The sequence below is a fragment of the Plecotus auritus genome (assembly GCF_963455305.1).
Source record: "Plecotus auritus genome assembly, chromosome: 1".
NCBI lineage: Eukaryota > Metazoa > Chordata > Mammalia > Chiroptera > Vespertilionidae > Plecotus > Plecotus auritus.
In genome coordinates, this window is record NC_137770.1 from 160,116,687 (window position 1) to 160,188,775 (window position 72,089).

General features: G+C 43.0%; 2 protein-coding genes and 1 pseudogene across 3 annotated transcripts; 2 read left to right on the plus strand and 1 right to left on the minus strand.

Moving 5' to 3' along the window:
• Window positions 1–8,642: 8,642 nt before the first annotated feature.
• Window positions 8,643–9,199, plus strand: CALML5 (calmodulin like 5; the record flags this gene model as incomplete). The annotated part of the gene is given in 2 exon segments (XM_080668108.1): window positions 8,643–8,679; window positions 8,682–9,199. Coding segments are annotated over 2 exon segments (555 nt in total).
• Window positions 9,200–30,507: 21,308 nt separating this feature from the next.
• On the plus strand, window positions 30,508–31,838 carry LOC308245649 (nuclear prelamin A recognition factor-like; annotated as a pseudogene). The gene has a single exon. The product of its transcript is annotated as a nuclear prelamin A recognition factor-like (transcript).
• Window positions 31,839–37,276: 5,438 nt separating this feature from the next.
• On the minus strand, window positions 37,277–49,321 carry NET1 (neuroepithelial cell transforming 1). Its single transcript, XM_080672713.1, has 10 exons — window positions 49,095–49,321; window positions 44,029–44,136; window positions 43,557–43,724; window positions 43,119–43,181; window positions 42,674–42,770; window positions 42,463–42,539; window positions 41,421–41,678; window positions 40,818–40,988; window positions 39,708–39,894; window positions 37,277–39,214 (listed from the first exon to the last, which is right to left on the minus strand). The coding sequence occupies exons 1-10, from the start codon at window positions 49,185–49,187 to the stop codon at window positions 38,808–38,810; spliced, it is 1,629 nt and encodes a 542-aa protein (XP_080528839.1). The 5' UTR covers window positions 49,188–49,321; the 3' UTR covers window positions 37,277–38,807.
• Between the last annotated feature and the right edge of the window lie 22,768 nt (window positions 49,322–72,089).

The window sequence follows — 72,089 nt, forward strand, 5'->3', positions numbered from 1 at the left end:
CCCCTGAGCCCAGCACCCCCCCTCCCAGGGCTCCAGCCTAGGTTCCTAGAGGGACAGGCACAAGCTCCCAAGGAGTGAGTGTCCAGCAATCCCTCTGCTGCGTGGAACTCCTTTGCAGGGACAGGTGTTTCTGGGGAAACAGCTCCAGCTGAGGCAGCAGGGGCTGTCTGTGTTGGTCCAGCTCTCCCCCTGGACCTGACACATTGAGGACCGTCTCCTAGAGGGCAACTGAGCCTTTCCGGGGGTCACCAGGAGCCACTCCTTCCTCAAGTAATGGGGCAGCAGTGCATCACCGTGGCCCTGCCCAGGTTAGGCAATGAGCTTGCCAGGCTGGAGCGGAGCCGCTCCTGCTCTCCCAGTTCGAGGTTCTGACCTGGTTTAAGCCAGTGGCCTGTCTCTGGCAGCCCGTGTTCCCAAGGACAAGCACAGGCAGGACTGAGTGCCAGTCCCCCTCCTCAGCTTTGTTAGGCCCCTCGTTTTGTTAGTTACTGTCTTTCCTCCCTGGCCCTATGTCAGATCCAAGGGTCATGACCTTCTTCCTTGCTCCAGCTGTGTTAAGAAGAGCCTGTTGTCAGCTGGTTTAGGGTCCATTCGCTCCTGTGGGGAGGAAGGGAAACACAAGAGCGTTAAAGGGATGGTGAAGGTGGGGAAATCGACCCCTGGCCTTGCTGCGTCATAGGCTACAAAGCACCCCCACCAATGATTTTCCACTTACTTCTCACACAGTCCTGCAAGGCACGAGGGTGAGGTATTATTCACCTTCTCTTATGGGTGCTGAAACCAAAGCTAACTGTAGAGTCTTCAAAGCACCAAAGCTGGTAAGGGCCGTCCCTGCTTACACCCATGTCCTCCCGTCCTGGCTGCAGTGACCTACTCTTTCTAGGGACCAGGTTCTCTCAATGCCAGAGAAGCTCCCTTCTTGGCCTCCTGTGCCCTTGGCCACCTCCCACTCTTTCTTCCCAACCCCTTACTCTCTCCCCTGGGACAGGGACCAGTTGAACAATCGAAGATGTAAAAGATTCTTCCCCCAGGGTCCGCGGTGATGAGCAAATGAATTTTGTGAGGAAAATAAACTTCTCTCAGTTTCCCTGGGTTGTTTTTTGATTTGCGCTCTTTTGAAAACTGTTTTATCTCTGAGGCCTACTCCGTCCCCAAAATTTCACCTATGTCCCCAAGCACACAGCCTCGTCCTAAGGAGGTCTCAAATACGTCAATGCCAACCGCCAAACAGGCCATCATAGTGTGGCTTCACGCCAGGAACTTTGTCCTCACCACTGTCGACAGGTGTCAGATACAGAAACGCTTGTATTTTTGTAGGCCATGCGCGTGGGGCCTGGTCCTAGGGAATGTGACACACAATATAACAGTTCAACTGCATCACTATGGGCTGAGGGCCTCATACCAGCTCAGGCCCGGACAGTCTGGGAACGGGCCAGCAGTTTCCCTCAAAGCGAGCATACCTGCTCCTTTAACACGGATACAGCCAAAGACACCAAATTTGCAACTTAAAAAACAAATTAAAGAGCTTATCCCACCCTGGTAAGATTGAGGAGCTAAGACAGTCCCTCAGGTAGATCTAAAATGAAGGGGAAAATGAACCCCGCTGAACCCCTCCTGGTCTGGAAGCCCCAGAGACCCAGGGCCACTTGATGCCCAGACCCTCCAGAGAATGAATGCCCAGCCCACAGCGGGGTCTCACCACATCCCTGAGAATGCAACGAGGGGTTTAATTCTCCCGAAGACAGTGTTTCTCTGGGCAAGAGCTCTGGAATGGAAACTCAGTATTTTAAACTTTCTTCAGCTACGTGTGCTTATCTGGATTCCCTTATTTTAAAAATGGAAGTTCTCTGAGGACTGGGATTGTGAAGAATAGAAAGGAGTCCTTATCAAAATAAGAGGTATTGAACAAAATAAAGGTTTTCTTAAAAGATGTTACCCACATCCACACACACACACACACACACACACACACACACACTGACCATATCAGACTTTTTAAATCCCTTTCTTTCTTTCTTTCTTTCTTTCTTTCTTTCTTTCTTTCTTTCTTTCTTTCTTTCTTTCTTTCTTTCCTTTCTTCCTTTCTTCCTTTCTTCCTTTCTTTCATTCTGTCTTTCTTTTTTAGAGATTGAGAGTGGAAGAGAGGGAGGAGGAGAGAGAAAAAGAGAAACATCGATGTGAGAGAGACATATCAATTGGTTGTCTTCCCATAGGCACCCTGACTGGGGCCGAGGATTGAACCTGCAACCCAGGTACGTGCCCTTGACTGGGAATCAAACCTGTGACCCTTTGGTGAGAGGACTGAAGCTCTAACCATTTAGTAACACTGGCCAGGGCATCTTTTCCTTTTTTAAATTAGTTTCCTGCTTTCCAGCATATCAGGACCTCCCCAACCCATGTTAATGACCTAAATTTTTGTTCATGCTCATATAATCCTCTTATTAGTTTTAATACATAGCATGCTGTCAGATTGCTTAGAAAAAGGTTGCCATGTACATTTGACCTTTTCACGACAGAGAGGGAGAGAGAGAGAAGGAGAGAGGAGAGGAGAGGAGAGGGGAGGAGAGGGGAGGGGAGGGGAGGGGAGGGGAGGAGAGGGGAGGGGAGGGGAAGGGAAGGGAAGGGAAGGGAAGGGAAGGGAAGGGAAGGGAAGGGAAGGGAAGGGAAGGGAAGGGAAGGGAAGGGAAGGGAAGGGAAGGGAAGGGAGGAGAGGAGAGGGGAAGGGAAGGGAAGGGAAGGGAAGGGAAGGGAAGGGAAGGGAAGGGAAGGGAAGGGAGGAGAGGAGAGGAGAGGAGAGGAGAGGAGAAGAGAAGAGAAGAGAAGAGAAGAGAAGAGAAGAGAAGAGAAGAGAAGAGAAGAGAAGAGAGGAGAAGAGAGAAGAGAAGAGAGGAGAAGAGAGGAAAAAGGAGACAGATGCGGCAGATACTGTCAGGTTCTATGTGGTTGGTGCCTGGATACTTGGAAAACATGCTGCTCACCTACAGGACACCTGACATGCCTTGTGTGGCCATTTACACAGTGAGGAGGGCATGTTTGTATAGAGACCCCATGACCCTCGTGCCTGGCTCTCCTTAGGGAAAAAGGGAGGGTAGCTTTCTGGGGAGAAGGGTGAGGGGATGGATGGTGGAAAAGGCATCTGAAGTTCTCCAAGCAAACCTCAGGCAGTAGGAAGATAGGCCCTGGAGCCCACCTGTGTGAGCGTTGTGCCATAATGCACTCTTTCTGAGCAGGGCACTGGGCACGTGGGTGTGTAACAGGCCCTCCTTTCGTTGGCACCAGTATCTGGGGTTTGCTCCCTTCCTTTACGTATTTCTTACTAGGTGGCTGGAACTAGCAATGGTGGGAGCAGAGATGAGAGGGAGAGAAGCTGGTACAGAGTGTCTGCGGGAATCCTACTCTGACCCACACTTGGGCGGGCGTATGGCAGTCTTGGAGCTTTAGGATCTGGTCCTGAATCCAGAAATATATTAACAGCATCAAGCACCACCCTCAGAGCAACTGATTTATTACTGTTTTTAGACTAAAGTTGCTAATTTACAACTTTGGGTTCTGCCTCAAGTTATGTCAATAATAGCTGTGCAATGAAGCTTCCGAGTAATGGAAGCCCAGCAGTTGACCAGGAAACACAGGCGGGAAGGACCAATTGGAAAATTAGCAGCAAGCTGGGGCTGTCCAGTGCCTGGCAAACATACCTGCATAAAGTCCCCGTGGGCAATGCTACATAATGACAAGACTGCTGTCATATTGAGAATTTCTAACCACGGGGATTATATTCCACCCATCTTGTTTAAAATGGCGAGGAATAAAACATAAAGTACACCCTTAGAGAGATTTCCACTGAAGGTGGTTAAACTTAAAATGCTCGATAGTTAAAGGGGTCAGTTTCAGTTATCTGGAAAAACACTTGGCTCAAAGCACTTCTTACAGAAAGCGCAGGATAACCAGCGCATTGTCGCTGGGGCCGGGCATGTGTGTGAACTGTGAGTAGGCCCTGGGTCTGGGACAGAGAGTAGTGTATGTCCTGCCAAGTTCCCAGGTGTGTCATTGACCAAACAAGAGGGGGAAGGACTGTTCTTGCCAACCACCCCAACAAGTCTGGGCAAATTGTGGGCACTGAATACACAGCAGCCCGCGCCAGCAACCCATTCTGAGGGCAGAGCAATCAAACACATGATCCCCGGAACACAGACACGTGATGTGTCTCTTTGAACACAATCTCCATGAGAGTCAGGCTTCTGTGCTTTCCCAGTTGACCCCCTGGGAGCCCAAGAACCACACCTATGATTGCACAGGGATCTCAAATGGAAAGGTGGTCTCCAACTTCTGAGTCCTCAAGATGTGATCTTTCCTGCAGAATGAGGTTCATCTGCAAATTCACTCCACAGCCAGGAGCTCCTGCTCCGAGGCAGGCACAGGAATGACTCGGTGAGCAGGACAGACTCTGTCCCTGGCATCAGTGAGATCGGGTGCTTAAGTCGGCTGTAGACTTTCTGAGAACTCGGTAGCCATCTGGGTCTGCTTCAAAAATGCTAGGCCTGTGGCCAGGCAGAAGACGCTTGGAGGAAACAAGACTTGGGCGAATGGATAAATGAGTGATAGTAATGGTCCTATTTACTGAGTATTTACCTGATGCTGGACACTGAGCTAATGCTTTCCCTGAAGCTCAGTTAACCTACTTAACACCTTATAAAGCAGGTACTAGTATTATCTCCTTTAGAATGCAGGCGGCTGATGCTGGGGAGGTGAAGTCACCTGCCCCAGGCTACATAGCCTGTGACACAGAAGCCAGGAACATGCCCCACAGCCGCCCAGTCCCAAAGCCAAACACTGTATTGCCTCTGTGGGGAGTGTGAGTTATGTTTAGGGGAACAGGCACAATGGGGGCTCGAAGCCCACCATCTACTGCTCACTCCTTAAGAAAGGCATGACAGAGGGTGGCCTCACGTGGGCACAAAATGATTCCCACATAGGCTCCTTCCTTGTTTCCAGGAGGTGGGATCTCCCTGGGCAAGGTCAGGGCGGTGTCAACACCAGAGCCTGGCTCAGGGGTGAGGGACAAGCAGGTTCCAGCAAGTCAGGGGAGCCAGAGTCTCCAAGACCTGTCTTACTGGTTTCTCACAAGTAGTTTGTCCACAAAGCCAAATAGTAATGGGAGTGCTGGTGTGTTTTGTTCCCGGGGTCAGGCTCCTGTGAAAGCTGGAGCAGGCTTCAGCATTGGTTCTAAACATCTGAACAAAAGGACAATCACCCCCTACACCCCCTCCCAACACACACACACACACACACACACACACACACACACACACACACACACACGAGCATGTGGCCACTGCACCAGGCAGTCTGACAGTGACAACACCCCTTGCTCCAGGGCTTCCTCCTTCCTGTAACATCCTCAGAGGTTTCAACTCTCCTCAATGAAGGTGACCTATTTCTCCTCCAGGACCATGGCTGTTCCCACTAGGAAGAGTCGGGGTTTTCTTGGCAACAAGGAGATACACTGAGAGGGGGCAGGAGAGGGAATGAGTCCTGGGCATGAGACTTGACCTCCAACAGGGACACTGAAAAAGCTCAAAGCTTTCTCTAACAAACCTGCCCACTTCTCCCCTTTCTGACAAACCACATCTTCATTGGTTTCAGGTACTCCTTTAGCAAAACTGACTCCCATCAAGTGTGGTTATTCTGTGCCCCTTGACATGGTTCGCACTTCTTACATGGCCCCAGGGGCTCAGCTGTGGGGCCAAGCAAATGGCAATCTCCCCAGCCTCGGGCTCCTGCGCCAGGTACACCCTCACTCCCATCACATGCAGGGAGCCTCGCAGGTCTGTGGATGCACTTTGGCTGTGAAGGTACCATCAATATGAGGCATTTCTCTCCCACTCCCTCCGAAGAGCTGGGCTCTGCACCCAGGCCATTGTGAATTAAACCAGCAGAAGAAGAAAGGGGCTCCATCAAGTTTAATTGGGGTTGGCAGTGAATGCCCCTTTCCCAGCCTCAAGTTCGGCTGTCAGATGCCCTGTGCTGTTGGTCAGTCAGGAGGCTGAGCAGGTGGAAAGGGGTGAAGAAATGATTTCAGTGTTGATTCCTTCTCTGAAAAGAGAAGACACTGCCTTAGAGAGGAAGTAGGCCCCAAAATGACGGGCTAATGATGAAGACATACTCAGCCAGAAGTCTGGCTCTCTCTCCAAATTCTGGGTGGCCTTGGGCATAGCACTTTACTTCCTGAAGCCTCCATCTCTACGTGGAGAGAATGAGTGTAACATGAATAATGGTCATTTTCCTCTTAGCTATATGATCTTTCTTTTCTTTTTTAAAAAATATGTTTTTATTGGTTTCAGAGAGGAAGGGAGTGGGAGAGAGAGATAGAAACACCAATGATAGAGAGAGAATCATTGATCGGCTGCCTCCTGCACAACCCACACTGGGGATGGAGCCCTCAACCCAGGCATGTGTACTGACTGGGAATCCAACTGTGACCTCCTGACTCATAGGTCAATGCTTAACCACTGAGCCACATCTGCCGGGGCTAGCTGATTTTTCTAAACAGAAGCTTCTGCATCTGTTAGGGCTGACTTCCAAAAGCTGACCAGTGTTCAGAGCCATGGGCTGTTTGATACTCCAGGCAGACAAGTTTAATATATCCGTTCAATCAAGAAAGGTATAATAACAAAATTGAGAGTGAGGTCCCTCTTAAGTGGGTATTTTCTGGAGTGTTGGTTTACATCAAACACGAGCCAGCTTGTGACTACACATGAGATTTGTCGCAGAATAATAACACCTTCTGATGATCAAAGTACTTTGACCTTTGATCCTAAGTGCCCTGATCAGATATGGTGAACATATTATCCTATTTTATAGGTGAAGATACCCAAGGAGACCCAAGTTAAATTCCCAAATCAGATATGGAGCTTGATCCAAGAACCTAAGTTTCTCTCTTGCCTTACCATGTGTTATTTAATACCAAGGGAAAACAAGAAAATAATAATCAAAAGTCCTGCTAATAAGAAGAAAGAAAAGGAAATTTAAAATATAGATGTGTATCTTCAAATAGTCTTAAAAAAATAAATAAAGGAGCTGGGCTGCTCCAGTTATTAGGAGCTCCACCCTTCCCTTGTTGCCTGCAGAACAGGAGCTTCCCTGTACTGATGTCTTAGGTGGACCCACACGCTCCAACCGATACTGATTGTCAGTTTCAATGAGAAATTAGTTGCTCAATAAGTATTAAGGCATCAGTACTACTTCAGCACAAATAAAATAGCAATGCTTCTTCTAGATGTCTTTATAAAAGGAGCTATGTAACTGGAACATTTCCCTGGTGAATCTCTCCATGTGGGTCCCCTGGACTTGGTGTGGGCTGGAGTGGGTGTGCAGTGCTGAGGGGTGGAAGGCTCTTGGCTGGCTGCCCTACGGGGAAGGAGAGAACCTCAGTGTGTTTGATGGGCTGAACCAGAGAGAGATGGAATTGATCACATGTCTCAGTTGGAGGGTGAAGGAGTTTATTCCTTACACACAGGCAGGGGTGGGGAGGGTCACGGGAATTTATAGGGATCAAGAGTAGTTTTGCTTGAGAAAGTCACTGTCGGGACTCCAAGGCAAATGTCGCTTCATAGCCTCGGGTCTCACTACCTACTGGCTTGGGGACGATCCCCAAGGGCTGAGCTCTTGGTCTAAACTCTGCTACTCAGAGCGGTGGCATTTCCTTCCAAAGAACAGACCAGACTGTGGGCTGAGGAGTTCCCAGACTGGGGTTCTGAGCTTAGGGCCGACTCTTAGTAAACCTGCAAGCTTGGCCACATTTGCAGTTTCAGTCATCCCTTGTACATTCTTCTACCCCTGAGCATCTTCAGGGGCTGGCCTGCTTGGCCACCCACTGCTCCCTGGTCTCCCCATGGCTCTCAGGCAAGATTCCCCTGTGAATGTAAACAAGCACCCAATTCTTCCTTGGACTTAATGATAGAATGAATCAAGTCAGAGAAAGATTCTGCAGGGACAGGAAGCCTTTCCTCACCTCTGAAGTCACACTTGGAACATTCCTTTAATAAACGATTCTCAGCACCAACTGCATGCCAGGTTCCGAATGCCACCCGGCTCCTCGCTTTCTCAAAGCTACAGGCAGCTGGCCACCTCCTCCATCTATAGATTGTTGACAGCCCTGGACTGGGCTTTTGAGGATACCATGGTTCCACCCTAGTAAAGTTCCACTCAATCCTAGCTCCACCTGCTCCCACAGGTCTTCCCTGTGGGACAAGAGCTGGACAGCAGCCCTGAGAGAAGGCAACAGGAACCCTGGCCACAGGGATCCACTCTTCCAGGGCAGCTGTACCCACTGACGAGGCTCCCTTCCCCTTGACTGCCTCAGGCTCTATAGACTGGGGAGGCTGTCCTGACCCCTCAGCTTGGTGGGGGTCTCTGTGAGAGTCGCCTGACAAAAGCTTCTGGGTCAGGAGAAGCTGGCAGGCCCATGGCCGCAGGTAGCTCCCCCAGCCTCTTCAGGGCGGGCCCTGCCACTCCAATTCCTGCATTTCTTGTCTGCAGCTGGTCTGTCCCTCCTGGGAGGAGGATTTTGCCCGAGGACGTGGGGTGGGTGGGGAGCCTGCCTCCTCCCTTTGCTCCGACAACAGAAAAGGAGGGGTTCCCACCCCATGGCAAGGCTGCCGCCTGAGCTCTGCCCTCACACAGACACAGCTCATCCCAGCCACTGGTCCCCAGTTCTGACGGGAGCCCATTGAACCTGTTGGCAGCAAGCGACATGGCGGAGGAACTGTCTAAAGAGCAGGTGGCTGAGTTCAAGACAGCCTTTACCAGGTTCGACAAGGACGGGGATGGCAAAATCAGTGTGGAGGAGCTGGGCGCCGTCATGAAGGCCCTGGGCCAGAACCCGTCAGAGGAGGAGCTGAAGGAGCTCATCGCCCGGGTGGACACTGATGGTGATGGTGCCATCAGCTTCCAGGAGTTCCTGAATGAGATGGTGAAGAGGATGAAGTCCTGGGGCGGCGAGCAGGACATGAAGATGGTCTTCCGAGCCTTTGACCTGGACGGCGATGGCCACATCACCATGGACGAGCTCAAGCAGGCCATGGCCCAGGTGGGGCAGAAGCTCTCCCAGGAGGAGCTGGAGGCCATGATCCGGGAGGCGGATGTGGACAAGGATGGCCGGGTGAACTATGAGGAGTTCTCACGAATGCTCAGCCAGAAGTGAGGCCCCAGCCAGTGTCTCCTCTGCTTGACTCTGGTTCTGCGGCCCCTGCTTGTGCCCTGGGGACACAGAGGGAGTCTGGGTGATGGGACACATTGCCTCTTTGGGCCTGGGTTCTGCGCTGTTGGGATACCCTCTGTGCCTAGGGGGCTTAGGGCTTCTCCTGTGAATAGGGGTGCTCCCTACCTCACAGGGCTGTTGTGAGGAACCCCAAAGCCAAGTGGTGATCCAAATAAAAGGAATGTGAGCTCCGAGGGCAGTGCACTGGTGCTTGAATGTTTGAAGGATCCCAAAGGGTGGCATGTGGGATTCTTTTGAGCCTCTACCCCTTTCAGTGGTTCCCAGTCGGAGAACCAACCTGAACAGGCCAGATGTCTGCCTGTTCCTCTCTTCCTGGTCTGGGTGTGGTGAGGGTTGGAAGAGGCATGGTTCTTTGCCTGAGCTTCTGGGTTAAGGTCAGAGCATGGACCCCAGAACTGGGACACTGCTTCCAGCACAAACAATAAAGTTGACCATGTTTTGAATACAGCCAACTGTTGTTTAGATTCAAATTATTTTTAAAAAAGTGTGTGTGTCCTGTATTTGAGATGCAGGGTTGTGTAGATTTGAAAACCACAAAGATGGAGGTGGCCTCACTGGAATGAAGGCAGGAGAGTGCGGAAGTGGGGACAGAGGTGCTGTGATGGGCAAAGGAATTGTGCAACTTGAGATGGGGCTGCTTGCCCTAGATCCCAGGGGCCAGGGCCTAGGGTTTTTCCAAGCTGAGAGCCAACCATCTGTGAGAAGTTTACTTCCCCTGCCTCCCCACCCACCCCCCTCCCCCTGCCGCCCAGGACCCAGCACCTCACTCTTGCTCCTTCACGGCCCCTCTTGAGTTGGGTTCTCTGAGGTTGCCTCCAGGCTGTGGTGCAGTCCACAGAGGAGCTGGGAAGAGTCAGAAAGATAGAGATGGGAGATGAGGGTCTGATGACAGCTACATGGCCCACCCTGATGTCAAGAGAGCCACCACTGGAACTTGGGTTTATAGTATTATTGTGTAGTTTTTCAAAATTAGACCCATTTGAGGCTGCTTGTCACAGCTTTGAATTTCTGAGGTTCCCTTGTCCTGGTTCTTAGTGCCAGTCTAATCTGAGCTCATCTTGCACATGAGGAAACTGAGGTCCAGGGGGTTAAAGGGAGCAGTCAGCATTGTCTGCAACCAGCTGGGGTGCCATTTAATGATGGGTTTCTGGTTCCCACGTCATGAAATGAGTTTTTCTTTAGTTTTTGAATAAAATTTTAGTCCAAACTGTCTGTGGTACTGACTTTATCTTGTCCAAGTGTCGGTAGTTCCAGCTCAGGGTGGGGAGAGGCAGAGCCAGCTTTCTTTGGGGGTTATTGCAAAACATTGGCGCCAGGCCCTGCACCACCCACCCCGTCATTTGAACACCTGTGGTGGGGGTGGGAGCGGAGTCAGTTATCAAGGTAGGGCTGCCACATCACCAACATTTTTATTCTCCCCCATTTGACATTTCCAGTGGGTCACTCCGGTCTCCCTGTCCTCAGATTTGGCCATGTGCCTCCCAGAGTTCCGCCTGTGGTTGGACACAGTGAGGGAAGTCCTGGGCTTGAGGACTGTGGGCTGGGGAACTGTGAAGGAAGAAGGGAAGAAATTCAGAGGTCCCTAAGGGCTCTGAGGGAGGGAGGAAGGTGTGGGATCTTATCTGGAGATAAAGACTTGTAGACAAAGACTGGGAGATAAGGAAATGGTGTAGAGGCAGACCCAGGCCTGCTGTGGTGATCGGAGGAGGGGTGGGTGGTTCCCCCCAGAAAGTCCCTAACCTCTGAGGGACATAGGTCACAGTGAGTTTCTGAATTAGTGATTCCTAAATGCCAAGCACGTCTAAGATGAAGTTTTTTCAGGCTCCACGTGAAAATGAGAGAAAAAAAAAGACACTTTGACTAACCTAAATGTATTCAGTTTTTAAAATCCGAGGCTATGCTCTTTCTATATTTTCCATGTAAAATGTCCTTTCCTTCATAAAGCTACTGTAATAGCAAATGGTAGTTTTGTGGGGTTCTTTTTCGTGCTCTTATTCTGAGAGTCCTACAAGTGCCCAAAATAAATTTAGAAGTTTTACTGGCCCATGAGGTCCAAATATCAGAACAAGTAACTGCTCAAGTCTGTGGAGTGTAAAATGGATTTTCTTTTCTGAAAAAAAAAGAAAAAAAAAAAAAGCTTGTTTTCTGACTGAAGAAATATGTAGCTCATACATGAGAACAGTGAACTCCAAGTTCAGGACTGATGTTTCCTGGGAGAGGGAGGACAGGGGCCCTCAACTGATGCCTTCAGGTTTTGTTTCTTAGGCTGCCTGACCAAACATGGAAGCTAGCTGTTTTAGTCTCCATATTGTTGTATGTCTAAAATACGTTACACTGAACATAATGCTTACAGTACATGGGAGTTGAGAACTCACAGAGGGAAGGAGAGAAATGAAGCTGCCAGCAGTCCAGGATGTAGGAGACTTGGTTGCTATTACCGTAGAGACTGGATGTTTGACGCTTCTCACTGATGAGCTCTTCCTGAAAAGGGCTTGAGGGGGCCTCAAGGCAAGAAGAAAGCAGCAGACACTTCTCTTTATCTATTGCCCAGGAGAACAGGAAGAGCATCTGAGGGTTTGGGAGAGGAAGTGACTCACTTGAGGTCCTGAATCAGTTAAGGACCTGGAATGGAATGAGGGCTCTGAGGGCTGTTCCCTACAGTGCCCCTCCATCACCTAGTGGCCCTGCCCCTGGAGGAACTGGCCCTGGGGGGAGGTGTTGGGTGGAGGGGGTTGCTGGGGACCCACAGGGCAGAATATCCTGAGTTTCAGTGACTCCTGTCACACCTGATTCTGTAGGAGATATACAGAACAGGTTTCAGCATTGACTCCAAACTTCCTTGAAGACTGTGAGGGTTGAGCTGGGTTCCACTCCCTCACGTGGTCCACACAGCAGTCCTACCCCCGTCTAGGACAGGAAGAGGACTACAAACTGTGCAAGAAGCCTCTGAACAGCCAACTCGGCTTTCGGGCACTGCAGGGAAACGTAATTCTCTGAAAGACACTTCTCTGAAAATCAATTTGCCAAGACTAGTTCTGCAAATGGTCCATTTGCTGGTATTTCCCAATTTATTAAAAAAAATTTTTTTTAAATACCCGATAAGAATTACAGAGATTCATGTCAGGTAAGATGGGTTAACAGCTTTTGAAGATTTCTCTAAAGTGTCTTTGTCCAGTTTAACATTATAGTTTCATTTAGTTTTACTTGTGGTTTGATAATTATTTTAGTTGCAGTCAGTTCACTGAAACCTGACAAAGATGAAAGTTCCCTGTTTGATTTTTTCCCCCCTCATACATGTGTTTTTGCTTTGGGGGAAGGAGAACCGATTCATTTCGATTGACTAGTTGTACATGTCTCGGATGTCAAGGATTTTATGAATTAGAGATAGGGCAGGCTTCTCTCTTCTAACAGGTTGTCAATATAGACTGTTGCTTTAGTCCTTTTTTATTTTATTAATTCTTTATTGTTTAAAGTATTACATATTTCTCCTTTTTCCCCATTGACCTCTCCCTGGACACTTCCACTCCCAGCACATCCCTCACCCCCCTACTGTCTGTGTCCACTGATTATGCTTATATGCATACATGACAGTCCTTTGGTTGATCTCTTACCCCTACTCTTACCCCTACCCCCTCCAAATCTCCCCTGCCTTCTCTCTGAGGTTGGATGGTTTGTTCGTTGCTTCCATGTCTCTGGATCTACTTTTGTTCATCAGTTTATGTTGTTCTTTATATTCCAGAAATGGGTGAGATCATGTGATATTTATCTTTCTCTGACTGGCTTATTTTTCTTAGCATAATGCTCTCCAGGTCCAGACATGCTATTGTGATGGTAAGAGTTCTTTCTTTTTCACAGCAGTGTAGTATTCCATTGTGTAGATGTACCAAAGTTTTTTTATTTTTTTTATTTTTTTAAATAAATCTTTATTGTTCAGATTATTACAGGTATTCCTCTTTTTTTCCCTCTAGCTCCCCTCCACCTGATTCCCCACCCCACCCCATGCCCTTACCCCCCGCCACTGTCTTCATCCATAGGTGTAAGCTTTTTGTCCAGTCTCTTCCCGTACCCCTCACACCCCCTCCCCCCTGAGAATTGTCAGTCCACTCCCTTTCTATGTCCCCGATTCTATTATATTTACCAGTCCATTCTGTTCTTCAGATTTTTTTATTCACTTGATTTTTAGATTCACTTGTTGGTAGGTATGTATTTGATGTCATTTTGTTGTTCATAATTTTTATCTTTACCTTTTTCTTCTTCTTCCTCTTCTTAAAGAACACCCTTCAGCATTTCATGTAATCCTGGTTTGGTGGTGATGAACTCCTTTAGCTTTTTCTTGTCTGTGAAGCTCTTTATCTGACCTTCAATTCTGAATGATAGCTTTGCTGGGTAGAGTAATCTTGGTTGTAGGTTCTTGCTGTTCATCACTTTGAATATTTCTTGCCACTCCCTTCTGGCCTGCATAGTTTCTGCCGAGAAATCAGCTGACAGTCGTATGGGTGCTCCCTTGTAGGTAACTAACCGTTTTTCTCTTGCTGCTTTCAAGATTCTCTCTTTGTCTTTTGCCCTTGGCATTTTAATTATGATGTGTCTTGGTGTGGTCCTCTTTGGATTCCTCTTGTATGGGGTTCTGTGTGCTTCCTGAACTTGTAAGTCTATTTCTTTCACCAGGTAGGGAAAGTTTTCTGTCATTATTTCTTCTAATAGGTTTTCAATATTTTGCTCTCTCTCTTCTTCTGGCACCCCAAAAATTCGGATGTTGGTACGCTTAAAGTTGTCCCAGAGGCTCCTTACACTATCTTCATATTTTTGGATTTTTTCTTTTTGTTTTTCTGGTTGGGTGTTTTTTGTTTCCTCATATTTCAGATCTTTGTTTGATCCTTGGGGTACGTTGATCTACAGTTGAGTTTCTGTATATTCTTTATTTCAGACAGTGTATGCTTAATTTCTGACTGGTCCTTTTCCATTTTTTTGGCATTCTCATTAAGGTCCTTGAAGGTCTCACTAAGCTCCTCGGAGGTCTCATCAAGTTTCTCGGCGGTTTTTAGAAGATTCTTGAGTAACCTTATAAATGTGGTTCTGAACTCTATGTCGTCCATTAGTTTGCTTTCCTCCATTTCTCTCATTCGTGACATGTTTCTTTGTCTCCGCATTTTGCTGCTTCCTTGTGTTGATGGAGTGGCTTTGTGTGGTAGGTGACCTATAGGGGCCAGTAGCTCAGCCTCCCCAATCACCTGAGGTGGACGCTCTTGGTACACCCCTTTGTGGGCTGAGTGCAAAGTCTTGGTGTAGTTAAGCCTTGATTGCTGTTGGTACACTGGGAGGAATTGACCTCCAGGCCAACTGGCTGTGAGGACCCGCTGTGTCTATAATGGAAGAACTGCTGCGCTGGAGACACGCTTATGGTGCAGGACTTGTTTCAGTGGGGCTTTGGTGCTCACTGAGTCTGCCTCTTGAATATATCACTTATGGATGTGAGGAGTTGAAATCTGGTGTCTCACACTGACCACTAGGTACATTGGCTTCTGGATCTCCAATGGGGTGCAGGTCAGCTACTGTCTGAGGCCACTCAGCAGGAGCTACAGCAAGAACTACAGTTTTCTCCTCTTTGCTTGGGGTTTGGAGGTTTTGGAGCTGTCTGACTGGGGCTGCAAGTTTGCTAGGTTAAGCTGTGATAGGGCAGGCCATTCATATGCTAAAGCCGCTGCTTGGAGCTTGGGTGGTTTCGTAAATTGTGCAGGGCGGGGTCTCAGGGTGTGACTAGGCTAGGGCGTGGCAAACAGCGATGGCTGCCAGTAAGCCGGCTCTGTGGCTCTGCGTCTCCCACCGTGTCCCCGCTTCCTGCGCCCCAGCACAATAAACAATTGTTCCTGCGCGCAGCCCTGCAAGCAAGCCTCCCTCACTTTCCGACCCCACGGCAGACAGTCCAGCTTCTCCCCATAGGAGTTTGGGTCCCCCGTGTCTCCCCAGAAACAAGTTCGGAGTAATCGGGAGCTTATCTCCCTTCGGGTTGAAAACAGCAGCGCTCCCAGTCACCTGTCGCCAGCCCGATTCGTGCGTCTCCGTACCTCAGCTTTTCAGTGCTTGTGCATCCCTCAATGCTGTTTGCTCTTTCCTTCTAGTTGTAGAACTTCCACTCAGCCAGCTTTCCCGTGATTCTGGGTGATAGACGTTTTGTCTTTTAGTTGTAGTTTTGAAATTGTTGTGCGAGGCAGCAGTTTAGGTGTTTACCTATGCCGCCATCTTGGATCTCTCCCAAAGTTTTTTTTTAAGTGGTTTATTATTTCCCTTTTATTATTTTTTAAATAAATCTTTATTGTTCAGATTATTACAGTTGTTCCTCCTTTTTCCCCCATAGCTCCCCTCCATCCGGCTCCAACCCCACCCCCTCCTCTTACCCCCCACACTGTCCTCATCCATAGGTGTACGATTTTGTACAGTCTCTTCCCGCATCCCCCAAACCCCTTTCTCCCCAAGAATTGTCAGTCCACTCCCTTTCTATGCCCCTGATCCTATTATATTCACCAGTTTTTTCTGTTCGTCAGATTTTTTATTCACTTGATTTTTAGATTCACTTGTTGATAGATATGTATTTGTTGTCACTTAGTTGTTCATAATTTTTATCTTTACCTTTTTCTTCTTCTTCTTCTTTTTAAAGAATACACTTTAGTATTTCATATAATACTGGTTTGGCAGTGATGAACTCCTTTAGCTTGTTCTTATCTGTGAAGCTCTTTATCTGACCTTCAATTCTAAATGATAGCTTTGCTGGGTAGAGTAATCTTGGTTGTAGGTTCTTGCTATTCATCACTTTGAATATTTCTTTTTTTTTTGCCTTTATTTTTTTAAATTTAATAAATCTTTATTGTTCAGATTATTACAATTGTTCCTCTTTTTTCCCCATAACTCCCCTCCACCCGGTTCCCACCCCACCTTCTGCCCTTACCACCCCCCCACTCTCCTCATCCATAGGTGTATGATTTTTGTCCAGTCTCTTCCTGCATCACCACCTCCCTTTCCCCCCAAGAATTGTCAGTCCACTCCCTTTCTATGCCCCTGATTCTATTATATGCACCAGTTTATTCTGTTCATCAGATTTTTTTATTCACTTGTTGATAGATATGTATTTGTTGTTCATAATTTTTATCTTTACCTTTTTCTTCTTCTTCCTCTTCTTAAAGAATACCTTTCAGCATTTCATATAATACTGGTCTGGTGGTGATGAACTCCTTTAGCATTTTCTTATCTGTGAAGCTCTTTATCTGCTCTTCAATTCTGAATGATAGCTTTGCTGGGTAGAGTAATCTTGGTTGTAGGTTCTTGCTATTCATCACTTTGAATATTTCTTGACACTCATGTCTGGCCTGCATAGTTTCTGTTGAGAAATCAGCTGACAGTCATATGGGTGCTCCCTTGTAGGTAACTAACTGTTTTTCTCTTGCTGCTTTTAAGAATCTCTCTTTGTCTTTTGCTCTTGGCATTTTAATTATGATGTGTCTTGGTGTGGTCCTCTTTGGATTCCTTTTGTTTGGGGTTCTTTGTGCTTCCTGGACTTGTAAGTCTATTTCTTTCACCAGGTGGGGGAAGTTTTTGGTCATTATTTCTTCAAATAGGTTTTCAGTATCTTGCTCTCTCTCTTCTTCTGGCACCCCCATAATTCTGATGTTGGTATGCTTGAAGTTGTCCCAGAGGCTCCTTACACTATCTTCATATTTTTGGATTCCTTTTGCTTTTTGCTTTGCCAGTTGGGTCTTTTTTGCTTCTTCGTATTTCAAATCTTTGACTTGATTCTTGCGATCCTCTAGTCTGCTGTTAGATCTCTGTATAATATTTTTTATTTCAGTCAGTATATGTTTAATTTCTAGTTGGTCCTTTTTCATATCCTCAAGAGTCTCGCTAAATTTATCGGCCTTTTCTAGAAAATTATTAAAAAACCTAATCACCGTGGTTTTGAACTCTATATCCAGTCGTTTGCTTTCCTCCATTTCTTTCATTTGTGACCTGTTTCTTCGTCTCCGCATTTTGGCTGCTTCCCTGAGTTGATAGAGTGGCTTTGTGTGCTAGGTGTCCTATAGGGCCCAGTGGCTCAGCCTCCCCAGTTACCTGAGGTGGACACTCTTGGTGCACCCTGTTGTGGGCTGTGTGCACAGTCTTGTAGTTAAGCCTTGATTGTTGTTGGTATCACCGGGAGGAATTGACCTCCAGGCCATTGGCTGTGAGGATCAGCTGTGTCCACACTGGGAGAACGTCTGTGCTGGAGACACCCTTAGGAGACAAGACTTGCAAAAGCCTCTGTGCTCAGCTTGGATGGGGCGGAATCTCAGGGCAGAGCAGACAGCATTGGTTTCCCATCAGCCCTGCCCTAATAGGCCCCTGTGTCTCAGTGTCCCGTGGTAATCACTGTAAGCACCTCTGAGAGAAAGCTGCCCTCGAGTTTCGCCCGCTGCCAGACAGTCCAGTTTCTCCATGAATGAGTCTGGGTCCCCAGAGTCTCACCTGGAACTGGAGTTCAGCACAGTCAGGAGCTTTTGTCTCCCTCCCGCTTGAGAAAGCCAGCCGCGCACTCAGTTGCCAGTCCTCTCCACGCGTGCGTCTCAGTACCTCTGCCTCCTGCAGCTCCTCTAAGTCTCAGTGTGCTTTTCTCTTTCCTTCTAGTTGTAGAATTTCCACTCAGCCAGCCTTCCTGTGGTTCTGGATGATGTCCGTTTTGTCTTTTAGTTGTAGTTTTGAAATTGTTGTGCGAGGCAGCAGTTCAGGTGTTTACCTATGCTGCCATCTTGGTTTCTCCTTCAGATGTACCAAAGTTTTTTAATCCACTCATTTGCTGATGGGCACTTAGGCTGTTTCCAAATCTTAGCTATTGTAAATTGTGGTGCTGTGAACATAGGGGTGCATATATCCTTTCAGATTGGTGTTTCTGTTCTCTTAGGATATACTAGTATACTTAGAAGTGAGATTACTGGGTCAAATCGGAGTTCCATTTTTAATTTTTTGAGGAAACGCCATACTGTTTTCCACAGTGGCTGCACCAGTCTGCATTTCACCAGCAATGCATGAGTGTTCCTTTTTCTCTGCATCCTCGCCAGCACTTGTCCTTCACTGATTTGTTGATGATAGCCATTCTGACAGATGTAAGATGGTACCTCATTGTCATTTCGATTTGCATCTCTGGGATGATTAGTGACTTTGAGCATGTTTTCATATGTCTCTTGGCCTTGTGTATGTCCACTTTCAAAAAGTGTCTGTTTAGGTCCTTTGCCCATTTTTTTTATTGTATTATTTATCTTCCTTTTGTTAAATTGTATGAGTTCCCTGTAAATTTTGGAGATTAAATCCTTATCGGAGATAACATTGGCAAATATGTTCTCCCATGCAATGGGCTCTCTTATTTTGTTGATGGTTTCTTTTTCTGTGCAGAAGCTTTTTATTTTGATGTAGTCCCATTTGTTTATTTTCTCCTTAGTTTCCATTGTCCTAGGAGCTGTATCAGTAAAGATATTGCTACGACATATGTCTGATATTTTGCTGCCTATGGATTCTTCTAAAATTTTTTTTTTTATTTCAGAGAGGAAGACAAAGGGAGAGATAGATAGAAACATCAATGATGAGAGAGAATCATTGATTGGCTACCTCCTGCACGCCCCCACCGGGGAACAAACCTGTAAGCCAGGCATGTGCCCTGAGCACGCTGGCAGGGCTAGTCCTTTCTTTAATTCACAGATTTATTACGTGGCTCAATCAAATGGACATTTGTGCATGTTGAGTATTTGTAAATGCTTTGTATCTAAAATCTGAATCACATACAGAATTAACATTCAGGTGAGCAGAACTGGACAATAAATGTATTAGAACTGGTTGGGGTGAAAACACAAATGATTTAAACAAAAAAAAATTTCCACTAAATGCTTCCAGATGTTAACCAGAATATTGATTTTAGAGAAATTACTCTACTTCTGGTCAAATCAGATGTTTCAAATTTCATATATTAAAGAATACCTTTGCTTCATTGAGTTCCTCTGTATCTTTTATATCTTGATTTATACCTGTTCCTGACAGGCCTGATGAACCTCTCCCTCATTTGAGGTCCTTATCAAATGCCTCCTCCTCCAGGAAGCTTTCCAGAGCAGGGTCGGGCACATTGTAGATCCTCAATACATGCTCTGGGAATGACTAGATCTCCCCCTTCTTTGTATAATCTGCATCAAAGCGCACCTTATATTAAAGTTCCTTGTGAACAAGGCCCTTTTGTTCTGTCCTGGAGCTCAGTGGAATAGTGATGCTCACCGTGCTGGGGAGAGGTGTGATGTGCTTTGCTCAGTTCACCAGTTCAAATGTTAGTTTCATCCATAAACACCTGCACAGACGCCCCCACAAATCATGTTCACCAGTTTCCTGGGCATCCCTTAGCCCAGTCAGGTTGACACATAAAATTAACCATCACAAGTCCATTTCCTTTTGGTCTAGAAATACAGAGATCCTAGGGCATGTAACTCATAGGAAAGACAGATTTAGGTGTCAGATTACTTGGACCAGTTTACAAGATTTCACATCAAGATCAAAATCAACATATTTCGCCCTAGCCAGTTTTGCTCAGTGGATAGAGCATCAGCTTATGGACTGAAGGGTCCCAGGTTCGCTTCTGGTCAAGGGCACATGCCGATATGTGGGCTGGGTCCCCAGTGTGGGGTGTGCAGGAGGCAGCTGATCAATGATTCTCTCTCATCATTGATATTTCTATCTCTCTCTCACTCTCCCTTCCTCTCTCTGAAATCAATAAAAAATCAACAGCTCCTTTTCATCCCAGAAAAGTCATCAAGAGCAGGTTCTCAATAGGTACAGAAACTGTATGTTCCATTCTCGGGAACAACCTAGATACATTATCCTGTCCCCTCTTCTCTGCAAACTAGTCCAGGTTCTGAGTTTTGGGGTTATTAAATACTAATGACCCAGTGCATGAAATTCATACATGCACTGTCCTTCAGCCAGGCCTGCACCCTCTCCAATCTGGAACCCCTCAGGGGATGTCCAACTGCCGGTTTAGGCCTGATCCCACAGGCCTGAACTCGCAATCCAGGACTGCTGGCTCCTAACCACTCACCTGCCTGCCTGCCTGATCACCCTTAACCACTCTGCCTGCCAGCCTGCTCACCCCCAACTGCCCTCCCCTGCCGGCCTGATCACCCCAAACCACCTCTGCCTCGGCCCCACCACCATGGCTTTGTCTGGAAGGATGTCCAGAAGGTCTCCCACCCAGTCTAATTAGCATATTACCCTTTTATTAGTATAGATGGCCACCCTACACCTCATTCACTGGAACTGTGCTCGGTAGAGGGAGCAGAGGTGGCCTTTCCCAGCCTCCCACCTATGAAGTCAAGGTTTGCCTTCACCTCCTGCCGCCCAGCCTGAAGATGACCTCACCGGCCCCTCCCTGTGCTTCTCTCTGGCTCTACTATAATCTGGGACAGGGCCCAAACATCTCATCCTGCAAGCTCATTCTTGCTTATCTGCAGCTGTTTCTTATCTTAGGGTACTCTCATCTCTCCCCACTGCAGATGGTCCTCACCCCCAGAGCACTGGCACCCATTTACAATATCACCTCTGCCTTTCCAGCCCGTGCCTGCCCCAGCAATTCTCATCCTGTCTTCACAATTAGAATACCCAGAGTACTATTGAAAAAGACCATGTTAGTCTGGTTTTCTGACTCCTAGTTGGTGGGGAGCCCAGGCTTGGTTCCTCCCTCCCTCCCTCCCTCCCTCCCTCCCTCCCTCCCTTCCTTCCTTCCTTCCTTCCTTCCTTCCTTCCTTCCTTTCTCTCTCTCTCTCTCTCTCTCTCTCTCTCTCTCTCTCTCTCTCTCTCTCTCTCCCCCCCTTCCCTCCCTTCTTTTTTTTTTCTTTTTCTTTCTTTTAATTGATTTTTAGAGAGAAAGGGAGAGGGAGAGAGAGAGAAACATTGATGTGAGAGGAAAACATTGATCAACTGCCTCCTGTATGTCTCCTACCAGGAATTAAGCCTGCAACCTGGGCATGTGCTCTGACTGGGAATTGAACTACTAATCTTTTGGTACATTGGACAAAGCCCAACCAACTGAACCACATGGGCTAGGGCCTTTGTTATTTTCTTTAAGTTCTCAGGTGCTTTTGGGCAAGGCTGAGAAGCCAAGAATAGAAGCACTGCTCTGACCTATCCCTGGAAACCATAGCTACTAGGTGCCCTGGGCAGGTGGGCAGGTGGGCAGAGCTCAGGGAGGATCTAGAGAATAAGCACTCGACTTTACAGATCTCTATGGTGGGAAGCCGCTGGGTGCACAAGTCAAGTCTGAATCACGTTGTGAACAGATGGTGCTTTGCTTGGTGACCTGCCAGCCCCAATACTCACTCTGCCACCCAGAGACACTAGGTGCCAGGAGCTTCACCAACCTGGGAACCTTTCTGCCTGATAGGCCTTTAACCCAAATTGAAGTTAAAATCATGGTGAAGGGGATGGCAATACTGTCAAGGAACTGTATTTTCCCCAACCCAGAGTCTGGTGGTCACAAAAGCATGGTGGAGGTGCTAATTGTGGTGATGCATTCATTCATTCATTCATTCATCCACCACTCATTCATTCATTCCATAAGTATTTTCTTGAACCACCACCTTATTATGGATCTATTAGGACATGGAAAGAGACACACCAGCCTCTGCCCTCTAAGGGAGATGAGATATATTTATAAATGATCATGAACAGAGTCAGTGGGTGGCAGGTGACTCATCAATGGATTCTGGTGTCACCACTGTGCACAGCAAGGGCAGAGATGCTGAGGTGGTGGTCCCGGGCTCTGTATTGAAGGTGAGTGAGGCTATCAATAAGCTAGAGGATGCTCTTGGCAGAGGGCACCATGAGAGTAAAAGCATGGGAGTGGGGACATGCACTGCCTTTGGGGGGTGAACATCTGCACTGCTGGGCAAGTCAGTTACACTTTCTGTGCCTCAGTTTCCCCATTGTTAAGTGGGAGAAAATGATATCTCCTTCAATGCTGTTGGGAAACCTCAGTGAGGGATATGGATAAATGCTAAGAGTAATGCCCAGAACAGCTTGTTTTATACAAGTAATATAACTCTACGCATTATTAGAAAATGAGATGGAGACTCGCTGAAGGGTTTAATCAGAGGAGGAATATGGTCAGACTTGTGATGTAGGAAGCCTGTCTCAGCAGTGCTCTGCAGGACCAGTGGGGGCAGGGAAACAGACCCTGCAGGAGGCTGATCTGATGACCTGAACTGATAAAGGAGAGATAGGTAGGGCAGGGCGAGGCTGAGGGAAGTTCACTGCTGGTGGCTGAGGCTGACTACACCTCCTTGAGCCCTAGGAGGAAGGAGGGGAGAGAGGAGGAATGAGATGTGTGTGCTCATGTCCCTTGAGGGTAGAAAAAGCAGGACAGGGTCCACCACCCACCATGAGGAAGCCCTGGGGACGCTGTGCCATTGCAGAGGGGTAGACTGCCTGGAAGCACCAGGTGGAGATGGACCAGCCTTTGACCACCAAGGTTCTCTTTCCCACTCCCAGTGCTCAGGCCAGCTTCACTAGTGGTCTTGGAGGGCTTAGCTCTGTGAGTTCTAGAAGGAACCATGCAATAAATTTGGTGAGGTCTTGTTCCTGCCAACCATAGGTGGGAAGGGAAAGAAAGGAGGGATGGGGGAGGGGAGGGGGGGGAAAGCTGACCTTGGTGCTGACCTTGAGTAAGAGTTTGGGTAGAGCTTCTTGGCTGTGGGGTTCTCATTAGAAACATCCCTTCCTCTGCAGGCTTTATCAACATGCTGTAAGAGCTAAAACCACTTGGGACCTGGTGAAATCAGGTGCAGACCCATGGTGTGTTGTCTTTCCCACAGACTTCTGTGTCCCTACAAGTGTCCTCAGAGCTCAGGGGCTTTTGACTGGGCTATTGATGCTGGGCAGTTTTGCTTTCACAGCTCAGGGTGGAGCCTGATTGGTCCGGGGAGCTGCTCTGCTTCCTGTGAGGTTTTTTTTTTTCCATGAGGCAGAGGGAAATTCCGGTCAGGAACCCCCGTGGTATCTGTCAGGGTGTGGGGGGAGGCTGGAAACAGCTCGTTATCTCTCCCAAAACAGGGCTGGTCCCTTGTCCTGTGGGCTGGCTCTGGAAAACAAAGTATCTTTTGAGCATGCTCTTTTAGACCAGAGGATTGTACTCATGTGTTATCATTATTGCAGGTGGACATAACCAGGATCTGGGAAGGAGAGGGACAAAGAAATAGAGAACAATAAATAACCTGGTAGCTCTGAAAGGGACCCCAGAGGCCTTTGACTCCATTGTTGGCTGAAGTTTGGGATCTGTACCAGTGATGGTACTGGAGGTGCTTTTAGGCCTTAAACTGGCCACCGCAAGGAAGAGAACAGGCCTCCCTTTCTGAGGCTAAAGTATCCAGGCTGGATTGTCTAAGATGGCTTTGTTTTCAGGACATTGTTATTGTTTCCTTTTATTCATAGAAAGGGAAGCTTGTTTTCCACTCATAATACTGACATAAAGTGTTGTTTCAAACACATTTACTAAATGCAGAACGTGTAGATCAAAAAATAGAGAGCAATACAAAAAACGCAACATTGTGATGGTGACTCTCAAGTGACTGGGCTTTTGGAAACACAAATGTGACTCAGCCTTCCATTATTATACTTAGGAAGGGCTCACGGCGATAGAGGGATGGCTTGTCCAAAGTTCCAGGAGAGAAAACAGGGTGTGATGGGGATGGGTGTAAGAGAGCTGGAGAATGGGAGAGACAGAGAACAGAACAGAAAGTAACACAGGCAGAGAACTTTACCTGTGGAGACTCTCCCAGGGAGAAGCCTGCAGCTGGAGGGTGAGGAGCCCAGTCACTCTGGACCCGCAGTGGCCTTCCCTCCTAGGGCTCTTGCACCTCAGGAAAGGCCACAGCACTGGTCACCTCCTCTTCCTTTCTCAAGCCCAGTGGGAGCCCAGGACCAAAATTTGGCTGCAGTCACAGAGGGAACCTTTTAAAAATACAGCTTCCTAATCTAATTTGTTTCACCAAAGGTTTTTAAAAATTCCTGGAGGCCTCAAAACTTCTTTTTTTGCACATTAAGAAAAACATCGTGAGCTGTAGATTTCTATCAGCCGAAAGAGAGGCAGAGGGGCATGGGACTGTTAGAGGGACTGGTACTATCTGTCCTGAAGGAAGGAAAGAAGAGAGAGCACTTCTTGTCCTTTAGGTCCAGCAAAACTAGAGAATGAAGGTCAAGGTCAGTAACTTTGGGAGGAAGTTGGGATAGACACCCAGGAAATGCTGTGGACATGATTAGATGACAGCAGATGGGTCATCTGGTAAACCTGCATAGGCTCTAAAGCCAGGAGCTTGGGTTTCTGGAAGTTTCTAGTATATGCAGAAGTCTAGATAGCAGACTAGTGTGGAAGTGTGGAGGAGAGAGCTTTCCCCAAGATTCTCTGCATATTACTCTCTCGCCGGACCTCCCACCACATGTGGAAGCATCATTGTCAGGGGCTGGCAGACATCACTGGCTCTGATGAAGCTGTGTCTCCGGAGACTGGAGCAGGAGAAAGGGACATCTCCAAAGACTGGGTGGTGGGAATCCTGCCCAGGTTCCCAGGGGGTGGGGTGGGAAGGTATGTAGTTGAGTTTAGTGGCCCCCTGGGGACCACCAGGTAAAACCTGGGGAAGATTATAGAGCTGCCCAGGCTGTTTGGGGCAATGCTACGCAGACTGGACATTGAGTTGGCTCCCAATGAAATGCAAGCGCTACCAAAGGGCAGGAATGACAGGCTCGTTCCCTGCAGAAGGGAGTTTCCTGTAGCCATTGGCTCTATTACAGACCTGTGCCTGCCACTCTGAGAAGAGCATCCAGAGCATAACTTCTGATTTGTGGCTAATATTTGAAGCCCTCATTTGTTATCTCAGTCCATGACATCTTGACGTGTACAGCACATGTGTCCTGATGACAGTGCCTTTGTGGGGGTGGGGACTGCTGAGGGTCACTGTCAGTCTCCTTGAGATGTCTGTTGCATGCCTGCCCCACTCTCCAAAGTAAATTTCAAGAATGCATAGCCTATGAGTTTAGGCCAGGCCAATCCAACCCCTACTCTGAGAGTCAGTGAAAAATAACTCTCTGGCCATTTTCTTGTGATGCAGTAACAGAAGCAGCTTAATTACATTATGAAAATCTATCTAATAATAGAGGAATATGCAAATTATCCAGGATGCCATAACATCACAACTGAACAACAGGGACCTGAGGCTGCATGGTGCCTGCCCGGGGTGAGGGACTTCAGGCTGCACCCCCCACCCCAGCGCTGGGCTGGGAGACCTCAGGCTGTGTCTCCCGCCCCAGCACCGGGCTCGGGGACCTCAGGCCACACCCCTTGCCCAGCAGAACTTAATGGGGGACCTCAGGCCATGCCCCCCACCCCAGCACTGGGCCGGGGGACCTCAGGCTGTGCCCCTCACCTGGTGGGACTTGACGGGGGACCTCAGGCTGGGGGCTTGATGGGGGACCTCAAGCTGTGTCTCCCCCCACCTCAATGCTGGGCCGGGGGACCTCAGGCCATGCCCCCTGCCCAGCGGGGCTTGACAGGGGACCTGAGAGTGCACCCCCCATGGGGGTATGGCCAGCCTGGCTGAGGAGCTGATGGCCATTTTCAGGCTGGCCATGCCCCCCAGAGACCCAAGCTCCCAGCCCCTCCTTTTTTTCTTTTCTTTCTTTTTTTTTTCAGCACCTCCTTGAGCAGAGGCCAGGGCCGTCTGGAAGCAGGTATCTGGGATTTATTTATCTTCTATAATTGAAACTTTGTAGCCTTGAGTGGAGCCCAGGGCTGGCCAGGGTAGGCAGGAAGTTTGGCTTCCTCCATCGCCGGGGGCAACCCAAGCCTCCTGCTCGCTCTAGCTCTGTGGCTATCACCATCTTTGTTGGGTTAATTTGCATACTCGCTCCTGATTGGCTGGTGGGTGTAGCAGAGTGATGGTTAATTTGCATGTTTCTCTTTTATTAGTGTAGATATAGACCTTTTTTGGCTATTTCCAGTTCTCTTGTTTTATGGGAATATACCTGTTGCTGTTTCCTTGTCTTATGTAAATGCAGTTGTTGCTGCTCCCTTGTCTTTTGGAAATGTAACTGTACCTGGCTTCTTTGTATTATGGGAATATACCTTCTCCCAGTCTGTAGCCCTGTGTTTTTCCATGGACACCAATTTTAAAATTTCCCTAAGACTGCCTATGTCCCCCTAAATTTCCTGTTTCACCAAGAGAGGTGGAGTAAGACTGAGGCATTCAAGATCAGCTTATTTATGGATGGAACTGGAGACCATTATGCTAAGTGAAATAAGCCAGTCAGAGAAAGGTAAATATCACATGATCTCACTCATTTATGGAATATAATGAACAACATAAACTGATGAACAAAAACTGATCCAGAGACAGAGAAGCATCGATCAGACCATCAAACCTCAGAGGGAAGGTAGGGGAGGGTGGGGGTAAGGGGGAGAGATCAACCAAAGGACTTGAATGCATGCATATAAGCCTAACCAATGGATACAGACAACAGGGCATCGGGGGGGGGGGGGGGTGGAGGGACAATGGGGGGATAAGGTCACATATGCAATACCTTAATCAATAAAGAAATTTTAAAAAAGGAAAAAAAAATAAAAATCATCAAAGAATCTTTAAAAAAATCAGCTTATTTGCTTTGTACACTAGGATATAGGATTCAAGGACAAAGAGCATCAGACAACAGCCATGCCTGGACAATGTTTGTGTGACCTACTGCTCTGCTTCAGGCCCCTGGAGAGCCTTGGTTTCTCGTCCTGAAATTTATTTCTTCTTTGTTCCCTCTGGTTTGGTCCAAATCCCAGGGCACTGAGCTCCTGCTGGCCTAGCTCTCCCGTGACTCTCCCCACAATAGCTACCACCCAGCTGAGTTTTTAGGACTTGCATTAATTATCTATTGCTGCATAAAAATGATATAAAAACATTGTGGCTTAAAAAAATAATAAACATGCATTATGTCACCATTTCTCTGAGAGCAGCTTAGCTAGTGATCCTGGGTCAGCATCTTTGGTGAGGTTGCAGTGAAGAAGCCAGTTGGTGAAACTTCATCATTGGAAGGCTCCATCTGGGGCAGGTAGATCTGCTCCCCCCAGGGGCTTCCTTACAGGTGGGCAAGCTGGTGTTGGCTGTGGCAGGAGGCTCAGCCCCTCCCCAGAACCTCTCCACAGACCAGCTTGAGTGTCCTTACAACACGGTGTCTGGCTTCCTCTAGAGTGAGTAATTAAAGGCAGAGCAAGGCAGAAGGAAGTCACATGTTTTCACATCCATCTTACTCTATTGGTTCTGTAGACCAGCCCTGATACATTGTGGGAAGAGACTGGAGAAGGTGTGAATTCCAGGAGGGGGATCGCTGGAGCCCACTGGGTGGCTGGCTACCACAGGATCCTGCAGGCCTGAAAGTCTGTGCGACTTTGACCAGCCAATTCCCTGTGCCATTGACTCTTGCTACCACAAAGCTGAAATAATTTAGCCTTTCTGCCTCATTTGGCAAACACCTTTGAGTACATTCTCTGTGTCAGGAGAAGTGATAATCCTGGGGACACAAAGACCAATTCTTTAAAATCACAGATTAGTAGAGAAGGTGACACTCAAACTGGAAAGTGTTGAGTCATGGGCACGAATAGATAGTTGGGTGGGATGGGTGGGTACCCAGCAGAAGGAATTGGTCAAAGGGGGTAGTCAGGGAAGACTCCCTAGAACAGGTGAGGCCTAGCTGGGTCTTGAAGGATGAATAGGAGTTCATGAAGCTGAGGGAGTGAAAAAAGGAGGGAGGAACAGCATTCCAGTTTGGGACCATGTGGGCAAAACACAGACCCAATTCAGTTTGGCTCGTCAGGGGGATTCAAGGTGCTGGGCATTGCTGGGTCAGGATGCCATTTCTTTCAGGTGCTCTGGTTTCAGAACCTCCCAGAACCAGTGGAAAGTTTTGCATGCTTTGAACATGTGCCATTAAACAGGCAAATGCCAACTGCTGTGCTTGTTTGCCAGTTACTGCAGCAAAGCAACTCAGTGGAAAGTTCTTGGGACTGTCATCCCTGGAGGACCCGCTGTAAGTTAGAACAGCAGAAAATGGTAGAAATAGTTTCCATTTGTGGAAAAGATTGCTTCATGCTTCATCCCTGTAGTCAAACAGTTTCATGGTTTCAGGGACCCCTCCCCAGTTGCTCTCAGATGGGGTGTGCAGGAGTGTATATACTAGTATGTCTGTGTGTCATTTTCCTTTGTTTTGGAAAAGTACACTCCCTACTAGGATCAGCAGGCATACATAGGTCTGAGAGAACATGTGACTCACAGGCCTGCCCGCACCAGTGAGTCTAAAGGCTGTGTTGAGTTTTCAGCAACATCTGCCACCCCATAAAATGCGCTATACCTTTGATGCTCTGGAAAAGTAATATGCTAGGTATTTATCTGTGTAGTTTGTGAGGTTTGTCCTGTGTTCAGCTTTACTGTCTTTAATTGACATATTCCTTTGGGGTAGAGACTGTGCTAATCCCTCCCTCCTGTCCCGTGCATAGACACTGCACATGATAGAAACCAGGGGAAGAAAGTGTAGCTGGAGGGAGTAGACCCTGGGGTACCTCCTGTGCTTTGCCTTTCCCCCTTCTCCTTCTCCACAGTCCCTCAAGACTTGTTCCTTCCCCTCCCCAGTCACCACAGATTCCATGTGTCCCTCTGGACAGTTGGGTGGGGAGCTGAGAGCTGAGCTCATACCTGGAAATCACCCAAGATGGAGAGAACCTATGTGGGCCCAGCAGAAGGGGGTATATTGGGGGCTGGAGTGGAGTCTGCCAGGAGAAGACAGACAAAGTCTGTGCGTGCTTGATGGTTGGCAAAGGTAAGTGATGTCAGATAACAGACTCTTTTCCAGCCCTGGAGCAGTTTCCAGGCATGGAAGGAGGCCTGATGCCAACCTTTCTAGTTGTGTTCAACAGACAGTTGTAGATTGAACTGCAGAGAGTGGGCCTTGATGGGAGATAAATAATCCAACTAAAATGGTGTAGCCTGATCCTTCATGATTTCATCACTCAGCCCCGCTGGGAGAACTGGAGCTGCAGCCCTGGGCCGATTTCATGGTAGGCGGGAGGGCCTGGCTTCTGAATCCCACCAGGCTTCCACAGAGGAGAGAAGGGAGATGGAAAGGCAGTGGGCCTCCGTCTGGGTTGGTGACTTCAGGTTATCTGAAAACAGAGTCCAGTTCAGCTCCTGATTCAACTGGGGCAGACAAGAAGTTAGGAGCTCCCCTCCCCACCCAGACAGGGGTGTTGCTGCTGACACTGTGATATAGGTGACACTGTCACCTTCTTACCCCAGCCCCCAATTGCTTTGTCTGTACTTGTTAAGAGCTGGCCCTATAGTCACATTTATGCCTAGATTCTGATTCTTCAGGAGTTGGAGGTGCAGGCTGCTCTGGCCAGCTGGACCTGGGGTTAGAGCCAGATTCTGACCTCTGTATGCACAATTTCCCTTAAGCAGCTACAATCTGAGAGCAAGGGCTAAATCATTTTTCCCCATTAGAAATAATGCAAATTAAATTAATCTGGCCCAGACCCCTGAACGATTCCCTGTTTTAACCTTTCTTACATATAGTACATGTCTAATGTACCATATATATATATAGAAGGCTAAGTAACTGACCATCAGTCCATCCAACCATCTGATCAACCCACGGGCCAGTACATTTGACATGCATTGGCAATCTATACTAATAATAGCCTAGGGCCATCACGACTGAATGGACGACCAGTTCCTCCCCAGGTCTGCAGGCTCCCATTGATCAGGGGATGGCTAACAGGGAACCAGAGTGAGTGGCGTGCAGGGACTGGTGAGCAGTTGGAAGGCAGGCCTCTTGGTCCCTCCTCCTGGTCCTCAGACTCCAATCAATCGGTGGCAGAGGCGGGGCGGAACCGGCTTCCTTAGTAGTCCTACAGGTACAATCTCCAGAGGACAGGCCAGACACCAATGGATCAGTGCCATGGGCACGATCCCGACAGCTCTGCTGGCCTCCTGGAACTTGGCCTCAGGCACCGCAGCCACTTCCCCTCCCTACATGCTCCACAAGGAAGAAAGGATACCGCCAGCAGTGCCAGGGGTGACCAGTGGTGACTGACTGCTCTCCCCGTGCTTCCTCCAGGTCACTCAAGCTGTCCCCCACCCGCCCCGCTCCAGATGAAGTGTGAGCACTGCACATGGGAAGGAATGTAGTAAAAAAACAAAAACCGATGACCAAGAGAATGCTGTAGTCAATGTCCGGAGTCCGGCTCAGGAGAACAGAGAGCAGGGAGAATTCCATAAGCTTGCTGATGCCAAGATATTTCTGAGTGACTGCCTGGCGTGTGACAGTTGTGTGACTGCAGAGGAAGGAGTCCAAGTTTCTCAACAGCACACCAAGGACTTCTTCCGTGTTCTGAACCTTAATAAGCAATGTGATACCTTACAGCACAAGGTGCTGGCAGTGTCCATATGTCCTCAGTCTCTGCCTTATTTTGCTGCTAAATTCAGCCTCAGTGTCACTGATGCATCCAGAAGACTCTGCGGCTTTCCCAAAAGCCTCGGGGCGCACTGTCTTTGACATTAAGATAGTTGCGGACTTCAGCATCCGAGACTCAGAAGGAATTTGTGTGTCAGTACTGCCAGCACTGTGAGGAAGAGCCCCGGCTACCCATGCTGACCTCCGCCTGCCCCGGCGGGGACCGATATGCAGAGTGTGTGCTGGGTCACCCCATCACCCCCACCTCTGCACGGCCAAGTCTCCCCAGCAGATCATGGGCTCTCTGGTGAAGGAGTACTTCACCAGACAGCAGAACCTGTCCCCAGACAAGATTTTCCATGTCATTGTGGCCCCGTGTTATGACAAGAAACTGGAGGCCCTTTGAGAAGATGTTCCCACAGCTTTACATAGTTCCCAGGGTGCTGACTGCGTGTTAACTTCAGGTGAAATTGTCCAGGTAATGGAGCAAAGTGACCTCACCTCGAATGACACCGCTATGGACACTGTTTGGAGACATGAAGGAGAAGGAGGTAAGGCTCCATGAAGGTGCCAGCTCTGACGGGTACCTGGCACACATCTTCAGGCACATGGCCAAGGTGCTGTTCAATGAGGACATGGGAGTGCTCACCTACTGCACCCTGAGGAACAAAGACTTCCAGGGGGTCACCCTTGAAAGGGACGGAGTGGTTCTGCTACGCTTTGAGGATGCTTACGGCTTTCACAACATCCAGAAGTGGTCCTGAAGCTGTAGAGGGGCAAGTTCCCCTGCCACTTCGTGGAGGTCCTGGCCTGCGCCAGGGATGCCTAAACAGCAGGTTACAGGCCTAGGCGGAGGAGGATGGGTGTGCAGACAGGGCACTGCTGTGGCAGATGGAAGGCATCTACACTGCCATCCCGGTGTGGCCCCCGGAGACCAGCGCCCACGTGCAGGAGCTGTACCAGGAGTGGCTGGGGCGGGGGGCGGGGGCGCGACTCCACCCGGGCCCAGGCGGCTTTGCACACCGCCTAGCAGGGCCCAGGGCAGCCTGTCAGGGCATCAAATGGTAAAGGTCCAGCAGACGCCCGGCCTGCAGGCCGCCTGAAGAGGGTGTCAGACAGGTGAAGGAAAGGCTTAGCATCTCTGTCATCGCTTTGGTTTTCAGAATTCCCTGCTCCCCATCTGTCGGCTCCCTCCCTCTGAGGGGCACAGTCATTGTCAAATGGGTGCAACTGGAATATTGTATCTCGAGAGGATTGCCCCAATGTACGTATCCTTTTATCCGATGATGAAAAAAATCCCAAAAAACAAGAATGGAGACAGACTACTGTCCTTTAGGTTTAAAACTCCCCCAGAAGTGTCCTGCAAAGAGCTGAGACTTGGTTCTGCCTACGCACCTCAGAGAGATAAGATGAGGAAATGGCCTGGTTTGGCCCTGACTTTACCCACTTGTGTTACTCTTGAAGGTGTCTTTGCCACAATGTGAATAAACTGCCACCTTTTGGAATAGGGGCTCATACGAAAGTCTGCATTCCCAACTTTTCTTGAAACAGATCTATGTTCTGCAGCTGTGGTCACTGTCCTGAGATCAGGTCCTATCGACCAGGTCTTGTCGCTGGGAATCAGGGGGCACTGGAGTGGAGGCCCCCTCTCTCCCACCGTGTCCTTTTACATTCAGGGATTGAGCTGAACTCACTTTGGGGGAGGCCTGGCAAGGGTGACAGGTGTCACAGATGGAAGGATGGAGAATGGAGAGGCAGACACCTTGCTCGGTCCCTCCCTGGGTGGGGTCAGGCAGATGAAGGCCAGCCAGCCCACCCCACAATTGGGTGAGATAGAGTCCTCTGTGTCCACCTCTCACCCCATGGGCCCAGCCACTCCCCTCAGCTCCAGGCAGCCCTCTGCGTTCCACGACATTGCACTCTGCCCTCACATGCTGCTCGCCCTAAGTGAGAAGGAAGACAGCAGTTGGCCCACAGACAACTACACAGAAAGATAGGGCTCACAGCTGGTGAGTGCAGTGGCAGTGGCGGGAGCCTCTCCTGCCTCCATGGCAGCACTAAGAAGCAGTGAGCCGAGTGGTAAGGAGCAGTGAGCAGGAGGGTGGTAAGGAGCGAGGGGTCATACACTGCGAGAGGGATTTCCAACTGTTGGCTTAGGCCCATTCCCCATCCCATGGGGAACGGGCCTAAGCCAGCAGGCGGACATCCCGCCCAGTGCACCAATTTTGTGCACCATGCATCTAGTTTAAAAATAAACTTTGACTCGCACATGCGTGATACATATAAAGCTCACTGGTGCCAATTGCACTCATGTGTTTCAATCTGTCATTGTTGATTGTGAATTTGGTTGACACTTCTATTATAGAGAAATATTAAAATATTTCTTCTAATTAGTTTCCTTTTAATGTGCATAAATCCGTGCACTGGGCCACTAATTTAATCTATAAACACTTCTTTTTAAAAATTTATGGAACCACCCCTTTAACAAATTTAACCTTAAACAAATTTTTCATATATCACTGCCTCCAAAATACTATCACTGGTTAACTGCTTTTCTTGTATCCAATCAACAATTTTTCTATCTAGTCAATTGCCTATAATTTTTTTTGAGCACTTTCACACCCTTAGATACATTAGCACTTTTTATGTTTTAAAATTGTGCTAATCATCAATTTAGCCAGCAATAAAAGCATTCTCTCCTTTTTTTGTTGCCTGAGAGATGCTTTTTATCATGCTGAGGTATCAGCATGAAAGGATGGTCAGGTTGAGAACTGAATTGTTCGAGATGGAAGAAGTTCTAGAAACGAGGTTTGACTGTAGTCTATTTGTTACAATTGATTCACCCAAAGTCCATAGTTGACATTAGGGTTCACTCTTGGTGTTGTACATTCTGTAGGTTTGGACAAACGTATAATGACATGTATTCACCACTAGTGTCATACAGAGTAGTTTCACTGTCCTAAAAGTCCTCTGTGTTCCACCTATTCATCACTCCCCACCCTCAATTCCTGACAGCCACTGATGTTTTTACTGTTCCTATAGTTTTGCCTTTTCCAGAATGTCTTATAGTTGGAATCATACAGTACATAGCCTTTTTAGATTGGCTGCTTTCACTTAGTAAATGCATTTACGTTTCCTTCATGTCTTTTTATGGCTTGCTGGTTCATTTCTTTTTAGCACTGAGTAATATTCCATTGTCTGGATGAACCACATTTTATCCATTCACCAAGGACATCTTGGTTGCTTCTAAGTTTGAGTAATTATGCATAAAGCTGCAGGTTTTTGTGTGGACATGTTTTCAACTCCTTTGAGTAAATATCAAAGAGCATGATACCTAGATCATATGGTAGATTTTGTAGTTTGGTAAGAAACTGACAATCCGTCAAGTGGCTGTGCCATTTTGCATTCTCACCAGCAGTGAATGAGAATTTTTATTGCTCCACATCCTCACCAGCATTTGGTGTTGTGTTTTGGATTTCAACATTCTGATAGGTGTGTAGTGATAGCTCATTGTTGCTTTAAGTTGCAATTCTTTAGTGACATGGTGTGGAGCATCTTTCCATGTGCTTAATTTGCCATCTGTATATCTTCTTTGGTGAGGTGTCCAGGTCTTTGCCCATTTAAAAATTGGTTTGTTCACTTTACAAATATTTTTTTTCCTAGTCTTTGGTAGCTGGGATTTGAATGCCTTCTCATTCTCTTCAGGCAATTTATTTTTTATAATTTTCTGAATTTTACAAATTTTCCGTAATACAAATGTATAAATTTTAGCATCAGAAAATGCAATTTTTAAAGTGCTAACATTTTACTTTGCTACGTTATTATGGCCTGATTTTTCCATTGGAAAGATCATCTGCCTGTGATATGGTGGTGACAGTGAAGTGTGGCAGGCCAGTTAGGAGGCTGTTGCTGTTTTTAAGACCAGACCTACTGCAGCTAATACTAACTTGGAACAATGAAAGTGGTGGGCAATGGTAGGATTCTAAATTGTGGAAGTGGGGTGACATGGCTTACAGATGGTGTAGTCATGGGGTGAGAGTGAGTTAGAGGAATCAGATTGGATGAATGCTCCTAACATTTACTGAGATGGGAAGATTAGGGGAGGAAAGGATTACAGATGGACAGCATGTTCACTTGGGTCAAGTGTGAGATATAGATTTCCCAGTGGGCATGACAGATAGGCTGCTGGGTAGTGAGTCTGGAGTTCAGGGAGGTGAGAACTAAAGATATAAATTTGTGAGTTACTGGGTGTTGGTGATATTCATGTCATAGGAATGGATCAGATGTCCCAGGAGCATGAAAAAAGAAGTCTGGAGACTGAGGCTTGTGACTTTCTAACATTTAGATCTGGAAGAGAAGGAGCCAAAGGAGGCAAGATGCTAGGAAGGTAGAACAAGGAGAAACATGAGGGCACAGGAATTGGAGGAAGTAGTATTTTCAAAAGGAAGGTATGGTGGGCTTAGTCAACTTTTCTTAGAGGAAGTTGGAGTTATGATGCAGAATGAGCTGGGACTGCTGGGCAGTGGCATAAACTCAAGATGGTTGGGTCCAAGGTGAAGGACAGACAAGGTCTTCCACCAGAGGTGGATCCCTGAGTGGTGGTAGCCTGAGGTGGGATTGGGGGCAGGGGGGAGGGAGCAGGTCCTGGGGTGACAAGCATGTTTGGTTCAAGAGCTATAATGCAGGGTTGATACATAGCTGCCTTTCATCTCAGCTTTGCCACATACCAGCTGTGTGATCTTGGGCAAGTCACTTGATGTTTTCAGATTTTAGATGCCTCTGCTGGTAAGGAGGGAATCAGACTAAATGCTCAGGTCTAACTTGATTACTCTTTCTCTGCTTGCCCTGCTCAGTGAAGGAGGGAAATGAAAATATTTTCACCTGCCCCTAGCAGCAGCTATGGAGAAATTGGAATTCCATGGTAGATTATCAAAATTCTTTTTTTTTTTTTTGTCCATAGAAATATTTGTGTTTTTTTTTTTTTTTCAAAATTCTTTAAATGTAGCTAGTTTTGCCTTACTTTCTGATCTATTCAACAACACAAACATTATCAGATATTTTAATGCTAGTTCCTTTCTTAAGAGGCAGGAATGTAGTTAACAAAATGGTCCTTGTTGGAAATTCTCAGGGTTGGGTTTCAAGGAATTGCTTCATTGGGTGAAGTGGAAACATACCTTTCTTACTGCTTAATTTTAATACAGTTGTGGATCCATGTTTGTGTCAGAGAAAAAAGGGTTTGTGGCAAAGAAAACTAGTGGTAGAGGGAGGGAGACACTGGGAAAAGAAAAGGGCCGTGTGAATTAAACCAGAGTACAGATTAGTCTAATAATACTGCCAAGCTGTAATGAAGAGGATGTGGAGTGTTGAATTTAGGCAAAAGGTTTGAGTTTCTGTGAGATGGTAAACAGCAAAGGCAGCTGTGTTTGATCAACATTCTGACCTTACTTTGGAAAGTGAAGGCTGGGGGCTTACTTAGAAGGGGTTAAGAGGTTGAGAAGTTGAAAACTTACTAGATACCTGCAATTCCTTAAGTTCTTTTCCTTTTTTAGTGAAAAGTTTCAAACATATACAAAAATATACACAAAGACTATAATGAATTCTCAATCTCTCCCATCTAGCTTCAGAAATTCTCAGCTTATGACCAATCTTGTTTCATTTTTAGCTCCATTTTCCTGCCCTGTAATTTTGAAGGAAATCCTAGATATAATACAATTTTATCAATAAATACTTCAGAATTTGTCTCTAAAGGTAATCAGAATGCTGTTAAACAGAAAAACACAACTACTGAACTTCAAATATCCAATCAACATGGATATTTCCGATTGTCTTATTAAAAAAGTTTGTTTGATTTAGGATCCAATTAAGTCCATACATTGCAATTGTTTGATATGTCTCAAGTCATAGTTAGAAACCTGGTACCTAAATTAGAATTTGAAATTAATCAAATTCATCAGAATGCTTTGCTATTAGCCTTACAATCACATCCACAAAGTGGTCAGATATTCAGCTGTCTTCAACTCAGTTGCTGTTTGTGATTATACTGCATCCTAAATGGCTTAATAAGATGCAAAAAATGGCCCTTGCTGGTTTGGCTCAGTGGATAGAGAGTTGGCCTGTGGACTCAAGGGTCCTGGGTTCAGTTCTGGTCAAGGGTGCATGCCCGGGTTGTGGGCTCGATCCCCAGTGGGGGGTGTGCAGGAGGCAGCCAATCAATGGTTCTCTCTCTTCATTGATGTTTCTATCTCTCTCTCCCTCTCCCTTCCTCTCTGATATCAATAAAAATATATTTTTTAAAAAAAATACACTAAATGACCTAACTAAGTCTTCCTCTTATTCATCAATTTATTGCAAAAGTTTATCTATATTTTTTAAAAACTTTTGTGAGGTTTGCCATTACTTCCTTTATCATACCAACATATTCTGGCAAATGTCCCCCAAACATCCACCAGCCAAGAAACCTTTAAGGGTGATTGTGTGCTTTTTTTAATTGTATAATTCATTTATACAGAGAAATCATTTGGATTGATCTATATACAATCTTTTTTAATTTTCACTTCCCTTGGCCAATTATAGTTTACATACCAATCAACATTTACTTGAATTGATCACCATTATAAATCTGCCATGACACAGAACTTTTAGTCCCTACTTAAAGACTAGGATCTCATTTGAACGGGAACACTTTATAATAAAAGATTAATGTCTTTTTCCCCCTCTTATGAATAAATCCACCAAAATTGATCTAATGCGGTCAAAATTTCAACATATTCCATTGTCTTTTCAAACCCATTATTCGCAGGCATTATAAACCAAGGCAAATAAAGTCCACTTCCCCCAAGCCTTCTACAACTTACTACACACTCTCAAGTTTAGCTTTTACTATCTCCTTTCACATTCTGGCACAACCAGATAGTTTTCCTTTAAGACAAAACTACTCTCTTTTTCCCTCTCTCATTTTTTTTAATACTTATTACCAGTCAACTGCCTTCCCTCTTGCTTCTCAGACAACACTAAAACTTTCAACCAAATTCTTAAGGTGGTTTTCCTTTCAGTAATCTAGAATATACTGTCAGTTCATGTGTGTTCATCGCCCCAAAATGCTACACTTTAAAAATGGCAATTTTCTTAATTGGCTCAAAAACAGTATGGCTTGGTTTCACTTGGTAAAGTTAATATGATTTAAAATATATATATTTTTATATATATGTATATATATATACACATACGCACACAAACACATTTTTTAATCAAGGAAACAAAATACTTTAAAGACATGCCAATTTGAAAGGCATCAAAGTAAAAAAATAAAAGCAAATCCTAAAAACTACAATAAAAAAGTTAAATAATTGGCAGGATAAATGAACGAAAATGAGGAATGTGTAGTGGAAAAACAAACTAACATAAAGCATTCCAGTTGATAAAATGGAAAACCCATTACGTTTTATGGTTTGTTTTCCATGGAACTTACATTTCAATGTAAATTCTGAAATATTACATGTATTCCATGTAAACTTTAGATGCCAAAGTTAAAATTTCAAATTCTGCACACAAAATTTATCAAAATAACACTGGTAAAATCCTAGTATTTGCAAAATTTTAAGTTCTGGCAAATACTGTAAATACCACAATTGGTTATTATTGAAAAGTCATGATGAATGCAGAATGAAGAGAAAACCCATTTCATAAATATTTCATTTGATTGAAAATACCAGGCTTGAATGTTCTAAATAATCTTGAGAAAAATATCTGGGGGGTGGGGTAGGGGGGAAAGGATTGCAGTTTAACAGTAATCTGTATATATATATATATATATATATATATATATATATCTTTAGCTGCCTTAAAAAAAAAAAGGGAACAACCACCAAAACCAACCAAAAACATAGAAAATGTTAAGACTGGTATTAAGTAACCCTGCAATGCTCCCATGCTCACATTACAAGATAAAACAAACTGTACACATTTATAAATAAACAGTTTCTCCACTAGTTAACACTCTTTATACCAAAGTCTCTTTCCGTTTGCCACTGAAGTGGGTTTTGTCCCTTGCTTTTCGGAAGCCAGATTGTGTTCGGTGTGCTTTGACACTCTTAATGTTGTCTGCGGCGTGCACCGGGGAGCCACATTCTGAAGTATCTCCATCAACTTCAACCTGAGACACACTCGACACCGTGGATGCCCTTCTCTGGGCCCTGATGTTCCTGGCGGCGGGGTTGTTCTCTTCATACTCCTCATGGAGCTCTGGCAAACCTTGCAGCTCAGGTGAACTAGTAGCCTGCTGGAAAGGGGCAATAGCAGTGCGAATACAATTGAACCACTGCTGTTTGTGGAACACATCATTTGCTTGTAGAGTGTGTGACTGGCCTGGAGAGGGATCTTGGAAGCGAACTCTAAAGATATTTTTAGCTAGAGAAATAAAAATGAAAAATAAATAAATAAATAAAACAGCAGACTTAAATTAAAAGATTATTCTACACGACATGGTCATAATATCTTAGTAAGGTTGCTGGTTATCCTATATAAAAAAAGGCTAATACGCAAATTGTCCCCTTGACTGGGAGTGTGACCAGGGGATGGGGCCTACCAGCCAACCTCCTGTGTCCCCTCACCCTGCACCCGCCCCCGCCCACCCCCCCCCCCCCCGCCCCCCGGCCTGGCCCGGCCCTCTAGTTTATATAGTATGCAAATCAATGTTTATACATGACTTACCAGATACATCTGCTAGTGTTAGAGCAGCAAAGCACTTTACATATTATTGAGTATAATAGTATATACAGGACAATGGAACCTATTTCATTTCTAATTTTTTGTGTAGGAACAGAACTCTTAAAGATTAAAACAAAATATATTTAGGTTCTGAGTTTGTTTAATTAAACTGTTTTAAAGCTAGTATTTTTACCTTTGTCTGAGTTGCTGAAAGCCCCTCGAAAGGACCCTCCCATTCTCACATCTCCATCCTGTAGGTCTTCCAAGACCAGCTCTTGGACTGGGATAGGCTGCCGGTAAACCTGGTAAGAGTGTCGATCATTTCGTGTAACAGGCCGGGTCAAAACCAAGATGTCTTGAAACAGGAAAATGTAAAGTTTCTGGAGAAAGGGGAAACAAATGCTTCTTAAGTATGGCACTTTGTGACTGTAGGTGATTGAAATCCATTAAAAGAACTTGATTTGACATTAATTTCAACACATTAATTTACAAATGACCCCATAAAGATGGTTATTTCAAGGCTGTGCATATTCTACACGGACAGCTTTTCTAATCTCAGACTATATAAAACTCCTAAAATTGGTGTGTAACATTAGATTAAGCAGCAGCTGAGTAAATGCTACTCCCCACAAAGACCTGATTATCAGCAGTAACATGACTAGAAACACCAGTACTGTATTCCATAGTTTTCTAACAAAGGAAGGATTAAAAAATGCAAGCTGGTAAAAATGTTAATTAATGTTTCTGCTTTGTCACAAATTTAAGACTAATTGTTTTAACACAATTAGGCCTCATGATAGAAATCAGAGATATCACATTTCAACTTTTTCCAAAAAGAACCTCAATTTATAAATTGAGCTTTTAAAAAGCACTTTATGAAACAAAAATACTGTCTATCCAAGCTCATACTTAGTTCTAGCTGGTGCTTTTGTAATTATTTAAAAAATAAGTTTGCTTTCATTCAATCTGCTGCAGAAATGTGTTCAGTAGTACCAAGAATGACTTCCATCACTATAAAATAAACTCTACATTTTTTGAATGAGTATTCTTTGTTATTAAATATTATGAAACTAACAATTTATTTAGAAAGGAATCTCCTAGCCAAACAAGTTGATGACTTATGCTTCAAAACAAAATATTATTGATTCTCCACTAAGGCATTTAAGCCATTCATGAGAAATCATGTTTGCTTTAAGAAATAACATGAAATAAAACCCAGTAACCTTTCATTATGTGATAAATTTAAACAGGGTTGGAAAGAAAAATAATAGCTCACTTCACATTAGCATTCAAATGCACTCACATGTCCATTTTTGTTCTTCAGTTCCCCGTGGCAAAGCAATGCTTTGCTTGCCTCAATTCTAGGATCCTTCTGCTTTTCATCCAGATACTCCAGTTTGTCAATGTAATACTGGCATTCTGATTCGCCTTTCTTCAAGTTGATATCAGAGAGAACGCCTTGTATTATCAGTACCTAAAAATTATCAAAACATTGATGGAGCATTTTCAGCTTACTAATTTATCCTGCTCCCCTATAAGGCTAACACATCTTTTTAAAATGATAAAATTTTAAAGCTTAAAGGGACTCTAGAAATCAGTAAATTCAACCAGTCCCTTCATTCTACATATAAAAAAACAGCCTCAGTCAAATTGGGTGATTTGCCCAAAGTCACATAGCTAGCTAGTGAAAGAGATCAGATTAGAATCCAGTTTTGTGATTAAAATATAAAATATATTACGTCTCTTTATACTATGCAGTGCACTACCATATTGGGTACTAAAAACAACAGAACACTTCACTATGCTGGTGTGATATGCATAAAATTTGAGAATATCATTGTAAATCTTTTTAAGGCAAGCTAATATATAAATATACAAAACATGAGTCATGTATTTGACTACTTACAGCTTCTTCCAGAAGCTGAACATCAGGGTGGTCTTTTGGAGTGTGTCTAAGAATTTCTTTTAACAGTAAAGGGTATTTGACTAGGCGACTTCGAGGAATATCTAGGAAGCTCCAAAGATCTAGTTTTCGACTGAAGGGAGACTCAAGACATCGCTGGAGAAAGTCCTGGACTCTTGGATCCTGTTTCTTTTGATCAAGAAGAGCTTTGGCTGCCAGCTGGTTACTACAATAGCCTTTGTAGGCATTCAAGCCTGGCAACTACAGAGTAATTAAAGAAAACAAAGTATGGTAAGTTTCTGTCATGATTTAGTCCATTAGTAAGCCTGTGAACACAAACACAAAAACTACAGCTATTCTTAAAAGTTTTAACAAGCTGTGAAAACTTTCCTGCAGGTGACAATGGGGGAAGGATAGTGTTTTGGGTTGACATCAGAACGCCCTATTCCAATAATTAGACTAAATTCAACCAAAGACTCATGACTTCCCCCAACCTCAGATAGATGCTCTTTTTCTGTATTCCCAGGACACCTGAGTGTTCCTCTGGCACATTCATCACCAACCCCGAGACTGTTTAAATACTTGACAGATATTCTTTCACTAGATTTTAAATGTAGAAACTGTCTTTCATCACCCAATCTCCTGTGATCCCTCCTAGAACAGTGCCTAGTATCTGGCAGGCACAAATGTTAAGCAAAAGAATGAAACAAATAATTAATGACATATACTGTGGGGATTCTGTCTAAAGAGGGGGGGAAATATATATACACACACACACATGTGTGTGTGTGTGTGTGTGTGTGTGTGTGTGTGTATATATATATATATATATATATATATTTAAACTATCATTCATGAAGTATTTTTTTTTTTTTAAACCGAGACTATACTAGTAACTTCTTACAGCTACATAATTTTGTTCAGTTTTAATGTCTTACCTATTTTTAGAATCCAGTTACTGGATAAAATCATCTGATATTCATAAAAAATGACAAGTATAGAAAATATGTAAAAAACTATCTGAAGCAAACAACTCCCTACATACCCAGTTCACAAGAATGTCACCAATCTGCTCTATTGTTCCAGAAGGTTTGGTTGCTTCTCCTAATCTTGCCAACAAATCTGAAGTATAAAAAAGCAGAAATATCAATAGTAGGCTTATTTTAAAGTAATTCAGCATTAAATTAGTAGTAAATTTAAAATGATCTGTGCTACTACTGTTCAGATACTAGTGAAAATTAAGGAGCATATTTTACCTTCATGCAGAGGTATGTAAGCATCCAGATCACCAAATATTTGTGTTAGTTCCTCTTCTGACATAATAGACAACTTTAACATGGGGTCATGGTAGGCCTATTAGATGGGAAGAAATGTGTCATACAAAGATATTGAGCAAATAAAACACAACGAGAGGATCTGTATTTGAATGTAATTATTCCTTTTCCTTAAAAACTAGAGGGGAATTCTATTCGTTACATGAAAAGACATTAAGGTATATATTAATCCCCAAGTAGACACTCTTACTGATACTCATACTTGAAGAGATGTGTTTAATAAATCTCATCTTTACTGTTTGTAAAAAAAGTATTCATCAGTAGATATTTTCTACTTTTCTTTTTTTAAAGGTTAAGAGAACTATCCTTTAGAATTTGTGAAATATTTTTAAAAACTAGGGCATATAATAAAAAGTTATTTACTGACCTTTCTTGCAAGCTTGAGATCCTCAATTAAATCCTGTTCACCTCGAGACATTTCATATATTGCCTAAAAAAAAGTCCAGCAAACATGATAGGTCATTCCTTTCTTTGAGAAAGGAAAATTATATACAATTGATATTTACTGATATTTTGAATAATGCTTTTTAAAGTGACTCAGTCTGAAATCTGTAATTCAGAATGGAATCTCAAATAAGAGGCTGCCATATTTCATAATTTTACCCTCCTTAGAGTTGTTAAGTTTGATGACCACCACCAATCAAAAAGTACTACTCAGCATGTGTTATGAATTGCTGCTCAAAATTGCAAGTTGATTTTGTCACAGGCATTAATTTGCTATTCTTCTTGCAAAACACGTTTAAAAAATAGGGACTATTTTTAAAAATATAAGTCAATAAATATGGTCTTTTGGATGCCAGCATACCTCCTGACGTTTAATTTCTTTGGTAGTTAAAGACTCCTTCATGCTGACGTCTAACATCTCTGACCACAATACACTACTTCTCCTTTTAGCAGGTGTTGGGACTGTTGATCTGCTCGACGATTTCTGGGCTGAAGCTGGAGATCTATTGTCACCACGAAGGGTAAATGACTTAGAAGAAAACAAACCAACACAGAGGTAAATAAAAGAGAAAAGATTTGGAAGATACAGTAATTATTCCTTTTTCTTAAAAAAATAAGACAAATTAACACCAAAGTTCTGGGAATTTCTCTATGTATAAAACAACCATTTATCCACGCTTTAATCTATCATTTTGAAGTATTAAAGAAAATTTATTATTTAAGTATAATAATATAAACCTGTTTGTATAACTCAAAGAAAAATACAAATCTGAGGCTTCTATAAAATGTCCCCTTCACCACATTACTTGCTCCCCATCCCCTCCCTCACTGACCTGTATTGTTTGACCAAAACGTCTGACTGCTCCATTTCTTACAGGAGAGATTAAATTTGCCAAGGATGTTACCCGAGCTAGAGGTCGAACTCTTTTATTGCTTGGCTCCTGTAAAAACAAATACAGATTATGTTAAAACGCTAAGAACACTTATTAAAAGTAGTATAAAAAGCCAGTCAAATATCTGAATTATCACTGGGCACATAACAAATATCATTAAACAGAAGAAAAACTAAAATTAAAACAAAAAAATTAGATGCTAAAACCCTATAGAACTTTTTAGTTTAATATAGAGATTAACTTTAAAAAAACCACAGTATTATGAAAATTTTCAAACATACATAAGAATGGAGAATAGCATAATGGATCTCATGTGCTTATCACTCAGCTTCAACAGTTTTTTGGTGGAATAATTTGTTTCATGTCTGCCCCTACTGGAATATTTTAAAGCAAATCCAAGACTCTGTATCTTCTTAAATACTTCATTTAGAGACTAGCTTTTAAATGAACATGTATGACACTGGAATGGGTCACAGAGGTGTTCAAGCAGAGGCAGGGGTCAGTGGTTAAGAGCATTCAGGCTTTGGAATATGACTGGGCCTAAATCCTGGTTCTAGCACTTGCTAGGCAACATCCTGGGCCTCAGTTTTCTTATCTGTAAAATGAAGTTAGTATCAGAACTTCTCTTATAAAGTTGTTATGAAGGTTAAATAAAATATGTTTAAGGGGTTCAGAATAGTGCTTGAAACATACTAAGTTTTAATTATCACTAATATTTTTTTCTTAGAAATATTTCCACTTACTATGTAAATGTTGGGATTTAGAAATAATTAGATCTTCTCTTAATTTATTAACTTAAAGGAAAAGTATAGAGACATGCAGTAGAAATACTTATTTTTCTACATGTATTGTTTTAAAAATAACAGTATATAGCAAACACATCACTTATTCAAGGATCTCAAAAGTTTACAAAATTCATTATTCTAATTTTACTGCTAGGAAAATGGAGGCATACCATTAGGTGACTCATACAGCTATTGAAATAAAGGACAGATCATAAAACAGGCCTATCCTTTATGTTTATGGACTATAACAATTTGTATTTGATGCCTTTGACAATTGTGGCATCCTGACAAAATAATTTTGATGGGTATTCAGAAGGATCTATAATTAAAATTAAAATTAGCACTTAAAATAAAAACTACCATTTAAAAATAATAGATGAAACATTTTTTTTCTAAAAATTCTTTGATATGACTAAAGTCATATAAAAAAAGGGCTGTGGAAATTGCGTAAAAATAATCCCCTAACGTAATTTAAGAATAAAGTGGCAGAAAGAGTTAAAACTCTCTGGAAAGAAACTTAAATGATTCAAATAGTCAAAGAAGCAATTAGACTTATTAAAGCTACTATGTATATATTTTAACCTTTTTCCATATATATATATATATGAACATATATATATGAACAATCATATATATATGAACAATACCTACTAAAGTAAGGAGACTTTGTAGATAATCAACTCAGGCCTTTGAAGGCTGTAAGAGGAGCTCCAGACCAACCCTACCCCACCAAAATAATTAACTCCAAAGTAAAACTTTTGACTATAAAGCCACTAATGTGCAAACGTTAAATGAACTGAAAAAGAAACCTTCAAGATATGTTGTAAAATGACACACTGTGTGGCTGAGGACATGTGTGAATGCCTTTACAATATACATCTGTGCAAGACTGAAGTGACACATGCATGGGCAGAAGGTCTAACATAAGGCATTCCTTTCTATTTAGTAAAGACAGAACAAAGAATCTTCTGTTTGAATGGAGATATAATTACCTCACAAAGTAAGATATGCCAACATTAACTAGAAACAAAGCAGTTGTCAGAAATTCTGTTCCACTTTTTGGAAAAAGGTTAATTCCTCTTCCTTGTTTAAAACAAAATAAATTTGACTTCCTAGTAAATCACAAAATATTTAATTTCAATTTAAAAGTCTATGGAAAGGTACTATTCCCAGTGAATTTGAAATGAAAAGTTATTTTAGCTGGGAGGAAGATAATATTTGATAGCTATTTTATTACATAAGATCAAATTAATGATAAAAATTCTATATAGGGTCAGTTTACTGTACAACTAATATTTTCCTGGTAACTCAAAATTCTATGATATTTAAAACTAAAACTACAGAATTTAGATTTAGATAATTAAATGTAAATATATCAAAAGCATCTTTCTGAAACTACTGTGGATTTTGTTTATGCAGTCTCTTTAGGGTGGCAGGATATTATGCTAAAGCAGTATCTGGTGGTTAAATATGTTCCACAGTCTCTTAGAAACCCATCTATAATCTCACTTTTTCACAAAGGATATATTAGTCTTAAGAGTTTAATCTAATCTAAGATGTCCTGGTAAGAGTGTCTAGCTAGCTCAGTCAGTAGAGCATGAGACTTAAAATGTCTTGTTAAGAAAGTATGGTACTAAATCAGGAAATGTGGATGGTGGCGGTGGGGGTAGTGGGAGGACACCTTTGTACTTTTCACACATACTTTTGGGGATCCAATAGTAACTTTCCTGCCTTACTTAAAGGACATATGTTGAGTTTGACAGACACAACACAAACATTTAGCATATGTATTTCAAAAGTATAAAAAATTTTAATGAATAACTTGAAAAGTGTGAATGAAATGTGAAGACGTAATACTGAATTATGGTTCACTACTAATTTCAGGATATATACACTATTTGAAAAAAAATGTTAATACAGAAAACTTTTGTGGAAAAGTGATATGGATTGATTAGGCATTCATGAGTCACCCAGAGGACTGGGACGAAAATTTGTTTTTTAAAATACAGGTTTGGTTTGGCTCATGTGACCTACAACCAGAAATAGTTTTCTTTAGAGATTCAGATGAACCATTTTAATTCTCATAGGTTGGTTAATAAGAACCTAAACATTCACACTGTCGCAAAACATATTTTGAAGACAAAGTTTTTCGAGAATTGGTATCAAACCTACCCTAAGGATGCAGGTACAGTGTTTGGAGGTGATGAAGGAAGAGAGAGGGCAGGAGTCTACCTATCTTATCATCACTCAAATTAAGGCTTACATAATGGATTTGTTGCTGCTGTTGCTTATTTTTATTCGGAGTGCTGTTAACAGCATTATGGTGACTACAAGAAACTTACAAAACGGGTACCAGATATTGAAACTATACAGCTCTGCAAAAGACAATCTGAAAATCTACTCGAACAAAGAAAGAATACCAAGAAGTTTTACATGCTCAAGGAACTTTCTATCACAGGCAACCTTTCACCAGGGCAAAGTTCACTTAGATGGGGAAGAACATTCAACCTTTACCATAAATTTATGTTGTTTATTTAGGTTAGCTTTTAATCAAACTAACTAGTTTAACTAGGGGAATCTGCCTTGAGACTGAGCTTTTAATCAATCTATTTATTTTACTAATCCACCTGTAGTCAGATTTTATGCCTTAAAATATTTTCTGGATATTTATCTACAAACAGAAAAAAGGTTTACTGGGATGTACCTTGCACATAAAAGCAACAACATGGAAAACTTTTATTGTGAACTGAGTTTGTTGTTGTTGTGTGTGTGTGTGTTTTTTTTTTTTTTTTTTTTTTTTGTAAAAAGGTTTCTTCTACTAATGGTGTCACGTAAGAGTATTTCAGGAGGGTCTCTTCTACAGTCAACCAAATCAAGACACTTTAAATAAAAACAGTACGGGTTTGGGTTCATTAGTTGGGTTACTGGATAAATAATTTTCTCTTCTACCTGGCAAGAACTTTAAAATAAGAAGAATGAAAAAGTTATTTATAAAAAGATAAAAATGAGTTAAGAGCACATAGGATTTCTTCCCTTTCTACTTAGTAATTGAAATAGCCAAATTTAGTTATTTATTTAAGGCTGTGTTGCTAGCACCAAAAACCTGACAATATTCCCATTGTTTTTAATCTTTGGAATAAAGGTACATCAGAGAAACATGGCTAGTATCTGATACCAAACAAAAAAGGTTAGTTTCAGTATTTACACTGGTCACCATGTATGACTTGCTCTAATCAATGAAAATGCTTAGATTATTTTGAGAAAACTGAAACATGTAAGCAAAAACCAAACAGAGAAACAAAAACCAAAGTTAAACCACACCAAAAGAAAGCATACCTTCTAAAGATGGCAGCTATTTTAACAACCAAAAGGTGTATGTATGTATGATTCACAGCTTTACTGAACCTTAAGAACTGCACATATTTAAAATATATAATTCATAAGTTTTGATATTTGTATATAGCCACAAAACTAGCACCACAATCAAGTGTATACAGTTAATAAAGTACAGAAACATTAAATATACTGTATTAGGTAGTATAAATGGAATACTCATATAATAGTAAATCAACTGTCAAAAAATTTAAAAAATAGCATAAAAATAACAACTTATTTTGATAAATGTTCATACAGATTTCTAAAAACCACACTGACTTCAAACAATTAAAGCAAGGAGGTGGCTGTAGCTAAATAATAATTCACTGTTTAAATATTTTAACATATTTTTCTTTCTGAAGAAAAAAGTTGCATACAATTAACTTATTAGATGTGGAAAAAAAATAAAAACAAGCACTAGATCAGATAGCATTTTAGTTGAAATTTGTTCACTAGCTGGCAGAGGAATCTTATTTATTCCATAAAACAGTTTCTAAGACTAGATAACATAAATGCAAGTTGAAAAAATAGTAACTGTTTAATAAGCATTAGAAATGTGACCAATTTAACCAAATTGAGCAGCATAACATTTAAAATCTTTTCTGTTTCAAGTTTGTGTACACTCATACTATGCTATGTATAAACCTAACTATACCATAGTTCCTAAACTTTACCAAAGTTCCTGAACACACTTCAAACTTGAATATAAATTAGTTACACATTTTAACACTCAGCAAGATCAAAAGTTAAGTTTAAAATTATACTGTTTATAAATTATTAAAAATCTTAAAGTTCTGTGGAATTAGAAGACATCCTTTTGGCTTAATTCTTCTCTAAAAGTCTTACCTCTGGTTCTCTGAAGGACTGATTATTCACATCTAGGACTCGTATAGTCCTTTTAATAGGTAGGAGACCTCCAATCTCATCATGAGCCACCATGCTTCACCAAGTTTCCCTTAAAATCTTTAGAATTAATCCACATCCAAGTCGCCCTATAACCAAGCACTATATAGACACACAAGCTTTTCTTCTGAGTGCTCAGCCACCCTTGGCAGCCATTTGCCCATGCCTCTTCCTTGTGGTGGAGCTAACTGCCTCTGGGAGCAGCAGTGAAAAAGCACACAGACCTCAAGGCTCTATGGGAGGGGCTAGCTTCCGACCAGGCTCCAGTGGGCGGGCACCTAACAGACACGTGACTACAGCTAACTGACAGCTGGGCACACCTAGGCTTCTCATTTTTCACTGTGCAAGAGAAAGCTCTTTATCAAGAGGTTTGGAATGTCTACATTAAGGACAGAAGGGAAAAGGAAACTGGGTTAATGTAAGGCTTTTCCTGATTTAAAAGCATTCCCAAAGGGAAACTAATTGCTTATTTAGGTTACTTACTCTACTACTTAGTCAAAGACAGGAATCCTTTTTCTATAAAACCCTATTGCCTAAAAAGAAATTTAGTATGGGCAATTTGACAAGTTTAAGAAAATAAATTATTCAGAATTAAATAAGTGTATATAGTTAAAGGAAAGCCTAATTATCCTGGGACCTTGCCTTTATTTTACATGAGTATAAGAATATTCACAATTGTAAAATTATCTAAATCTTTAGAAACTGGTTCCCACAATGTTTTCTTGAGACTAACAGAGTAAGTGCAGTAGGCACACTTTAGGTCACTCTGTTCTTGAAATAAATGTGAAGTATAACTGGGCTACCTCACAGTTTAAAGTTCAGTATTTCTTAAGACTTAAAGGCAGTTACTTTTTCTGTTTTAAAATTTTGATATATGTGTAATAGATGTTTTATAAAATACACAAAAGGTGATTTCTGTTCTAAAAATGTGTAACAGGGTCCTTCTCTATTCTGAATTAACCTTGATATAGTCCTAATAGGGTCAAAAATCTACATAAAAAGTCTTGCATTTTACAGCTGAAGAAATGAAGTTCACAGAGGTGAAGTGAGGTCACATACTAGTGACAGTCTCTACATTTCTAGGCTAAATCCTTTCTTCTCTGGAAAAATACTACTTCTGTTGGTTTGGTAGTCCTGCTATGAAACCGATTTTCTTCTTTAACATAAAGTACTGTATTCTATTTTGAAAAGCAGGATTTTTATCCTAACTATGAAAGGCATACTGCTGGTAATCTGCAAAAATATTTCCATTCTTAGGATTTATTAGGAGCAGAGAAATCTGAAAAATCTACTGTGTAGAAGGCATTATTCTAAATAATGAGGATGGTACAAAAAAACAGGTTTCATATCTAATCCTAAAGTGCTAATAGACCATTGTGTAAAGGGAGGGCACATGGAAGAGATAACCAATATAAGACAGCTTTTGAAAATTCAAAAATTAACCTATCTAGCCAGTAAGTGCTACAGGAGTTCAGAAGGAGAAACCACTTCGGGTAGTTTTCCGAGCTGAGATGAGGAAAGACGCTAGGGAAGAGGCTTTAAGATGTTATTTCATGCTTTGAAGGCCATGTTATGTTTTTCATAGGTCTGAGCAAGGGAAAAGTGCAAGCTTTCTCAAAGGAACAAAATGAATTCAGTGCGAGGTCACGGGCTATGGGTAAAGACAAAGCAGAGGGTTTTATTGAGCAAATGTGAGAGAGAAATGAAAGTTATGTTGTAAAGTGGTGTTGAAGATGGTTTTAAAGATGACTGGAAAATGCAAAAGTCACAATCAGGTATCAAGAACTCTGTGTAAGGTAGGAAATTATTTGCAAGAGACAACATATGCAAGAAGTCAAAGATGCCTATGATTTTCAAGTTCAGAGGGGTAACTGCTAATGTAAATAAAGGAATATGGAGGAATGAGCTTTGAAAGAAAATTGTGAGTTTCATTTTAGATGAGTCTGAGGTGGTGGAAGAACATGCAATTGAAAATACTGACCTAGTACTTGGAAATGCTTGGCAAGGACTTGGAAGAGGCCAGAGGATAGATTAGGCTGGGGAGTCAGACACAGAGAGATCAAGTTTTGGGAGTGAATGAAACACCTGGGAGAGAAAATCTGGACAAAAAGAACAGGGGTCCAAAGATCTAACTTTGAAGAAATGCTAAGGGAAGAAGAATTTTGCAAAAGGAACAGTCAGAAAGAAACAAAGCAAGATGCCAAGGGAAGAAAAAGCATTAATTATAGCAAAAAGGTTAAGAAGAGTAAGAAGAGATTCATGGATTTAGTTTATTGGATAAGTTAAATGAGGAACTCAAGTGTGCAAGTTCATTGAAATAAAGACAGAAGATTACAGAGGTTGAAGAGTGAGTAGAGCAAATAAATAGTGGGCATAGCCCTAGCTCAGTGGTCGGCAAACTCATTCGTCAACAGAGCCAAATATCCACAGTACAATGATTGAAATTTCTTTTGAGAGCCAAATTTTTTAAACTTAAACTTCTTCTAACGCCAATTCTTCAAAATAGACTCACCCAGGCCATGGTATTTTGTGGAAGAGCCACACTCAAGGGGCCAAAGAGCCGCATGTGGCTCGTGAGCCGCAGTTTGCCGACCACGGGGCTAGGGTGTATTGAGACTTTTTTTTTTTAAGTAATGGTGATTGGTTATATTGCATCATCTATCGTGTATTTCCCAGTCACACCTGGGCTATACGTGATGTGGTTGGCCTTAAGAATGGTTGACTGTAAGTTGCATGATTAATCAATGGCTAAATAGGTCCAAATCTGGTCTGTTCAACTCATATTAGAATATAGCTTCCAGAGAAGTCACTAAACGTAACACCTTTAGTACATGTTGGGTGCATGCTCAGTGCTCACTGTCATGCTGTGAATCAGGGGCAGAGCTAGGTTTAAAACCTTGGTCTCCTAGTTTCAGGCCAATGTTTGCTGAACAACTACCGGCATTTTATAGAGAAGGAACCTCTCAAAAGTTGAGAGATTATCTACCCTCTATCCTTTGTATATCAAGTTAGGTAAGTAAAAAGATAAAATAGTTCCAGCTGCTTAAGTTTTAGAAAAGATCCTATTTCAATTGATGATTTATTTAATGATCATATTATTAATAGCAATTATTTATATCACTTTCTACAAATGACATACTTGAAGACTGGTTACGTATCTTCTATGTATGTAGAAAATCTAGAATTTATAAACTGAAAACTGAGTTATCTAAAAATAATGCAGCTTTGTAAAAGATATCAAGTTTTTGGTAAAATGACTGGTTTCCAAAGACCAGGTTTAATTATAGCCTGTTCTGCTTTACGGGGCTATTGATGCTTTCTTTCCTAAAAAATGATTAAGGAAAGGAGAAAGATAACATTGTTTCCCTTCTCCAAAGAAAAAGGACAGTTAGGCTATACTTAACTGTTTTCTCCCTTTAATGTAAAATTAGAATTCTGGAATTTAGAAACAAGTGAGAACTGAAGAATAACCTTTGCTTTTTTTTTAAGTCTAATTATTATTACTTGTTTCAATTTACTTTTGTCTGGAACAAGTAATTATAAATTAAGCTAGGAAAGCCAAAATAGATAGAGAAAGCTAAATCTAAGCTCTCTGCTGCCCTCTACACGTGACAATGTGAAATGCAACTGCCAACCTGCTTTTTTTTCAACTTTGTAAATTGTTTTTAAGGATCAGGAATACATAAACAATCTTTTAGTCTGTAGAGAAATATAGATAACAGTAAAATTTGTATTTCGGCCCTTGTGTAGTTCTCATGTTTTATATTACTAAATTAAACATATATTTAAAAATATATACAAGTGTAGAAAAAGATTCCACAAGTTCACAATAAATACTTTAAGGACTTTTTCTAAATATAAGAAAACTATGTTCCACTTTGAAATACTAGAGTTAAAGAACTACTATGTATCTCACTAAAAATTGGTTAGTTAAAAATATAACTTCAAATATTACTTAAAAAAAGGAGCACTGATTGAAATATTAACAAAATAGAACTTGCGAGAAACCAGTGTTCCAAACTATCTACTAATGAGTTAAAACAACAACAACAAAGAAGCTATGATAAAGTTATATGTGGATTTGAGTTTTTAGAAATCATCTGGAATAAAAATTTGATTGTTTCCAAGCTTTACTAAGAATTTGGTTTGGGAAACCATAATTCAGATAAATTAAATACTAAAAAAGACTATAAAAAGAATAGATGATGGACTAAGAAGTTTGATATTATTGAAAACATGGTCTTTTTACAATGATAATACAAACAGCAAAGAAAATAGGGTAGTGGTGCTGGCTGTTAGTGATGACTTTTTATCTCAAGTACACAGGATAACAATAATTTCCAGTATAACGTAAAATCACTTATGTTCATTTAATAGGGTGTTGAGTGGGATTTCTCTTTGAAACTAAGCTAAGGCCAGTGCTCAACCTCTTATTTTTTTAGCCCACTTTTTACTTCAGTCAGTTGCTGCTCCAGCAGCTACCAGCTCCAGGACAACAGCTTGCCTCAGCTGCAACATGTATCTCTTGCTTTCCACCCTGGGCTTCTGGGATGCCAGTGTAGCCTTTAACATGTGCAGCCTGGAAGTGTGAGGAATTAATAGCCAATGGGGTGACTGTTGTCTAATGTAGCTGGTGGTGGATAAAAGCTCCCTGTTCATTCCCTTGAGAAGAAAATTCTGCAGTGTATTTTACACAGCTCTACAGAAGGTCCCAGCAAGATCAAGCCTCAGTTGTATCCAGTGGTGACCACCTTAATTATTGACACTTGCACAAACTACTCAGGCTCTGATTTCTGGAGGGAATCCTGGTTAAGACATTGACACTGAGGCTGGCCCTAGCGATTACACAAACAGGATGGGATTCTGGAACTGGGTGACTCATGGTAGTGGTGATAATAACGACAGGTGTGGATTGGGTACAGATGGAGAGGTGAAGTAATGGCATACGTAGCAGTGGTGGCAAATGAACAACACAGACAATAGTAACTGTAAGAATTGTAGAGTTGGTTGGCTTTGTTAATTGCTTTAAGAACCTTGAAAAAGCAGCTGGTAATCTTTATAAAATTCTCAAAGTCATTATGACCGGAAGGGCCAAGTGAAGCCCCTGAAATTTTATCCCCTACACCTGGGCCAAGATAATAACTAGAAGCACAACTGCATGGTAAGAAAAAATGCAGAGATAGTCATAAAAGTTACAGCAGGCAGGAGTGGTAGTCTCCACTGCATCTCCATTCAATTAATCTTTATGTCTTCTACAATGAGAGGGATTGTGATGACTAACAGTGAAATAAATACTATAAACTTAAACTTTAATCTCTGCTATTGTGCAAGATGTAGAACCTTTACTGGAACAGGTCAATACATCCTCCAGCATTTGGTATATAGCTACGATCTGGCCCCTGTGTTCTTTTCAATTCCTATTAGTAAGGAGGACCACAAGTAGTTAGCTTTTATGTGGGAAGGACAGCAATCTGTATTTCTTGTCCTGAGGCTATTAACTTTCTGTTCTCTGTCCCAGAGTGTCCACATGGATTTTGATATCCACAGAGCGTAATGTTAGTCTAATATACTGATGACATCATACTAATAGGACCCGGTGAACAGGAAATGGCAAATATTCTGGACACAATAGGAAGTCAAATGCATGCCATGAAAATGCAGGGCTATTAGCACACCAGGCCTGGGATCTCCCCTCCAAGGTAAAGGACAAGTTATTGCATTTTGCATGCTCTAGTATTAAGAAAGGGGCATAGTACACGGTAGAACTCTACCTGTTGGAGGGAGCATATACTGCATTTCCAAATGGAAATTCTGCTCTGACCCATTAATAGGATAATCTGAAACACTGACAGTTTTGAGTGGGATCCAGAGCAAGAGAAGTCTCTGTAGCAGGTGCAGGTTGTGGTGCAAGCTGCTCTGCGGTTCATGTCATGTGACCCAGCATTCTGATTAATGTTGAGGTATCTATGGTAGACAAGGATGCGTGTGCTGTCTCCAGCAAGGCCAGGAAGAGGACTGCAATGCAGTCCCTAAGGTTCTGAAGCTAGGCTATGCTTTCCAAGGCAGGAAACACTTGCTGTTTGAACAGTAGAGCCTGGTGTGCTAGCAGCCCGAGAAAACACTGTTTCCTACAGTCCTTCAGTCAGCTTTACTATTCTGTCAGTTCACTCATTAATATATTAAACTAGAGGCCGGGTGCACGAAATTCGTGCACTTGTGTGCGTGTGTGTGTGTGCGTGTGTGTGTGTGTGTGTGTGTGTGTGTGTGTGTGTGTGTGTGTGTTCCTCAGCCTGGGCTGCACTCGCCAGCTGTGAGCCCTGCTTCTGGCTGAGTGGCACTCCCTCTGTGGGAGCACACTGACCACCAAGGGGAAGCTCCTGTGTTGAGTGTCTGCCCCCTGGTGGTCAGGGCGCATCACAGTGACCAGTCTTTCCACCGTTCAGTCGATTTGCATATTAGCCTTTTATTATATAGGATCTTTGACAGGTCTTCACTCTTTAAAGAAAAATAAAGAGCAGATAGAGCAACTAGCGTAACAAAACAGAAAACCTAATCTACAACAAAATGAAGAGACAATGTTTCCTCTAAAACCTTTTTTAGTGATATTCAGCTATGACACCCACATGGTATCAGTCTTTGTGCACAAAGAAGCAAAAGTAAAGCAATTGGGGTTCTCTGATGGCCCAGAGAACAGGGGAACCCGAACAATGACATGCCAGTCTGAGAACAGTGATCTAACATGGGAATGACACTAAGGATCAAATTCTTAGGCTGAGGGCAAGAACACTGCCATATAAAGGGTTTATAGGTGCTGAAGCAATCTGGGCCATTTAAATTCTCAAAACTAACACTGCTCTGAGAAAAACTGCTAGGAGTAGGATCCAAATTGAGCACAAAGAGGGCAATGACAGCAAAGACAAGAAAAAGTCCAGATAAAAGAGAAGGGAGCAGAAAGGAAAGATCTCAGAAAGCACAAGGATGAATATTTATTTGTTTGTTTATTTACTTATTTATTTTAATCCTCACCTGAGGATATTCTTTCCACTGCTTTTTAGAGAGAGTAGAAGGAAAGGAAGGTATGTGTGTGTGTGTGTGTGGGGGGGGGGCGGGTAGACACATCAATTGGTTGCCTCCTGCATGAGCCCCAACTGGGACTGGGGATCAAACCTGCAACCCAGTACATGCCCTTGATCAATAATCGAACCTGAGACCTTTCTGTGAGCAGACTGATGCTCTAACTGCTGAGACATACAGGCCAGGGCTTATTTATTTTATCCCTGATCTGGAATAAAACCTTCTATCTTTTGGCGCACGGGATGATGCTCCAACTGAGCCACACCAGCCAGGCTGGGAGAATGAATTTTTAAAAATCGTTTGGTGAAAACAATAGAGGAGAGAGCTCTAGAGTTATGAAGCTAAAAACAAGCTATCTTGGCCTAAAAATACAGGCCTTAAAAAGTGAGTAACAGAAAAGAATCATTATTCTGTGAATTAGCATAAAGCTATTCTATAGCATAAAGTAAGAAAATTATAGAAGCTATGAAAGAACATAAAACTCAGAAATTAGGTGAACAGAGAAAGGTGATAGAACTAGGAATTAAAAATAAAAAAAATTATTTTAGGATAAGGAAAAAAAAACAAAAACAATGACTAACACATTAAGAGAAAAATGAGATAAAAAGGAAGATGAGTTTAAAAAAAAATCCAAACTAAGTATAAAGAGCAGGGAGGGAAGACAAAACAAGCCAACTTTTCAGGACTGGCTCTTTAGGTCAGAAAACAATGGAGTAAAATATTTAATAAATTCAAGAAAAGAAAATGTGAGGCATAGATCTCATCTCCATTCAAATTAACTTTAAAGTATAGAGATTGCAAACAAACTGATATGCATATTCAAATCACTCAGAAAATATGGTACCCATGAACATTTCCTCTAAATTCACTCAATTCTGGAAGAACGGTCAGCAAACTTTTTCTAAGTAAACATTTTAGTCTTTGCAGGCCATTTAGTCTGTCACAACTACTCAACTTTTGCCACTATAGTGTTGTTGTTTTAAAAAATCATTTATTTATGCATTTATTTATGTATTCATTGGTTGATTCTTACATGTGCTCTGTATGGGGCAACACTGGTGTATTGGGACAATGCTCTAACCAACTAAGCTACCTGGTGAGGGATTGCCATTGTAGGGTTGTTAAAAGCAGCCATAAGAGACAGAGAGGCCAGTGCACTTTGGAATGGGGGCTTGGAACCACCTATGCAGAGTGACAGAAATTTGGGACATACCACTGGTTGTAGATTGAGTTTTCTTTCCTGTTTCCCCGCCCCCCCTCCCTTTCCCATCTTCTCTCTGCCTCCCCAGAATGGAAAAAAAAAATCCCCTGGTTGTCTTAAAAAAGGGGGGGGGAGGGGAATGGCTTTAAATGGAACACCAGAGATTGTCAGACCCCCTATAACTATAGAGCTGCCTGTTGTTAGGTGTTGCTGAGGGTTGGCTTGGTTTCTCAAGATGGAAGGAGTCTGGAGTGGAGGCCTGAGATAATGTATGGAAAAAAGCCATTGGTGATCATTCCTCATGCCACTGCAACATCAGAGCTGGTTGGAAAAACTGTTGATGCTGAGGAGGCTGGAAGCATCTTCCCTGAGAGCCATACCCGAGGTGCTCTCTCCCTCCTGCAAGGGGCTGGGCAAGTTCCACCTCACAGACAAATGGAATTGACATCTGGAGGGAGTGAGAGGCACAATAAATGGATTATAGTAAAAGGGCCTCCACTTTGGAAAGGAAGTATGTTCTTCTGAGGCAAGTGAGAAGGGAGAAGCTGGGGATGGGTGGCCAGCATGTTCTCCCCAAGGGGATTCTGTTTTTAACTTGCTCCAGATTGTCTAAGGCTCCCTTCACTGTCATGGGTTTGCCTCTCCATCAGGCTGTGTAGTGCTTCCCAGGCCTCCCACCTTCTGGCATAAAAGTGCAGACTGGCCAGAGTCCTATTGCTGTGGCCAAGGCCAAAGCCTGCTCTGAGCCAAGGCACCTGAAAGCCCCTTCTGGGGCCTGGTCCCCCAGATAATCTCTTGTCCTTGGCTAGCACAGGGAACTCCACACTCAGGGTTCCAAAAATTCCCCATTCCCAAAACAAACAAACAAATCATGAACCTTCCCTTTAAAAGGTAGAATCAGCCTTTTAGAGTGCAAGACTCTGGAAAGGGGGCATGTCCCATATAATCAGCCTTCCTTCTTCTTCCCGTGGGGCAGCAATCCTCCTGCCCTGCTCCTGTGCTGCTGGCCAGCAGTGAGGGCCCACTTGATGACTGCAGTCCTTAGAGAAGTGACATAGCCGTAGGCAATTCAAGGGCACTTTCCCTCAGTAAGCTGTGATGTAGTCCCAAAACAGCCTTAAATCAAGAATATCTGTGGTGGAGGTGGGTCTGGGGAGGAGTGGAGAGTTTAGGTTTGTGCTTTGCAATCTTGGTTGGCATCCATGTTTTGTGCCTGCCTTCCCTCTCAGGTGTACGGCCATGCTTGGCTCTGCTAAAAGCTGCTAAATAGATTGTGGTGAGTGGTGAGGATGAGACCAGGGAACTATTTTAACCCTTTCTGGAAGCAGTTCCCTGGTCAAAGAAGTTCTGTTTCAGGAAGATGGCTCCTATCTGTGCCTGGATATGATGAAAATGTGGTCCAGAAGCTTTCCCTGGAGCAACCAGTCTAGGCAGAACCAAGAGCATCTGAACACGTGTCCGAATTCCCAACATGCAGTTCTCTGCATTCTGTGTGGTTTTCCCATGCAGATAGGGAGAAGTCAGTCTAATTAAAGATTGTGCATTTCTTAGTGACAGGTGCCAAGAGGTTATGATCCGGGTTTCTTGGGTCTGATGTACAATGGGAATAAATGCTTATAGCTCTTAGCCCTTTTTTGATCAATGAAACACTTTTTTAATTAATATTTTCCTTTATATGTAAAGGAGGAGCTGTAACTCTTCATAGCTGTACATATAACCCATTTTTCCTAAAGAGGAGTCAGTCAGTGTGCTATATACACTGAGTAGCCAGATTATTATGACCACCCCATCAGTACTTCGTTGGGCCACCTTTTGCCTTCAATACTGCAGTGATTCTTCTTGGCATTAACTCCACAAGATGTTGAAAGGTGATGCGAGGAATCTGACACCATGCCTGATGAATAGCACTGTCCAGTTCTGTGAGATTTGATAGTTGTGGAACCAGCTGCCTGATGGCTCTTTTAACTTTGTCCCACAAATGCTCAATTGGATTGAGATCTGGTGATTGTGGGGGTCACCTAAGCAAGGTAAAGTCTCCCTCATGTTCTTAAAACAACTCCTGCACAATATGAGCACCGTGGCATGGCGCATTGTCTTGTTGGAAGAAGCCATCCTATTGGGATACGCCATCAACATGATAGGATGAACTTGATCAGCAATGATACTTAGGTATGTTGTGCTATTCAGATGTTGTTCCACACGAATTAAAGGGCCCAAATCATGCCAGGAAAACATGCCCCAAACCATAACACTGGCCCCACCAGCTTGAAGGGTTGTACTCATGCATGTGGGGTGCATGCTTTCATGCTGTTCCCATGAAATTCTCATTCTGCCATCTGCATGATGCAACTGGAAACATGATTCATCGGACCACATGACTTTTTTCCAATGCTTGACTGTCCAATCCTTGTGTTCCTGTGCGAATTGGAGACGTTTTATCTTGGTAACTGCAGACAGCAAAGGTGTTCGAACAGGCTTTTGGCTTCCATATCCCATATGATGCAGTGTACGGCTATTTGTCTACAAATGTCAGGTGGTCATAATAATCTGGCCCAGGGGTGGGCAAACTTTTTGACTCGAGGGCCACAATGGGTTCTTAAACTGGACCGGAGGGCCGGAACAAAAGCATGGATGGAGTGTTTGTGTGAACTAATATAAATTCAAAGTAAAGGAGCGGAGGGGAGAGCAAGAGAACCGGATAGAACAGCTGGATCCGGCCCACGGGCCGTAATTGCCCACGGCTGATCTGGCCACTGTGTGTGTGTGTGTGTGTGTGTGTGTGTGTGTGTGTGTGTGTGTGTGTATACATACTTTTTTTTTTTTTTTTTTGTCTGTCAAAGCAAGAAGTAAATACTTTAGGAATTCCAAAATGGCAGCAGAGTAAGTGGAGGCTACACTGACACTCCCCCAGGACCAAACTGGAAATACAACTAAAATACAGAAAAACCACCCTGAAAAATCAACTGAAGACTAGCTAGAAAGAACCCTGATAACCAAGGACGAAAAGTGGAGACCGCATAGAGACTGGTAGGAAGTGCTGAAGGCATGAAAGGGCTGGCTGGGCTCCCACAGTTAGCAGCTGAAATTCCAGAGGGATATCTTAGCTGTGGAGGGTTCCCACTGAGAACTCTGGGATCTAAACTCCAATATGGGCTCCCCTGCGCAGAGCACCAGATAACATCTGGCTATGAAAAGCAGCAGGGTTACAGTCTACTTGGGAGACAGCTGGAAATGCAGGCACCCTCTTAAAGGTGCTCCAGCAGAGGGAGAGCAGAGTGGACTGGAGCTGTGTGAGGAAAGTCTAGGGTTGGGGCTTTGGTGTTGGAGCTCAGAAGGTGAGCCATTCCCTCACACTGCTGAAGACCTCTTTCTCCGGCAAAACTTTGCTATCCAGGCGGTTTTTGCCTGGGGGGAAGGCAGTTCCTGCACCCTGTTGGAAGACCTCTTTCCCTACCCTGTGGTTGACTGCATGAGGCTAATCAAGACTGACTGTCAATCAGACTGCAGGCAAAGCTGGATTTCTGGAGGCTTTGAATCTTTGCCTGATCTCCTTCTGGGTCCAGGGCTAGGAAAAGCAGAAGCTGGTGCTCATCTTGGTTCTTTCCAAAGGTACCAAGTCCCAGCAGAGGGAACCACAAGCTGCGGATTGTGATAACTCCAAACAGGGTACTGAGGGTCAGTCACAAACAGCTTCTGATATTGTCCTGCACTAGAGATTGGGAGTGGTACCAGACCTACCTAATACATAGTCACAAAACCAAACAGGCAGCCAAAATGGGGAGACAAAAAAGTAAATAAATAAATAAATAAAAAAATTAAGCCCTAAATGAAAGAACAAGAGAATTCTCCAGAAGAGCTAAATGAAATGGAGATAAGAAATTTATCAAACATAGAGATCTAATGATGGCAAGGATGCTTAATAGGGTGAGAAAAGATACAGTAACTATGAAGAATGATGTAGCACTAATAAAGAACACAGTAGAAGAAATACATAGAAGACTAGGGGAAGCTGAGGATCGGGTCAGTGAATTAGAAGACAGGATAGAAAAAAAAATCACTAAATCAGAGAACCAAAAAGAAAAAACAATTAAAAAACAGGACAGCTTAAGGGAGCTGTGGGACAACATGAAACATAACAATATTCGAATAGTAGGTATGCCAGAAGAGGTAGAAAGGGATAGAGACTGCGTTTGAAGAAATAATGGCAGAAAACTCCCCTAACCTGGTGAAGGAAAAAGTCACACAAGTTCAGAAGGCACAGAGAGTCCCACGCAAGAAGAACACAAACAGGCTCGTGCCCACACACATCATAATTAAAATGCCAAGAATTAAAGACAAAGAGAGAATCTTAAAGGCAGAAAGAGAAATGTAATTGTTACCTAATTGCTCCCATAAGGCTGTCAGCTGATTTTTCATCAGAAACTCTACAGGCTAAAAGGGAATGGCATAAACTATTCAAGAAAAGATATGAAACCAAGATTACTATATCCAGCAAGGCTAGCATTCAAAATAGATGGTGAAATAAAGAGATTCCCCAACAAAAAAAGGTTAACGGAGTTCATCAGCACCAAGCCAGCATTACAAGAAATGCTAAGGGGCTGCTGTATTAAGAAAGAGAGAGAGAAACCTAGGCATACAGAATTAAAATGGCTATAAATAAGTACCTATCTATATATATAAAAACCTAATATGCAAATAGACTGAAAGGCGAAACATACGAACAACCAGTGGCTATGACGTGTGCTGACCACCAGGGGGTGTGTGTGGAACATGGCAGGTGTCGGCTGCGGTGGGATGGTGCAGCAGGTGAGCAGGGGTGCCAGACCAAGGCGGGCGCCACTTGCTGTCATCGGGGCAAGCCTCTAGTGGTTACTGAAAATTTTTTGCTCCCGCGTGCCACGGTCCCACCTGGCGCTCGCACCCACTGCTGGTGCTGGCCCCACTTGAACCTACTGCTGGCGCCAGCCCCAATCGCTCCGGGCTGTCAGCAGGTGCAAGTGGGGCCAACGCTGTCAGCGGGGCTGCCAGCAGATAGGGGACCCGGGACCATGGCGGGAGGGCGTGGAGGATGGGCCAACACCTGCCCCTGTGCCCACCACAGCCTCGCAACCCACAGTTCCTTTCAAGGTGCACGAATTTGTGCACTCAGCCCCTAGTCAACAATAACCTTAAATGTATATGGGTTAAATGTTCCAATAAAAAGACATAGGGTAGTTGAATGGCTACAATAACATGACTCAATTATATGGTGTCTATAAGAGATCCACCTCAGAACAAAAGACTCACACAAGATGAGAATGAAGAGATGGGAAAAAATTTTCCATGCAAATGGAAATGAAAAAAAACCCCACAACAACCCCCCCCCCCCCCAACAAAAAACCTAGGGTAGCAATACTCAGATCTGAAAAAATAGACTTCAAAATGAAGGCCATCACAATAGACAATAAAGGTCACTATATAATACTAAAGGGATAGATCCAACAAGAGGATATAACCCTGGTAAACATATATGCATCCAATATAGGAACTAAATATATTAAAAAAAAACTTTTAGAGGACTTTAAGGGAGAGATTGACAGCAATACAGTCATAGTAGGAGACTTGAATACCCCACTGACTTCACTGGATAGATCTTCCAGACAAAAAATTAATAAGGAAACAGCGACTCTAAAGGACACACTGATAGAGATGGATTTAATAGAAATTTATAGAACATTTCACCCCAAAGCTGCAGAATATACATTCTTCTCAAGTACACATGGATCATTCTCAAAGACAGACCACATATTAGGACACAAAATAAATCTCTATAAGGATCTAGAACAAATACTCCAAAATCTTATTTTATATTGCTGCAGCTATTCAAGGAACCAAGAAAGTCCCCGAATAGTCGCAGCAAACTTGAAAAAGAACAAAGCTGGAGGGATCACAATGCCAGAAATAATGGCAGAAAGACCCACACAGGATGAGAGTGAAGGGATGGAAAAAAACACCAGATATCAAGTTATACTACAAGTCCACTGTAATCAAAACACCCTGGTACTGGCACAAGAACAGGCACATAGATCAGTGGAACAGAACAGAGACCCCCGATGTTGAACCAAGCCATTATGCTCAATTAATATTTGACAAAGGAGGCAAGAGCATACAATGGAGTCAAGACAGTCTCTTCAATAAATGGTGTTGGGAAAATTGGACAGATGCATGCAAAAAAAAAAAAAAAAAAAAAAAAAAAAAAGAAACTAGACCACCAACTTACACCATATGCAAGAATAAACTCAAAATGGATAAAAGGATTAAATGTAAGTTGCGAAACCATAAAAATCCTAGAAGAAACCATAGGCAGCAAAATCTCAGACATCTCTCATAGCAAAATATTTGCAGATACATCTCCTAAGGCATAGGAAATTAAGGAGAAAATAAACTAATAGGACTACATCAAAATAAAAAGTTTCTGCACAGCAAAAGAAACCATCAACAAAATGAAAAGGGAAGCCACTGTATGGGGAACATATTTGGCAATGATACATCTGATAAAGGGTTAATATCCAAAATATATAAGGAACTCATACAACTTAACAAAAGGATGACAAACAATCCAATTAAAAAAAATGGGCAAAGGACCTAAATAGACACTTCTCCAAGTGGACATACAGATAGCCAAGTGACATATGAAAAAACACTAAAAGTCACTGATCATCTAGAGACACAAATTTAAACAACAATGAGGTATCACCTCACACCTGACAGAATGGCTACCAGCAATAAATCAACAAAGATAAGCATTGGCAAAGATATGGAGAAAAGGGAACCCAAGTATACAGATGGTGGGAATGCAGATTGGTGCAGCCATTATGGAAAACAGTATGGAGTGTCCTCAAAAAATTAAATATGGAACTGCCATCTGACCCAGTGATCCCACTTCTAGGAACATATCCTAAGAAACCCGAAACACCAATCAGAAAGAATGTATGCACCCCTATGTTCATAGCAGCTCAATTTACAGTAGCTAAGATCTGGAAACAGTCTAAGTGCCCAACAGCAGATGAGTAGGTAAAAAAGCTGTGATACATTTACACCTTGGAATACTATGTAGCAGTACAAAGAAGGATCTCTTATCCTTTGAGACAGCATGGAGGGACTTGGGAGAGTATTATGTTAAGTGAAATAAGCCAATCTGAGAAGGACAAGTATCAAATGATCTCACTCATATGTGGAATCTAATGAACACAATAGATCCAGAGACACAGAAGCATGGAATAGACTGTGGAATTTTAGGGGGTAGGCAGGGGAGGGAGGGTGGGTGGGTGTGAAGAGATCAACCAAAGAACTTTTATGCATATATGCATAACCTATGGACACAGACAATAGTGTGGTGAAGGCCTGGGGCAGAAGGTGGGGAGGCTAAAAGAGGTCAATGTTGGAAAAAAAGGGAGACATATATAATACTTCCAACAATAAAAGAAAGATTCAGTACAGGTGCTGAGCATTAATATATATTTACTTATAGAACTAAAACTAAATGATGGTTATTGACCATCATTTGTAATGGCTAAATGCTCTGACACAGCAAGACTTTTAAAAAATGGAGAATGTTGAGTGTGTACATGAAAAGTAAAATCAGCACTTATTACTTTAAATGTATTAATTTAGAATAAAGAGATACTACTTCAATCAGGGAAGAAGGAGAAGAGGTGCTGTTAATTAAAATAATGCTAATAGGAATGAACTGATCTGTAGCTTCCAACAAGAGGGAATTGGAAGTATATGAAGATATATAGATCTACCAGTTATATAAAGATAACCAATAGAATAAAAACACGAATCTTCCTAAATGTCAAGAGATATACTAAAGCAAAAACACATTAAGTAAAACAAAAAAAAAAAAAAAAGGAGAGAATAAAATAGAACAGATAATGAAAGATAGCATGCAATTGTTAATCAAGACAGTGGGATATACAGATATATACAATTGGTTATATTTTTAAAAAGTGGAGGATAAATTATAAAATTTAAAAAAAAAGAAAAAAAGATTTTGTATGGAAGAAGGTGCAGGGTACAGAAGCAAGGAATAGAAATGAGAATCTTAGAGAATTGATTTTGAAGTTCTATACAATTTTGTTACATAATTATAAGAAAAATTATACTTAAAAGTAATTCTTAAAAATAAAAAGATATAAGTGAGTTACTGCCATTATACACATAGAAAAGAACTAGTTCAGTAATTTAAAAACAGTGGGATTTTTACATTCTTACAATATATAGTCTGTGTGACAAAACAAAAAAACAAAAAAACAACTGAAAAATAAAACATAAAAGTTTTCAGTAATTGTATCATTTACAGTAATTTGTAGTAATGCATACTGTTGTCCTAGATAGAACCATGGGTAAATCAAATAAGTAATTATATCAGTATTCCCCAAACCAAGATTTTCAATGCAGTTGAAAGAGATCAATAAAATTGATGAGATTAAAAATCTTTAGCCTTGAATTTAAAATATCAACATAAACTCATAATCTTATCTGAAAGATTATATATATTTCCTAGCTTTGTCCATTAAAAAGGCCTAGAATCAATGATCAATCCAGTAGCAAGTAGTTCATAATGCCCAGATTTTAACCTCTACCATTTCCCAAGGAAATTAGAACTTTTAAAAATGATCAACTGCAGGTGTGGAACAGAAAAAGAAAAAGGGCACAAAAAAACCCTGAAAAATAAAACATAAAATGTTTTCAGTAATCGTATCATTTGTATTAATTTGTGGTAATATAGATTGTTGTCCTAGAACCTGGAATAACTTGTCAATCTGGAAGAAAAGGAGGTTATTAAGCCTCTAGATATGAGGTGAAGATTATGTCAAAATGATGTGGGAAATCAACACATTGTACACCTTAAATTTACACAATGTTACATGTCAACAATATCTTAATAAAGCTGGGGGAGGGAGTAGAGGCAGAAGGACACAGGAGCGATCATGAAGTAGCCTTCAGTGACCAAAGAAGGGATAATTTGAGAAAGGTGAGAGTAATAATAAAAATGGGCCAAAATACAACAAATATGTTCATATCCATGATTTCATATCCTAATAAAAGAGTAATATGCAAATTGACCATCACCCACTACACTCACAAGCCCCACCCACCAGCCAATCAGGAGCAAGTATGCAAATTAACCCAACCAAGATGGCTATGCCCACAGAGTGAGCAGGAGGCTTGGGTTTCCCTGGCAATGGAGGAAGCCAAGCTTTCCGCACACCCTGGCAGGCCCAGGCCTCCACTCAAGGCTACAAAGTTTCAATTATAGAAGTTAAATCACAACAAACTGGCGGCAGTCACGGAGCTGGAGAGAGCAGGAGGCTTGAGTTGCCCTCGGTGATGGAGGAAGCCCAGCTTTCCACACACCCTGGTAGGCCCAGGCCTCCACTCAAGGCTACAAAGTTTCAATTATAAAAGATAAATAAATCCCAACAGAAATGGCTGCAGCCTCAGAGTGAGCAGGAGAGTTGGATCCGCTCAAGGCCACAAAGTTTCAATTACAGAAGAAAAATAAATCCCAGATACCAGGGCCTCTGCTTGGGTCGCCGGGGGGCATGGCCGGCCTGCAAACCACCACAGGCCCCTCGCCCAGACCGCCCCATGCCCCAGGGGAACCACCACCCTGATGTGGGACACCCTTCAGGGCAAATCAGCTGGCCCCCACCTATGCACCAGGCCTCTATCCTATCTAATAAAAGAGTAATATGCAGACTGACCATCACTCCAACACACAAGATGGCTGCCCCCATGTGGTCAAAGATCCTGCCCCCATGTGGACACAAGATGGCCACCACAAGATGGCCAGCAGGGGAGGGCAGTTGGGACAGACCAGGCCTGCAAGGGAGGGCAGTTGTGGGCGATCAGGCCAGCAGGAGAGGGCAGTTGGGGGTGACCAGGCCAGCAGAGGAGGGAAGTTGGGGACGACCGGGCCTGCAGGGAAGGACAGTTGGGGGGGGGACCCAGGCCTGCAGGGGAGAGCAGTTGGGGGGGACCAGGCCTGCAGGGGAGGGCTGTTAGGGGTGACCAGGCCTACAGGAGAGGGCAGTTAGGGGCAAACAGGCTGGCAGGGGAGCAGTTAGGCATTAATCAGGCTGGCAGGGGAGTGGTTAGGGCGTGATCAGGCTGGCAGGCAGAAGCAGTTAGGGGCAATCAGGAAGGCAGGCAGGCGAGCAGTTGGGAGCCAGCAGTCCTGGATTGTGAGAGGGATGTCCGACTGCCCGTTTAGGCCCGATCCTATAGGTAGGATCGGGCCTAAACGGGCAGTCAGACATCTGTCGAGGGGTCCCAGATTGGAGAGGGTGCAGGCTGGGCTGAGGGACACCCCCCCGCCCCGTGCACAAATTTCATGCACTGGGCCTCTAGTAGTATTATGAAGAAAAAATCATTAGTTACTTTGAAAGAATTAGAATGACTAAAACTCATTTTTTTTGAAAAGTGGTAAGGGAAAGGAATCAAGCACTTGTCCCACCTTTATTATAAATCAGTACCTCGAAGTGACCAAATGGTTGATGAAGGGAATTTTCTCTTTACAGAAATATACCAGATAATAAATTGAGGACTGATAAAGGCACAATATCATAATTTTGCAACTTCCAATAAACAAAATGATCTAAGCAATGATAATTACTTTTAAAAACATCACAAAAAGACATCATATACCCCCTGAAGGAAGTACACAGCCCAAAACAAACAACTTCTACATCTAACTACCAATTTATCATAAGTACAGGAAATAAGAGGAACATAGGAAATGATACCAAGGGGATGCAATCATGAATATTCAGGCTATGGAAAGTTCTACAGGAAAAAAGACATTGTTCCTTCATCAACAAAATGACAAGAAAACAAAGAGTTAGAGAGGAAACTTACAGATTAAAAGATACTTAAGAGATATAATCAATCACAATGTATTGACCTTATATGAATTAAAATTCAAACAGACAAAATGAAAAAAAAGCAAAAAACAAAAATTGTATAAGACAATCAAGGAAAGTATGGGCACTGAATCTGATAATACAGATGAAATGGCACAAGTCTAGGATTCCCTTCAATATGATCCATAGGCAGGTAGATGAGTGATAGGTGAAACAAGAATAAAATGATCACATATTGATAATTGCTGAAACTGGGGTAAAATAAAGGAGGATTGTCTCTAAGTAGATTTGACTATGATTTTATTGTGGCAAACTACAAATAATTGTCTTATTTCTGTACATGATTTGATTTGAAGCATACCTAAAAATACCCAGGATTGCCATTTCATACTTCTTTGAGTACAAGATTTAAAAATGTAATTGGGAGAGAAATCAAGATGGCAGCATAAGTAAACACCTAAACTGCTGCCTCACACAACAATTTCAAAACTACAACTAAAAGACAAAATGGACATCATCCAGAACCACAGGAAGGCTGGCTGAGTGGAAATTCTACAACCAGAAGGAAAGAGAAAAGCACACTGAGACTTAGAGGAGCTGCAGGAGGCAGAGGTACCGAGGCGCGCACGCAGAGAGGGCTGGCAACTGAGTACGTGGCTGGCTCTCTTAACCCAGAGGGAGACAAAAGCTCCCTACAGCTCTGAACTCCAGTTCCGGGCGAGACTCTGGGGACCCAGACTCATACGGGGAGAAACTGGACTGTCAGGAAAGAGAAAAGCACACTGAGACTGAGAGGAACTGCGGAAGGCAGAGGTACCGAGGCGCGCGCGGAGAGGGCTGGCAACTGAGTATGCGGCAGGCTTTCTCAATTGGGATTTCTCAATCGGGAGGGAGACAAAAGCTCCCGACTGCTCTGAACTCCAGTTCCAGGCGAGACTCTGGGGACCCAGACTCATACGGGGAGAAACTGGACTGTCAGGAAAGAGAAAAGCACACTGAGACTAAGAGGAACTGCGGAAGGCAGAGGTAAAAGACGTGCACGCGTGCGTAGAGGGCTGGCAACTGAGTACGCAACTGGCTTTCTCAAGTGGAAGGGAGACAAAAGCTCCTGACGGCTCTGAACTCCAGTTCCGGGTGAGACTCTGGGGACCCAGACTCATTTGGGGAGAAACTGGACTTTCTGGCAGTGGGCAAAACTTGAGGGTGGCTTTCTCTCAGAGGTGCTTGCAGCGATTACCGCGGGACACTGAGACCCAGGGCCCTCTTAGGCCAGGGCTGACGGGAAGCCATTGCTGTCTGCTCTGCCCTGAGATTCGCCCCATCCAAGCTGAGCACAGAGGCTTTTGCAAGTCTTGTCTCATAAGGGTGTCTCCAGCACAGAAGTTCTCCCAGCGTAGACACAGCTGATCCTCACAGCCAGTTGGCCTGGAGGTCAATTCCTCCCAGTGATACCAACAACAATAAAGGCTTAACTACAACAAGACTGTGCACACAGCCCACAAAGGGGTGCACCAAGAGTGTCCACCTCAGGTAACTGGGGAGGCTGAGCCACTGGGCCCTATAGGACACCTAGCACACAAAGCCACTCTATCAACTCAGGGAAGCAGCCAAAATGCGGAGACGAAGAAACAGGTCACAAATGAAAGAAATGGAGGAAAGCAAACAACTGGATATAGAGTTCAAAACCACGGTTATAAGGTTTTTCAAGAATTTTCTAGAAAAGGCCGATAAATTTAGCGAGACCCTTGAGGATATAAAAAAGGACCAACTAGAAATTAAGCGTACACTAACTGAAATAAAAAATAATATACAGAGATCCAACAGCAGACTAGAGGATTGCAAGAATCAAGTCAAAGATTTGAAGTACAAATAAGCAAAAAACACTCAACTGGAAAAGCAAAAAGAAAAAAGAATCCAAAAATATGAAGATAGTGTAAGGAGACTCTGGGACAACTTTAAGCGTACCAACATCAGAATTACGGGAGTGCCAGAAGAAGAGAGAGAGCAAGATACTGAAAACCTATTTGAAGAAATAATGACTGAAAACTTCCCCCTCCTGGTAAAAGAAATAGACTTACAAGTCCAGGAAGCGCAGAGAACCACAAACAAAAGGAATCCAAAGAGGACCACACCAAGACACATCATAATTAAAATGCCAAGAGCAAAAGTCAAAGAGAGAATCTTAAAAGCAGCAAGAGAAAAACAGTTAGTTACCTACAAGGGAGCACCCATACGATTGTGAGCTGATTTCTCAACAGAAACTATGCAGGCCAGATGGGAGTGGCAAGAAATATTCAAAGTGATGAATAGCAAGAACCTACAACCAAGATTACTCTACCCAGCAAAGCTATCATTCAGAATTGAAGGGCAGATAAAGAGCTTCACAGATAAGAAAAAGCTAAAGGAGTTCATCACCGCCAAACCAGTATTAATAGAAATGCTGAAAGGTATTCTTTAAGAAGAGGAAGAAGAAGAAAAAGGTAAAGATAAAAATTATGAACAACAAATACATATCTATCAACAAGTGAATCTAAAAATCAAGTGAATAAAAATCTGATGAACAGAATAAACTGGTGAATATAATAGAATCAGGGGCATAGAAAGGGAGTGGACTGACAATTCTTGGGGGGAAAGGGGTATGGGCGGTGCGAGAAGAGACTGGACAAAAATTGTACCCTATGGATGGGGACAGTGGTGGGGGTAAGGGCAGAGGGTGGGGTGGGAACCGGGTGGAGGGGAGCTATGGGGGGAAAAAAGAGGAACAACTGTAATAATCTGAACAATAAAGATTTATTAAGCCTTAAGAAAAAAAAAAAAGAAAGAAAACCTTGAGACTTAACCTATACTCAGCAAAAGAATCTTCTGAAACCTACAGACAGGAGGAGGGTCTATTACTCCTCGAACTTGCTCCAGACACTCGCTTTTCTGGATTAACCGGAAAAGCCCATCTGTGCTCTAAGCTGAATGAGATAGATTTGCTTGCTTTGCTTTGCTTTTTCAATTGCATGCTTTCATCTATTTAATAAATTGGCTTTTCACAATGCAAAAAAAAAAAAAGTAATTGAAGCTGTTTTACCAAAAAAAGCCTGACACTTAAAAACACATAATTCTTCTATAACAATATTATGTTTATGTGTGCGTGCACGCATGTGAGCGCACACGCACTCACACACTGACTTTCTGGATTTGCTGAAATGTTGATGGGCAGACCTATACAAATTTAAGTTTTAGAAAATACCTTGTCTTTAAAAAGCAACTGCCATCATTGAACATAATGTCAAACTATTTTTCAAAATCTCACTAAAAATGTATACCTTTTTCATAATGATCTTTAAAAAAGGTTCCTTAGCCCTGGCAGGTGTGCTCAGTGGTTAGAACATTGGCCCATGGACTGAAAAGTTGAGGGTTGGATTCTGGTCAAAGGCACATACCTCAGTTGCAGGCTGGATGCCCGGCCCTGGTCAGGGTGCATGCGGGAAGCTACCAATAGATGTGTCTCTTTCACATCAATGTTCCTCTCTCTCTCCCCCTCCCTTCCACTCTCTCTAAAAATCAATGGAAAAAATACCCGCAGGTGAAGATTAACAAAAAAATAAAATAAAAAAAGGTTCCTTAAAACCAAGATGGTTCAATAAAATTTGCCAAATGATAAAAATGTATTAAGTAATTCCAAAGATACCAAGCTTTTGGACTTAACTACAATTTTACACCAAAGGACATCATTATTTTTAAGTATGCACTGAGCTTTCGTTT

Excerpts from the sequence above, each read along its gene's own strand:
- NET1 (XM_080672713.1), bottom strand. The coding sequence starts at position 49,187 with ATGGTGGCTCATGATGAGATTGGAGGTCTCCTACCTATTAAAAGGACT. Across the intron at positions 44,137-49,094 it reads AGTCCTTCAGAGAACCAGAG|GAGCCAAGCAATAAAAGAGT; the intron begins GTAAGACTTTTA and ends TTGTTTTTACAG. Across the intron at positions 39,215-39,707 it reads TTTCAGCAACTCAGACAAAG|CTAAAAATATCTTTAGAGTT; the intron begins GTAAAAATACTA and ends TTATTTCTCTAG.